The sequence below is a fragment of the Rutidosis leptorrhynchoides genome, chromosome 1 (assembly GCF_046630445.1).
Source record: "Rutidosis leptorrhynchoides isolate AG116_Rl617_1_P2 chromosome 1, CSIRO_AGI_Rlap_v1, whole genome shotgun sequence".
NCBI lineage: Eukaryota > Viridiplantae > Streptophyta > Magnoliopsida > Asterales > Asteraceae > Rutidosis > Rutidosis leptorrhynchoides.
In genome coordinates, this window is record NC_092333.1 from 449,102,749 (window position 1) to 449,174,837 (window position 72,089).

A 72,089-nucleotide genomic window follows, 5' to 3' on the forward strand; every position below is an offset into this window, starting at 1 on the left:
AGACAAAAGTTAGATTCATAAAAAAAAAATACTTATTAATACAAGCAATTTTTACATATATCATAAAGCATAAGAACACTATATTCCATATATTACACCACACGAATACAACTATCTTATTCCGACTCGCTCGTTTCTTCTTCTTCTTCGGTTTTGGTTCGTTTTGCCAAGTTTCTAGGGATATATGATGTTCCCCTAATACGAGCCGTCGTTGTCCACATTGGTTTAGAAAAACCTGGTGGTTTAGAGGTTCCCGGGTCATTGTTACAACTTAAGGACTTCGGGGGTTGACGATACATATAAAGTTCATCGGGGTTGGAATTAGATTTCTCTATTTTTATGCCCTTTCCCTTATTATTTTCTTTTGCCTTTTTAAATTCAGTTGGGGTAATTTCTATAACATCATCGGAATTCTCGTCGGAATCCGATTCATCGGAGAATTGGTAATCCTCCCAATATTTTGCTTCCTTGGCGGAAACACCATTGACCATAATTAACTTTGGTCGGTTGGTTGAGGATTTTCTTTTACTTAACCGTTTTATTATTTCCCCCACCGGTTCTATTTCTTCATCCGGTTCCGATTCTTCTTCCGGTTCCGATTCTTCTTCCGGTTCCGACTCTTCTTCCGGTTCCTCTTCGGGAACTTGTGAATCAGTCCACAAATCATTCCAATTTACATTTGACTCTTCATTATTATTAGGTGAGTCAATGGGACTTGTTCTAGAGGTAGACATCTATCACATAATATCAAACACGTTAAGAGATTAATATATCACATAATATTCATATGTTAAAAATATATAGTTTCCAACAAAAATGTTAAGCAATCATTTTTAAAGAAAACACGGTCGAAGTCCAGACTCACTAATGCATCCTAACAAACTCGATAAGACACACTAATGCAAATTTTCTGGTTCTCTAAGACCAACGCTCGGATACCAACTGAAATGTCCCGTTCTTATTGATTAAAAACGTTCCATATTAATTGATTTCGTTGCGAGGTTTTGACCTCTATATGAGACGTTTTTCAAAGACTGCATTCATTTTAAAACAAACCATAACCTTTATTTCATCAATAAAGGTTTAAAAAGCTTTACGTAGATTATCAAATAATGATAATCTAAAATATCCTGTTTACACACGACCATTACATAATGGTTTACAATACAAATATGTTACAACAAAATAAGTTTCTTGAATGCAGTTTTTACACAATATCATACAAGCATGGACTCCAAATCTTGTCCTTATTTAAGTATGCGACAGCGGAAGCTCTTAATAATCACCTGAGAATAAACATGCTTAAAACGTCAACAAAAATGTTGGTGAGTTATAGGTTTAACCTATATATATCAAATCGTAACAATAGACCACAAGATTTCATATTTCAATACACATCCCATACATAGAGATAAAAATCATTCATATGGTGAACACCTGGTAACCGACAATAACAAGATGCATATATAAGAATATCCCCATCATTCCGGGACACCCTTCGGATATGATATAAATTTCGAAGTACTAAAGCATCCGGTACTTTGGATGGGGTTTGTTAGGCCCAATAGATCTATCTTTAGGATTCGCGTCAATTAGGGTGTCTGTTCCCTAATTCTTAGATTACCAGACTTAATAAAAAGGGGCATATTCGATTTCGATAATTCAACCATAGAATGTAGTTTCACGTACTTGTGTCTATTTTGTAAATCATTTATAAAACCTGCATGTATTCTCATCCCAAAAATATTAGATTTTAAAAGTGGGACTATAACTCACTTTCACAGATTTTTACTTCGTCGGGAAGTAAGACTTGGCCACTGGTTGATTCACGAACCTATAACAATATATACATATATATCAAAGTATGTTCAAAATATATTTACAACACTTTTAATATATTTTGATGTTTTAAGTTTATTAAGTCAGCTGTCCTCGTTAGTAACCTACAACTAGTTGTCCACAGTTAGATGTACAGAAATAAATCGATAAATATTATCTTGAATCAATCCACGACCCAGTGTATACGTATCTCAGTATTGATCACAACTCAAACTATATATATTTTGGAATCAACCTCAACCCTGTATAGCTAACTCCAACATTCACATATAGAGTGTCTATGGTTGTTCCGAAATATATATAGATGTGTCGACATGATAGGTCGAAACATTGTATACGTGTCTATGGTATCTCAAGATTACATAATATATAATACAAGTTGATTAAGTTATGGTTGGAATAGATTTGTTACCAATTTTCACGTAGCTAAAATGAGAAAAATTATCCAATCTTGTTTTACCCATAACTTCTTCATTTTAAATCCGTTTTGAGTGAATCAAATTGCTATGGTTTCATATTGAACTCTATTTTATGAATATAAACAAAAAAAGTATAGGTTTCTAGTCGGAAAAATAAGTTACAAGTCGTTTTTGTAAAGGTAGTCATTTCAGTCGAAAGAACGACGTCTAGATGACCATTTTAGAAAACATACTTCCACTTTGAGTTTAACCATAATTTTTGGATATAGTTTCATGTTCATAATAAAAATCATTTTCTCAGAATAACAACTTTTAAATCAAAGTTTATCATAGTTTTTAATTAACTAACCCAAAACAGCCCGCGGTGTTACTACGACGGCGTAAATCCGGTTTTACGGTGTTTTTCGTGTTTCCAGGTTTTAAATCATTAAGTTAGCATATCATATAGATATAGAACATGTGTTTAGTTGATTTTAAAAGTCAAGTTAGAAGGATTAACTTTTGTTTGCGAACAAGTTTAGAATTAACTAAACTATGTTCTAGTGATTACAAGTTTAAACCTTCGAATAAGATAGCTTTATATGTATGAATCGAATGATGTTATGAACATCATTACTACCTTAAGTTCCTTGGATGAACCTACTGGAAAAGAGAAAAATGGATCTAGCTTCAATGGATCCTTGGATGGCTCAAAGTTCTTGAAGCAAAATCATGACACGAAAACAAGTTCAAGTAAGATCATCACTTGAAATAAGATTGTTATAGTTATAGAAATTGAACCAAAGTTTGAATATGATTATTACCTTGTATTAGAATGATAACCTACTGTAAGAAACAAAGATTTCTTGAGGTTGGATGATCACCTTACAAGATTGGAAGTGAGCTAGCAAACTTGAAAGTATTCTTGATTTTATGAAACTAGAACTTTTGGAATTTATGAAGAACACTTAGAACTTGAAGATAGAACTTGAGAGAGTTCAATTAGATGAAGAAAATTGAAGAATGAAAGTGTTTGTAGGTGTTTTTGGTCGTTGGTGTATGGATTGGATATAAAGGATATGTAATTTTGTTTTCATGTAAATAAGTCATGAATGATTACTCATATTTTTGTAATCTTATGAGATATTTCATGCTAGTTGTCAAATGATGGTTCCCACATGTGTTAGGTGACTCACATGGGCTGCTAAGAGCTGATCATTGGAGTGTATATACCAATAGTACATACATCTAAAAGCTGTGTATTGTACGAGTACGAATACGGGTGCATACGAGTAGAATTGTTGATGAAACTGAACGAGAATGTAATTGTAAGCATTTTTGTTAAGTAGAAGTATTTTGATAAGTGTATTGAAGTCTTTCAAAAGTGTATAAATACATATTAAAACACTACATGTATATACATTTTAACTGAGTCGTTAAGTCATCGTTAGTCGTTACATGTAAGTGTTGTTTTGAAACCTTTAGGTTAACGATCTTGTTAAATGTTGTTAACCCAATGTTTATAATATCAAAAGAGATTTTAAATTATTATATTATCATGATATTATGATGTACGAATATCTCTTAATATGATATATATACATTAAATGTCGTTACAACGATAAACGTTACATATATGTCTCGTTTCAAAATCATTAAGTTAGTAGTCTTGTTTTTACATATGTAGTTCATTGTTAATATAATTAATGATATGTTTACTTATCATAATATCATGTTAACTATATATATAACCATATATATGTCATCATATAGTTTTTTTACAAGTTTTAACGTTCGTGAATCACCGGTCAACTTGGGTGGTCAATTGTCTATATGAAACCTATTTCAATTAATCAAGTCTTAACAAGTTTGATTGCTTAACATGTTGGAAACATTTAATCATGTAAACATCAATCTCAATTAATATATATAAACATGGAAAAGTTCGGGTCACTAGAGTTTGGCGCGCCACGCAACCACCTGGCGCGCCGCGCCATATGCTGATCAGACAATTTTTTTTTTAATTTGATATTTTAAGCGGGTTCGATTGCAGTTTGGTTTGGGTTGTTACAAGTGGTATCAGAGCATGGTCTAAGGGATTTAGGTGACTTGAGATAGGTGCCAAGACTTAGACTTTTATGTGTGCTTAATTATTGCGGGACTTGTAGGATTACGGGTCGAAATAAGTTATAGTTAGTGCCTTGTTGTAGTTGGACTAACGTTTGTATTAGTAATACGGATATTATTAATATGTTATTGTGTTGTGATTATAATTCTCGCGTGTGTTTATATCGCGTAGAATTTTGTTTGTGTTTGTTTATATCATCGAGCGAGGCGGTTGTGGTACTAACGAGTTGATACGGCGTGTGTGCGTAATAGGGACTTGCAAACCTTATTACGGGTGCAAATCGTGTCTAACAAGTGATGTGCGACGATTGTTTAGCAAGATAGGGGCGGTATTGTGTGTGTGCTTTATACGTTTGTGATCTAATCGCTTTTGCATTCCTTAGAGTGGCGACGGGAAACGGGATCGAGATGAACGATTTGAAGTTTAACGCTAGAGTTGCGGCCGCCGTTGCGGAGCAAATGAGTGCGTTTCGAGAAGAAATGGATAGGAAGTATTCCGAACTTCAAGGTAGTAGTGGAATGGAGCGTTGTCTTAAGATCTTCATGAGGACTAAACCCCCAATGTACGACGGGAAACCGGATCCTTTGATAAGCACAACTTGGATCTCGGATGTCGAAGGGTGTTTTCGTACTATTGAATGCCCTCCCGAGAAGAGGACAAGACTCGCTACTAGTTTGTTGCGGGGTAGGGCGAAGGATTGGTTGGATGGTAAGATTGATCTTGTCGGTGGTGAACCGTTTATGGCGTTATCATGGGACGAGTTTAAGAAGGAATTCTTCGAGGAGTTCCGAACTTCAGCCGATTTATCGGAAATGCGTAATGAGTTGCGAAATTTGCAACAGGGTTCTATGGATTTGAATACTCTCAAGATGACCTTTATGGCGAAGGCTCGTTTTTGCCCGGAGTATTTAGGGAATGATCGATTGTTGATGGGGGATTTCTATCGGACCTTGAATGATGACTTGAAGAGTAGAATTAGCCGGGGTCAAGCAAAATCGTTTGCGGAATTATTTGACTTGGCTAGAGGTTTCGAGTCGTATTCACGATCGAAAAGGTGTGAACCTTCAAGTGAGAGAAAGGTTGTTTCGTATGGTGCTCCAAGTAAGAGGACTAAGGGTCCGAGCGTGAGCACGGGTGGTACGCGGACGAGTATGTTAGATTCTAGTACGTCTACATGTTACAATTGTGGCGTGAGGGGTCACAAGTATTGGGAATGTTCGGTGCCAAAGGGTGATGGTATGGTGTGCTTCAATTGCCAAGAAGAAGGACATCGTAATTCGGAATGTCCCAAGTTAGCGGGGACGGGTGCGGTAAGGAGACGTTAAGGTACGTTTCATTTTAATAAATATGTCCTTTGATTATTTATTAAGTGCCGTCGAATTTGAGTTTGTTTAATGCATTTGTGTTGTGCATGTTATTGTTATGGGTGACGTTCCTAATGGAAGTACCCTATGGTGACATTTGATTGTTGGGCGAAGGGTGTAAGACTTGGTGCAACCAAGCATTCCTTAGTATTTGGGAAATGTTCACACCAAACCATGAGTGTGGGTTTTGGTGACAGTAGTTAAGCATTGTTTGCTTGTGTGTTGACGTTGATGAACCATGAGGTTCGACGGGTGAGATAAAACCTGAGAGATCGAGTGCTTAAAGTCTCGATGTATATTAGTAAAGGAGTCTACGTGACACGACATTAGGTGCCTCTTTTATACCTACTCGCGTGGTGTTCGACTCCGATTGTGTTGCGGTTACATTGTACTTAGGGTACCGAAGTGAAACCCTTAAGTACATGAGTGATCGGGTGAAATTTGACAAACTAAAGCAATTGGATGATTGCGAGGGTATAGTTTGTGTAATTGTGGGACACTTTTTGTTCGAAGTGTTTGAGGATAGGTTAAGATCCTTAGTATGCTCAAGGTTGGAGCAAGATATGGTGATGGGTCGTGTGAACCCAATTGTTGTAAAGTCTACCCTTGGTAGCATTATACGATTGTACGAGTTGTGGAGATGGAACGTAGTTCCAAGTGGGGGAGTTACACTCCCTCACGAGGAGGCCTTAGGGTGAGATTTTGGATGACGTTTTTAGTAGGTCCGAAAATTGTGTTGGGACCTAGTTTTGGTCGGTTTATGGTAGAGTACAATTTCGGTTAAATTGTACTTATGATTTTGGATTTGTATTATCACCGATGTGGTAATGTGGTAAATCTCGTTGAGAGATAATGGACGTGTTTGACGAGCAAGGTGAAATCCCTCGGTTAAGGGATGTGCGTATCGGATTCTCTTCTAGAGAACTTTTGTTTTGTGCCTATGTTTGATATATGTGGTTCTTGCTTGATTTGGGTTGGCGTTGTGTACTCATTCGTATGGTGAATGGTTAGTGGTATCCGTTAGGATTCACTATGGCGTAGCAGAGCGCGATGTTACGCTACTCATTGTTCGAGGCCAAAAGGGCGTTGATTGGTGGACCATGACTTTCGAGTCCGCTGACTTCATCATGGTTATTGATTGGTGGAGCATGACTTTCGAGTCCGTTGACTTCATCATAGGAGTACGCGATTGGTGGAGCATGACCTTCGGGGTCCTCTGACTTCGTCATGGGCGTAGTGTTGTATCGGTGAAGCATGACTTTCGGGGTCCGCTGACTTCATCCGGTGTTGAGATTGGTGAAGCATGACCTTCAGGGTCCGCTGACTTCATCATGGTAGTGGATCGCGTGTGGTTTCGGATTCATGATGACGCGTGTGGTTTCGTTCATATTATTGTGGAAGTGAATCTCGTGTAGTTCGGATTCACAAATGACTCGTGTGGTTTCGGTCATTGTATTGAGGAGTGAGTCTCGTGTAGTTCGAATTCACAAATGACTCGTGTAGTTCGGTCATTCCTCTGGGATAGTGACTCTCGTGTAGTTTGGATTCACTAAGGCGCGTGTAGTTCGGCCAATCCCGATTGTTGTTGTGGTGAAGGTAGTGAGTCGCGTGTAGTTCGGATTCACTAAGGCGAGTGTGTTTTCGGCCAGCTTTCTTGTTGTGTGATCTGTCGGTTGTTTTATACACCGATGGTGGGGTCGTAAGGACCATGATGTTTGATCTATTGGTTGTTTGATACACCAATGGTGGGGTCGTAAGGACCATGTTATGGGAACTATCGGTTGTTTTATACGCCGATGGTGGGGTCGCGAGGACCATGTTGTACGTTTAGTGATGCGATAGCCGTGTTTCGCTCACATGTTGTTACGGGTGTGACGATAGTCGATTTTGTACACCTTTGGATTAGCGTTGCCATAGTCGTTTCGGGCGCTATCGGTTTTAGCCGCCTGTTATGATGTTACGGTAGTTGCGTATGGGTCGTATTGCGCACTACAAGGGATGTTTAGTGGTAAGTGTTATCCGTAAGGATTTACTTCTTCTCAGTCTTCGACTGTTTAGATGGTTGACCTTAAGTTTGGTATGTGGTTACTTTAGCATTGTACTTGGTAATGGTATGCTAGGGGTTGATATCTCGGTTAGAGATTGGATGAGTTTTCCCGATGCGAGGGAATTGAGCAGGTTTTAGTGCTCGGATTGTGGTTTTGAAAAATCGCGGGTGACGATCTTAGTTGTTAAAGGTGATTCATTGGGAAGAATTGTCTAGGAAAGTTCGGATTGGGACTTATGATTGAGGACCGTTAAGTGGGTCCGGAGTGGTTAAGTGGTGAAGATCACGAGGACGTGATCGATTTTAAGTGGGGGAGAGTTGTGAGACCTGGATTCTGATTCTGGCTGGTCGCGCGCCGCGCCACCTGGTCGCGCGCCGCGCCAATGGTCGCTGGCAGACTCCTTTGGTTATTTTAAGAGTTTTAAAAGGATATTTTGGTCTTTTCGCGTTTGAGCCAGATTTGAGGACTTAACCTCATCCACCCATTTCATTTCCCTATTTCTTTTTCCTTTTCTTTCCATTTTCTCTCAACAAACTCAAACACCCATTTGATTCAAAGGGATTTTTGGAAAGGAAGAAGCGGGTTTTGATCTTCGGCGTAGTAGACAAGTTTGTTCTCCTCGTTCTTAGCTACACTGTGATACTAGTGGTAAGCTCTAACTCCAAATTTCATTTGTTAGATTTGATATTCAAGTTAGGGTTTGAGATTGTTAGTTGTAAAACCCATTTGGTTGATGAAGAGGGTTTATGGAAACTTGCTATTTTGATATTTGGCGGGTTTTAGGTTGGTTAATGATTTAACCATGTTTAAGACTTGTAAATGGTGTATAATCACTAGTGTTAGTGATTATTGGTGTTTTGGAAACCATTAGGGTTCTTATGGTTGACTAACTTTGACTAGAGTCAAAATTAGGGTTTGTTGATGATTATGACTCAATTGCCGATTTAATAAGGTTTATAAACTTAAAATGGATTAAGTTGGACCATAGAACCGAGTTAAATATGTTTTGGTGTCAAAACTTGCAAATGGTGAGATTTTGACTTTATGGGTCAAAATTAGGGTTTATGGGCGATTTTGAGAACAATAAGTGTTTAACACTTGCGATTGGGTTTAATTGGCATATTAGGACCATTCTCACTTGTGTTAGTGATTATTGGTTAGTTTGGGCACGGTTTGTGCTTGGAAGTGCAATTGGGTCGAAATGGCACTAAGTGTCGATTTGGGCTGGTTTGTAAATCCACTCTAAGTGTGTTGTTGTAATTATGATAATGGAATAGGTACTTTCCATTGACGAGTTGCGGATTATTTGGAAGCATTCATCAAGGCGACAAGGTGAGTGTTAATATCCTATGTACATATGTATGTGTAGGATGGGTGCGGGTCGGGTGAAGTGGTTCTCGGTTATAGAGCTCACTTCACATATAGGTGGACTTGATGGACTTTTGTATGAGTCCAATTGGCAAGGTTGCGCGTTTTGGTTGACCTCCTTTTGGCGAGGTGTACACTTGTGTGTACGTTATCACATGTATTGTGATATGGATTTGGATAACCCCGATGTGGTGGATTTTATAATCCCGTGACCGTGGGTTTTGTTATTGGAGAAGTGAATCGCGTGTAGTTCGGATTCACAATGACTCGTGTAGTTCGGTCATCTTATTAAGGTAGTAATCTCGTGTGGTTTCGGATTACTAAGGCTCGTGCAGTTCGGCCAACCTCGATGTTGTCTTGTTGAAGATAGTAATCTCGTGTGGTTTCGGATTACTAAGGCTCGTGTAGTTCGGCCAATCTTCATTGTGGTGTTTGGTATTTCGGTAATGGGTTAATGGGTTAACCTTATTCGTTTATATATTATTATATATACACTGTTGTATTGTCGTGATGTAGCTAACCCTCCGGGTGTAGCTTCTTGGCGTTGTTCACATCGTCGTTAGTGAACTTATATTTTGTTGATTTATCTTTAGCTCGTTGCCTAGTGATCGTACGGTATGCTTAGACTAGCTTGCCTTATACATGGATGCTTCGGTATGCGGTATTTGATATTTGTGTGGCGTGTCCATTTTATACATATATATATGCATGTAGTATATTTTCAATCACTAAGCATTAGCTTACCCTCTCGTTGTTGACTTTTTTTATAGATTGCATGGATGCGGTGGCTCGGGTAAGCGTGGGACTAGTGAACTCGCGTAGTTGCTTTAGAAGGCTTGCTTTTGGATTGATTAGGATTGGGTAGTATAACCCCAATCGCCATGCTCGGCTTTATTTTGTATTAAGAGTCGTGTGGTCGAAACTTGTATTTGGTACTTTAAGGGGTGATTTGGGCATATGTGGGCCCGGTGTCGTAAAACCCTTTTTATTAATGGAACGTGTTAGTTTTACATATTTGAACATGTGGTTAAAAGCGTTTTGTCTAATATAATCGGGAAGTGGCCAAACATTTTCGCGTATTTAACTTCCGGGGACAGCAGTCTGTCCAGGTGGTTTGGCGCGCCGCGCAACCACCTGGCGCGCCGCGCCATATGCTTATCAGACAAATTTTTTTTTTTAATTTGATATTTTAAGCGGGTTCGATTGCGGTTTGGTTTGGGTTGTTACATTAAGCTTACAAGTACTCTTGCTAGAATCACTCTAAAAGATTACAATGAATTATGAGAATGATATCAGTAAGTATAAGAAAATATGAGTGCAAGAGGTGAGTCTTCAAATGCTCCAAGCCTTGGCTTTTATAGGAAAGAGAAATCTGCTTGGAAGCTGTACCGCTCACTGCACGGTCGACCGTGGTTCGACCGTGTACCTCTGATATCTGATTCTTATAGTCGTTTTTGTCCTTTGAAATTTGTCATTTTTCTTTGTTGAATAGCTGCAACTAAAAGCCAATTGACTCTGAAATCATCCCCATTACCCCTTTTGTTTTGGACATAAGTGTGGAAGTTGACATGTCCATAAAAGAAGAAAGTCTTTAAGCTTTGACCATTTGTCATTGATTACTTAATAGGGTAATTGTAGAATTTTGTCTCTTGACAAAGCATTATCTTCCAAAACTTCATCAACCTTTTTTAATTACTTATCACTTTGCTAATGGAAGCATTTTGTCCTTTGGAATCTTGTTGCATTCCAAATGAACTAGTTTGAATCTAGTTGGAGCTTACTTGAAGATTATTACATCCACAACTTACTAGTTCATAATTGCACATACATAAAAATGATACATAAAAGTTATGGTAGAGCAACTCTTTTGTTGGAACTTTTAATGACCATCATTAGTATGTATTTGAGTGACATTTTGTAACAAATGAAAAATAAAACACTTATGTGTTTAACCTTAATTGAGCTTAAAATGTCATTAAAATGTCATTAGGTGTGATTAGTAGAAATTAAATTTTTTGGTTCAAAACTCTTTTGAGATCAAAAAAGGCAACCATTATAAGTATGTTTAAAAAGGTTTTGTAAATTTTAGATGCCTCAAAGTGGTCTAACTTAAAGTGGATGATTTTGATAACAGAAACAACTGCAGTCGAACTGCGGTCGACCGTGTACTTGACCGCACATCATAAATTTGAAAAGGATTGCAGCTGTTGGTACAGGACATTCACGGTCAGACCCACGGTCGACCGTGGTTCAGCCGCATAGCAAATTTACCAAGTTAATTATTTATGTATTGGTCTTTTGCTAGAGATAGTATAGGCTTATGAACTCATGTCGTCTTACATATGATTAAGCACTTATCTATTTTGTGTCATCATCAAAACAAAGTGATTAACTTTTGAATACTATGATTGGAATCTTAACCAACGTTATCCATCAACTCGCTTCACTCGACGGATAAGGATATGGATTGATGAAATTTTTATAAATGAATATGGTGATATGGATATGAATTAAAAAAAAATAAATTGATATAGATATTGATACGGCTTCACCCGTTCCATATCCGATCCGTTGTAATCCCTAATTTCACCCCTACTTTAATGTTCGAAAACACGATAACTGTGGCATTGTTCAACCAAGTGGTCACGTGCGATCTCATAAACTTGCCAGCTAGACAACTACAATAATTGCATATGGGTTTAAAACAGATCATCTGTCCTTTTTCATTTTAGATGCTAAAAAAAATTCAACGTTGACTTAATAATGCTTCTAATTCAACTTTTGGTTTGCTCATTACTACCTTGTTTCGATATAGTCAAGTCAAATATTGGTATGACATATTTTTCCTCTCTTTAAAAATGTGGTTATACGTTGTTTGTTTCGATGTTTATTATGATACGGAGTATTTTTAATGAGAACTTGACAAGGTTGCATTAGAAATCACACAACGAGAATAGAGCTTTTGATTTTGTAAAATACTAGTGAAATGACCCGTCACGAGTTTGTTTAAACGAAATAGTTTAATGATATATTTTTGGTATTAAGTGAATGTAAATGTTAAAGTCATTTATTTTAATGACCCGTGGAACCACGGATTCCGACTAAGAAACTTGTCGTTATTTTTACAAACATATTGATATACTTAATTTAGTTAGAATAAATGAACTACATTCATTTTCTCACCACTCTCTTCCAATTTTCATCACAATTACTGTTTTTCTTGTCATAAAAACCTACATTATAACTTTTTATTGAGACATGTAGTTCGGATATATATGTAACGTAATTAATCCCGTAAAGAGAACTCATATAATAATAATAATAATAATAATAATAATAATAATAATAATAATAATAATAATAATAATAATAATAATAATAATAATAATAATAATAATAATAATAATAATAAAGTTTGCTTAAAAACTTAAGTATTTATATTATAATAATAATTATTAGTAATAACAAATGACTCTTGAAATTTTTATAAAATTTAAAATACAATTATTATATGAAGATTGTACAATATGCTTTAAAGTTTGTACATGTGTTCATGGGTTGTTTTGTAAAATATTTTACAATTTGTTAAAAAGTTTATATATATGGTGGTTATGGGGGTATTTATATATTCTGGGTATTTATTTGGTTTCATTTTTTTGATTTTGTATCTTTTTTAATTAGAACTAATTTTATAATGTAAATCAATAAAATGATATTATCAGTTTGTATTTGTTTTTATTTTGTATATATAATTTAAAATCATAAAACTTTATTGCCTTCAAAATCGGCATGCATATATTATCGGAATTATTATTTGTTTTTATCTTATACTTTTTTTTTAATATTTAACTAAGTAAAATTAATATATAAAATAATAATGACATCATCATTATGAAAGTTAAAAGGTAATTAGTGATATGATGACATCATTATTTTAAAGGTTTATATAAATATATAGATACGGAACTTATTAATTATAAACTCAAGTTTCATTTGAAAATATGTGTATCCCTTCGGAAATACAATACAAAGAATCACCAAAGAAAATGTTTAATATAGAGGAAATGAATTTAATTTATCATCACAATAGATAACGATAAAACAACATTTTTTTTCTCTATGAATCCTAATCTCCTGGTTATCGTTTAGATTGTTCTTCATTTTTTTCGTTAGGATAAGTCGTGTTGTTTGTTGTTTGTAGCCCTTTGGTTCTCTATGTCGGGTTGCGAGCTTAGTTTAAGTTTGTTTAGTTTTGCTCGAGTTTTTTGGTTTGTAAGTTTAAAGAAAGTTTCATTTTTTATGAACCTTCTTTTGTTATATAAAAGTTATCCTGTTTTTCGCTGAAAAAATAAATAAATAAAACAACATTTTTCATTGTATCGTTGAAAAAACCAACACTCATATTGACTTTCTATATATCAATGATATTACTTAAATGTCTTTTTAGTTAATTAATTACATATTTTTTTAGAACGGCAATTTCGATATCGAATCCTTTCATTTGCCACCCACGCACCCGTTAAGAAGAAACTCCTCGCATCCATCGCGCAAAGCGTACCCGGAATGCTTTAGGTTAACTGCTTGACCCGCACAAAGTGAAGGATACCAGAGGCACAACTTTGGAGAAAACTCACCCCTATGATTTGACCTGCACCTATTTTTTCAAGGATACATGCCCACAATCAACTGAGGCTTTATCACTCAACCAATAGTTCGGTGGTAGTTAATTAACTTTATTACATAATAAAATTAAAGAAATTTATTATACAAAAAATAAATAAAATGTCACATCATTATTCCACTACCCATTCACACTAAAAATCCACATCATCAATATTTCACATCAAAAACTCACGCATCCTAGTTAGGGATGACAATGGATGTCCGATTCATAGGATATCCATTCGATCCGATCCATTTAGATTTAGATGGATATGGATGATCTAAACAGATGATAAATGGATATGGATATGGATGATGTGAAAAATTAGTTTATTGGGTATGGATGACAATTTATCATCCATGGATATATCAATTTACCACTCGAAATACATATATACCTATAAATATATACATGTATACTTAAATATATGCATATATATATATATATATATATATATATATATATATATATATATATATATATATATATATATATATATATATATATATATATATATATATATATATATTCTTATATGTGTATATTATAAACTATTAAAATGTTACCGAAAATATGAATTATGAAGATACAACTATGTGAATAGTATTAACCTAGTGAAATGGCCCGTGAAATTACGGGTTTGTTTAAACGAAACAATTTAATGACATGTTTTAGTGTAACACCCTGTTTCTGTTTCTGATTTTGTAGTAGATCGGGACGCCGTCCAGATAGGGGGACGCCGTCCAGCAACAAAAGGTGGGACGCCGTCCAGATAGGGGGACGCCGTCCAGCAACAAAAGGTGGGACGTCGTCCAAGGTTTGGGACGCCGTCCAAACTGTCTGTCGAGCCAGCTGTTTTAATTTGTTATAAATGGGTAAAATGGTAATTTTACTTGGGTGCCAGTTTGGAGCCTTCAAGGCTGATCCCTTGATCATTTTTGGATCACTTTACACCCACACAAACACTCTCAACCTTATCTAGAGAGAGTAAGGGTTTTAGAGAGAGAGAGGTGGATTTGGAGAAGAAGGAGTCGGATTCTCGCTAAAGCTCGGGTTCTAAAGTTGTTCATCTCGCTCCTAGCTACGTTGTGGTAGTATTGGTAAGCTCAAACTCTGAATTTCAATTGTTAGATTTGATATTCAAGTTAGGGTTTTGAGCTAGTTTGTTGTAAAACCCTTCTAGATGATGAAGTTTATGGTGACTTGTTATTCTTGTCACTTGGAGGGTTTTGGGTCGGTTGATAATTTGGCCTTGATTAGGGTTTGATAATGAGTTTAATCACTAGGTTTAGTGATATTGGAAGTGTTGGAACACTTTTGGGTGTGTTTGGTTAACTAATTTTGAAATGGGTCAAAATTAGGGTTTCGGTGTCAAAATGGGTATGACACTTGTTTAACACTTGTGATCGGGTTTAATTGGTGTGTTAGGACCATTTTCACTCGTGTTAGTGAATATTGGTTAGTTTGGGCGCGGTTTGCGCTTGGAAGTGCAATTGGGTCGAAATTGCACTAAGTGTAAATTGGGTTGGTTTGTAAATCCACCCTAATTATGTTGTGCTATTTGTGATAATGGAATAGGTACTTTCCATTGACGATTTGCGGATTACTTGGAAGCATTCAGCAAAGCGACAAGGTGAGTGTTAATATTCTATATGCATATGTATGTGTAGGATGGGTGCGGGTCGGGTGAAGTGGTTCTCGGTTATAGAGCTCACTTCACGTATAGGTGGATTTGATGGACTTGTGTATAGGTCCAATTGGCACAGTTGTGCAGTTTGGTTGACCACTTTGGCAAGGTGCACACTTTGTGTGTACTTTATCACATGGGCGTGTGATGTGGACTTATATAACCCCAATGACGAAGGGTTAATATAGTGAGTGGAATAATTATATGCGTAGGTATATAATGTATTTATTTGTTGTAGCGTGAGATGTGAAGTGTCGATGTGCTAAGACACCACATTTCACATGACGAGTGAAGTGTCGATGTGCTAAGACACTACTCAAAGTAATGTGACGGGGTGAAGTTTCGACGTGTTAAGACACCACCCGGAGTGAAGTATCGATGTGCTAAGATACCACTCCAAAAGAATAACGGGTGAAGTGCCGATGTGTTAAGGCGCCACTCGAGGTGAAGTATCGACGTGTTAAGATGCCACCTCAAGTAAAATGAAGAGTGAAGTGTCGAAGTGTTAAGACAGCACTCGGGGTGAAGTGTCAACGTGTTAAGACGCCACCCGGGGTGAAGTATCGAAGTGTTAAGATGCCACCCGTGGGGTTAGTGTACGAAGTGTTAAGTGCACTAATGGTTGTTATGAACATCGATGACTTGTTTCGCGAAGTCATTCCCTTGTGAAGATTTGGTTAACCATGATTATTGTGTTGTAAGCGTAAGCAAATTATGTTATTCGAGATATATATATATATATATATATATATATATATATATATATATATATATATATACACACACACACATATATTGTATACATATAATGTTGTATTGTCGTGATGTAGCTAATCCTCCGGGTGTAGCTTATTGGCATTGTTCACATCGTTGTTGGTGAACTTATATTTTGTTGATGTATCTTTAGCTCGTTGCTTAGTGATCTTACGGTATGCTTAGACTAGCTTGCCTTTATGCTTGGATGCTCCGGTATGCGGTATTTGGTTTTGTGTGGCGTGTCCATTTTATGCATATATATGTATGTAGTATATTCTCACTCACTAAGCGTTAGCTTACCCTCTCATTGTTGACTTTTTATAGGTTCGCATGCTTGGCGGCTCGGGTAAGCTTGGGGATTAGAGATCTTGGCTAGGTTGCTTAGAAGATCTTGCTTTTGTACTCGATTAGGATTTGGGTAGCGCAGTCCCAAATCACCATGCTCAGTTTTGTGTAAACGTAACTAGTCGGGTCATAATGATTAAAACCGGTTTATGATTTAACTATGTATTATTGTATTGAGAAGTTTAAATTATTAATGTATGCTTTAAGTTCGTTGAACTTACTTTGGTAACAAATATGTTTTGGTAAATGTCTAATGGGACCTAAAGTATTATTTAACGTATATTAAAAGGAAAAATTTTTATGGGTCGATTTAATACGGGTTGGGTTGTTACAAGTGGTATCAGAGCATGGTCTAAGGGATTTAGGCGACTTGAGATAGGTGCCTAGACTTAGACTTTTGTGTGTGCTTATTTGTTGCGGGACTTGTAGGTGAATGGGTCGGAACGGGTTATAGTTAGTGCCTTGTTTGTAGGTGGACTAACTAGGATTTTTTGGCTTGTGTTGTGATGCTATTCCCTTGCGTGTGTTTATATCGAATGGAATTGTCGTTGTCTTGGTTATATTATCGAGCGAGGCGGTCGTTGTACTAACGAGTTGAGACGACGTGTGTGCGTAATAAGGACTTGCAAACCTTATTACGGGTGCAAATCGTGTCTAACAAGTGATGTACGACGAGTGTTGAGCAAGATGGGGCGGTGTTATGCGTGTTGTTTTATACGTTCGTGGACTAATCATTTTGCATTCTTTAGAATGACGACGCAAAACGAGATCGAGACGAATGACGAGGAGTTTAACTCTAGAGTTGTGGCCGCCGTTGCGGAGCAAATGAGTGCGTTTTGAGAAGAAATGGATAGGCAGTATTCCGAATTTCGGGGTAGTAGTGAAATGGAGCGTTGTCTTAAGAGCTTCATGAGGACTAAACCCCCGATGTATGATGGGAAACCGGATCCTTTGGTAAGCACCACATGGATCTCGAATGTCGAAGGGTGTTTTCGTACTATTGAATTCCCTCCCGAGAAAAAAAAATAAGGCTCGCTACGAGCTTGTTGCGGGGTAGAGCAAAGGATTGATTGGATGGTAAGATTGATCTTGTCGGTGGTGAACCGCTTATGTCGTTATCATGGGACGAGTTTAAGAAGGAATTCTTCGAGGAGTTCCGAACTTCAGCCGATTTATCGAAAATGCGTAATGAGTTGCGAAGTTTGCAACAGGGTTCCATGGATTTGAATACTCTCAAGACGACCTTTATGGCGAAGGCTCGTTTTTGCCCGGAGTATTTGGGGAATGATCGGTTGTTGATGGGGGATTTTTATCGGACCTTGAATGACGATTTGAAGAGTAAAATTAGCCGGGGTCAAGCGAAATCGTTTGCGGAATTATTTGACTTGGCTAGAGGTTTCAAGTCGTATTCACAATCGAAGAGGTGTGAACCTTCAAGTGAGAGAAGGGTTGTTTCGTATGGTGCTCCAAGTAAGAGGACTAAGGGTCCGAGCATGAGCACGGGTGGTACGAGGACGAGTATATTGGATTCTAGTGCGCCTAGATGTTACAATTGTTGCGTGAGGGGTCACAAGTCGTGGGAATGTTCGGTGCCAAAGGGTGATGGCATGGTGTGCTTCAATTGCCAAGAAGAAGGACATCGTAAGTCGGAATGTCCCAAGTTAGCGAGGACGGGTGCGGCAAGGAGACGTTAAGGTACGTTTCGTTTTAATAAATATGTCCTTTGATTATTTATTAAGTGACGTTGAATTTGAGTTTGTAAAATGCCTTGTGTTGTGCATATTGTTGTTATGGGTGACGTTCCTAATGGAAGTACCCTATGGTGATGTTTTGATTAATGGGCGAAGGGCGTAAGACTTGGTGCAACCAAGCATTCCTTAGTATTTGGAAATGTTTCTACCAAGCCATGGAAATGGGTTTTGGTATTCAGTCGTTAAGCGCGTGTTCGCCTTCGTGTTGAAGTTGATGAACCATGAGGTTCGTCGGGTGAATTGAAACTCTTAAAATCGAGTGTTGATCTCGATGCATGTTGGTAAAGGAGTTTACGTGACACGACATTAGGTGCCTTTTTATACCTACTAGCGTGGTGTTCGACTTCGATTGTGTTGCGGTTACACTGTACTTAGGGTACCGAAGTGAAACCCTTAGGTTCATGAGTGATCGGGTGAAATTCAACAAACTAAAGCAATTGGATGATTGCGAGTGTATAGTTCGTGTAATTTGTGGTACACTTTTCGTTCGAAGTGTTTAAGGATAGGTTAGGATCCTTGGTATGCTCAAAGTTAGAGCAAGACATGGTGATGGGCCGTGTGAACCCAATTATTGGTAAAGTCTGCCTTTGATAGCATTGTACGGGTGTACGAGATGCGGTTATGGAACGTAATTCCAAGTGGGGGAGTTACACTCCCGCACGCGGAGGTTTTAGTGTGAGATTTCGGACAATGCTTTTGATAGATCCAAAATTTGTGTCGGGACCTAGATTTGGTCGATTTGTGGTAGAGTACAATTTCGGTTAAATTGTACCTATGATTTTGGATTTGAATTATCACCAAGGTGGTAATGTGGTAAATCTCGTTGAGAGATAATGGACGGGTATGGCGAGCAAGGTGAAATCCCTCGGTTAAGGGATGTGCTTATCGGATCCTCTTTTAGAGAATTAATGTTTTGTGCCTATGTTTGATATAGGTGGTTCTTGCTTGATTGTGTGAATGGTTAGTGGTATCCGTTAGGATTCACTATGGCGTAGCAGAGCGCGATGTTACGCTACTCGTCGTTCGAGGCCAAAAAGGGCGTTGATTGATGAAGCATGACCTTTGGGGTCCGCTGACTTCATCATGGTATTAGTGATTGATGAAGCATGACCTTCAGGGTCCGCTGACTTCATCATGGGATCGTTGATTGATGAAGCATGACCTTCAGGGTCCGCTGACTTCATCATGGGATCGTTCATTGGTGGAGCATGACCTTCAGGGTCCGCTGACTTCATCATGAGATCGTTGATTGGTGAAGCATGACCTTCTGGGTCCGCTGACTTCATCATGGGTGTAGTGTTATATCGGTGAAGCATGACCGTTGACGGGGTCCGCTGACTTCATCCGGTGTTGAGTGATCTATCGGTTGTTTTATACACCGATGGTGGGTTCGTAAGGACCGTGTGGTGTGATCTATCGTCGTTTTATACACCGATGGTGGGATCGTGAGGAGCATGTTGTGTGATTAGTGATTGCGATAGCCGTGTTTCGCTTATATGATGTTAGGATAGTGGCGTATTGGTTGTATTGCGCACTATAAAGGATGTTTAGTGGTAAGTGTAATCCTTAAGGATTCATGTGATTCGATCTTCAACGTTCGGATTGTTGACTTTAGGTTGAGACTTGGTCGCTTTTAGCGTTGTCCTTGGTAAAGGTACGCTAAGGAATTTATATCTCGGTACGAGATTGGTTGAGTTTTTCCTGATATGGGGACTTGAGCAGGTTTTAGTGCTCGGATGTGGTTTTGATAAGTCGCGGGGTGACGATTTTAGTTGTTAAACGTGATCCAATGGGAAGAGTTGCCTAGGAAAGTCGGATTGGGACTTATGTTTGAGGACCGTAGGGGGTGGTCCGTTTGGTTAAGTGACGAGGATCACGAGGACGTGATCGATTCTAAGTGGGGGAGAGTTGTAACACCCTGTTTCTGTTTCTGATTTTGTAGTAGATCAGGACGCCGTCCAGATAGGGGGACGCCGTCCAGCAACAAAAGGTGGGACGCCATCCAGATAGGGGGACGCCGTCCAGCAACAAAAGGTGGGACGCCATCCAGATAGGGGGACGTCGTCCAGCAACAAAAGGTGGGACGTCGTCCAAGGTTTGGGACGCCGTCTAAACTGTCTGTCGAGCCAGCTGTTTTAATTTGTTATAAATGGGTAAAATGGTAATTTCACTTGGGTGCCGGTTTGGAGCCTTCAAGGCTGATCCCTTGATCATTTTTGGATCACTTTACACCCACACAAACACTCTCAACCTCATCTAGAGAGAGAGTAAGGGTTTTAGAGAGAGAGGTGGATTTGGAGAAGAAGGAGTCGGATTCTCGCTAAAGCTCGGGTTCTAAAGTTGTTCATCTCGCTCCTAGCTACGTTGTGGTAGTATTGGTAAGCTCAAACTCTGAATTTCAATTGTTAGATTTGATATTCAAGTTAGGGTTTTGAGCGAGTTTGTTGTAAAACCCTTCTAGATGATGAAGTAGGTTTATGGTGACTTGTTATTCTTGTCACTTGGCGGGTTTTGGGTCGATTGACGATTTGGACTTGATTAGGGTTTGATAATGAGTTTAATCACTAGGTTTAGTGATATTGGAAGTGTTGGAACACTTTTGGGTGTGTTTGGTTAACTAATTTTGAAATGGGTCAAAATTAGGGTTTCGGTGTCAAAATGGGTATGACACTTGTTTAACACTTGTGATCGGGTTTAATTGGTGTGTTAGGACCATTTTCACTCGTGTTAGTGAATATTGGTTAGTTTGGGCGCGGTTTGCGCTTGGAAGTGCAATTGGGTCGAAATTGCACTAAGTGTAAATTGGGTTGGTTTGTAAATCCACCCTAATTATGTTGTGCTATTTGTGATAATGGAATAGGTACTTTCCATTGACGATTTACGGATTACTTGGAAGCATTCAGCAAAGCGACAAGGTGAGTGTTAATATTCTATATGCATATGTATGTGTAGGATGGGTGCGGGTCGGGTGAAGTGGTTCTCGGTTATAGAGCTCACTTCACGTATAGGTGGATTTGATGGACTTGTGTATAGGTCCAATTGGCACATTTGTGCAGTTTGGTTGACCACTTTGGCAAGGTGCACACTTTGTGTGTACTTTATCACATGGGCGTGTGATGTGGACTTATATAACCCCAATGACGAAGGGTTAATATAGTGAGTGGAATAATTATATGCGTAGGTATATAATGTATTTATTTGTTGTAGCGTGAGATGTGAAGTGTCGATGTGCTAAGACACCACATTTCACATGACGAGTGAAGTGTCGATGTGCTAAGACACTACTCAAAGTAATGTGACGGGGTGAAGTGTCGACGTGTTAAGACACCACCCGGAGTGAAGTATCGATGTGCTAAGATACCACTCCAAAAGAATAACGGGTGAAGTGCCGATGTGTTAAGGCGCCACTCGAGGTGAAGTATCGACGTGTTAAGATGTCACCTCAAGTAAAATGAAGAGTGAAGTGTCGAAGTGTTAAGACACCACTCGGGGTGAAGTGTCGACGTGTTAAGACGCCGCCCGGGGTGAAGTATCGAAGTGTTAAGATGCCACCCGTGGGGTTAGTGTACGAAGTGTTAAGTGCACTAATGGTTGTTATGAACATCGATGACTTGTTTCGCGAAGTCATTCCCTTGCGAAGATTTGGTTAACCATGATTATTGTGTTGTAAGCGTAAGCAAATTATGTTATTCGAGATATATATAGATATATATATATATATATATATATATATATATATATATATATATATATATATATATATATACACATATATTGTATACATATAATGTTGTATTGTCGTGATGTAGCTAACCCTCCGGGTGTAGCTTATTGGCATTGTTCACATCGTTGTTGGTGAACTTATATTTTGTTGATGTATCTTTAGTTCGTTGCTTAGTGATCTTACGGTATGCTTAGACTAGCTTGCCTTTATGTTGGGATGCTCCAGTATGCGGTATTTGGTTTTGTGTGGCGTGTCCATTTTATGCATATATATATGTATGTAGTATATTCTCACTCACTAAGCGTTAGCTTACCCTCTCGTTGTTGACTTTTTATAGGTTCGCATGCTTGGCGGCTCGGGTAAGCTTGGGGATTAGAGATCTTGGCTAGGTTGCTTAGAAGATCTTGCTTTTGTACTCGATTAGGATTTGGGTAGCGCAGTCCCAAATCACCATGCTCGGTTTTGTGTAAACGTAACTAGTCGGGTCATAATGATTAAAACCGGTTTATGATTTAACTACGTATTATTGTATTGAGAAGTTTAAATTATTAATGTATGCTTTAAGTTCGTTGAACTTACTTTGGTAACAAATATGTTTTGGTAAATGTGTAATGGGACCTAAAGTATTATTTAACGTATATTAAAAGGAAAAATTTTTATGGGCCGGTTTAATACGGGTTGGGTTGTTACAAGTGGTATCAGAGCATGGTCTAAGGGATTTAGGCGACTTGAGATAGGTGCCTAGACTTAGACTTTTGTGTGTGCTTATTTGTTGCGGGACTTGTTGGTGAACGGGTCGGAACGGGTCGGAACGGGTTATAGTTAGTGCCTTGTTTGTAGGTGGACTAACTAGGATTTTTTGGCTTGTGTTGTGATGCTATTCCCTTGCGTGTGTTAATATTGGCTGGAATTGTCGTTGTCTTGGTTATATTATCGAGTGAGGCGGTCGTTGTACTAACGAGTTGAGACGACGTGTGTGCGTAATAAGGACTTGCAAACCTTATTACGGGTGCAAATTGTGTCTAACAAGTGATGTACGACGAGTGTTGAGCAAGATGGGGCGGTGTTATGCGTGTTGTTTTATACGTTCTTGGACTAATTGTTTTGCATTCTTTAGAATGACGACGCAAAACGAGATCGAGACGAATGACGAGGAGTTTAACTCTAGAGTTGCGGACGCCGTTGCGGAGCAAATGAGTGCGTTTCCAGAAGAAATGGATAGGCAGTATTCCGAATTTCGGGGTAGTAGTGAAATGGAGCGTTGTCTTAAGAGCTTCATGAGGACTAAACCTCCGATGTATGATGGGAAACCGGATCCTTTGGTAAGCACCACATGGATCTCGGATGTCGAAGGGTGTTTTCGTACTATTGAATGCCCTCCCGAGAAAAAAAAAACAAGGCTCGCTACGAGCTTGTTGCTGGGTAGAGCAAAGGATTGGTTGGATGGTAAGATTGATCTTGTCGGTGGTGAACCGTTTATGGCGTTATCATGGGACGAGTTTAAGAAGGAATTCTTCGAGGAGTTCCGAACTTCAGCCGATTTGTCGAAAATGCGTAATGAGTTGCGAAGTTTGCAACAGGGTTCTATGGATTTGAATACTCTCAAGACGACCTTTATGGCGAAGGCTCGTTTTTGCCCAGAGTATTTGGGGAATGATCGGTTGTTGATGGGGGATTTTTATCGGACCTTGAATGACGATTTGAAGAGTAAAATTAGCCGGGGTCAAGCGAAATCGTTTGCAGAATTATTTGACTTGGCTAGAGGTTTCGAGTCGTATTCACAATCGAAGAGGTGTGAACCTTCAAGTGAGAGAAGGGTTGTTTCGTATGGTGCTCCAAGTAAGAGGACTAAGGGTCCGAGCGTGAGCACGGGTGGTATGCGAACGAGTATATTGGATTCTAGTGCGCCTAGATGTTACAATTGTGGCGTGAGGGGTCACAAGTCATGGGAATGTTCGGTGCCAAAGGGTGATGGCATGGTGTGCTTCAATTGCCAAGAAGAAGGACATCGTAAGTCGGAATGTCCCAAGTTAGCAGGGACGGGTGCGGCAAGGAGACGTTAAGGTACGTTTCGTTTTAATAAATATGTCCTTTGATTATTTATTAAGTGACGTTGAATTTGAGTTTGTAAAATGCCTTGTGTTGTGCATATTGTTGTTATGGGTGACATTCCTAATGGAAGTACCCTATGGTGATGTTTTGATTAATGGGCGAAGGGCGTAAGACTTGGTGCAACCAAGCATTCCTTAGTATTTGGAAATGTTTCTACCAAGCCATGGAAATGGGTTTTGGTGTTCGGTCGTTAAGCGCGTGTTCGCTTTCGTGTTGAAGTTGATGAACCATGAGGTTCGTCGGGTAAATTGAAACTCTTAAAATCGAGTGTTGATCTCGATGCATGTTGGTAAAGGAGTTTACGTGACACGACATTAGGTGCCTTTTTATACCTACTAGCGTGGTGTTTGACTCCGATTGTGTTGCGGTTACACTGTACTTAGGGTACCGAAGTGAAACCCTTAGGTTCATGAGTGATCGGGTGAAATTCAACAAAATAAAGCAATTGGATGATTGCGAGTGTATAGTTCGTGTAATTTGTGGTACACTTTTCGTTCGAAGTGTTTAAGGATAGGTTAGGATCCTTGGTATGCTCAAAGTTGGAGCAAGACATGGTGATGGGCCGTGTGAACCCAATTATTGGTAAAGTCTGCCTTTGGTAGCATTGTACGGGTGTACGAGATGCGGTTATGGAACGTAATTCCAAGTGGGGGAGTTACACTCCCGCACGCGGAGGTTTTAGTATGAGATTTCGGACAATGCTTTTGATAGATCCAAAATTTGTGTTGGGACCTAGATTTGGTCAATTTGTGGTAGAGTACAATTTCGGTTAAATTGTACCTATGATTTTGGATTTGAATTATCACCAAGGTGGTAATGTGGTAAATCTCGTTGAGAGATAATGGACGGGTATGGCGAGCAAGGTGAAATCCCTCGGTTATGGGATGTGCTTATCGGATCCTCTTTTAGAGAATTAATGTTTTGTGCCTATGTTTGATATAGGTGGTTCTTGCTCGATTGTGTGAATGGTTAGTGGTATCCGTTAGGATTCACTATGGCGTAGCAGAGCGCGATGTTACGCTACTCGTCGTTCGAGGCCAAAAAGGGCGTTGATTGATGAAGCATGACCTTTGGGGTCCGCTGACTTCATCATGGTATTGGTGATTGATGAAGCATGACCTTCAGGGTCCGCTGACTTCATCATGGGATTGTTGATTGATGAAGCATGACCTTCAGGGTCCGCTGACTTCATCATGGGATCGTTCATTGGTGGAGCATGACCTTCGGGGTCCGCTGACTTCATCATGAGATCGTTGATTGGTGAAGCATGACCTTCGGGGTCCGCTGACTTCATCATGGGTGTAGTGTTATATCGGTGAAGCATGACCGTTGACGGGGTCCGCTGACTTCATCCGGTGTTGAGTGATCTATCGGTTGTTTTATACACCGATGGTGGGTTCGTAAGGACCGTGTGGTGTGATCTATCGGTCGTTTTATACACCGATGGTGGGATCGTGACGACCATGTTGTGTGATTAGTGATTGCGATAGCCGTGTTTCGCTTATATGATGTTAGGATAGTGGCGTATTGGTTGTATTGCGCACTACAAAGGATGTTTAGTGGTAAGTGTAATCCGTAAGGATTCATGTGGTTCGATCTTCAACGTTCGGATTGTTGACTTTAGGTTGAGACTTGGTCGCTTTTAGCGTTGTCCTTGGTAAAGGTACGCTAAGGAATTTATATCTCGGTACGAGATTGGTTGAGTTTTTCCCGATATGGGGACTTGAGCAGGTTTTAGTGCTCGGATGTGGTTTTGATAAGTCGCGGGGTGACGATTTTAGTTGTTAAAGGTGATCCAATGGGAAGAGTTGCCTAGGAAAGTCGGATTGGACTTATGTTTGAGGACCGTAGGGGGTGGTCCGTTTGGTTAATTGACGAGGATCACGAGGACGTGATCGATTCTAAGTGGGGGAGAGTTGTAACACCCTGTTTCTGTTTCTGATTTTGTAGTAGATCGGGACGCCGTCCAGATAGGGGGACGCCGTCCAGCAACAAAAGGTGGGACGCCGTCCAGATAGGGGGACGCCGTCCAGCAACAAAAGGTGGGACGCCGTCCAGATTAGGGGACGCCGTCCAGCAACAAAAGGTGGGACGCCGTCCAAGGTTTGGGACGCCGTCCAAACTGTCTGTCGAGCCAGCTGTTTTAATTTGTTATAAATGGGTAAAATGGTAATTTCACTTGGGTGCCAGTTTGGAGCCTTCAAGGCTGATCCCTTGATCATTTTTGGATCACTTTACACCCACACAAACACTCTCAACCTCATCTAGAGAGAGTAAGGGTTTTAGAGAGAGAGATGTGGATTTGGAGAAGAAGGAGTCGGATTCTCGCTAAAGCTCGGGTTCTAAAGTTGTTCATCTCGCTCCTAGCTACGTTGTGGTAGTATTGGTAAGCTCAAACTCTGAATTTCAATTGTTAGATTTGATATTCAAGTTAGGGTTTTGAGCTAGTTTGTTGTAAAACCCTTCTAGATGATGAAGTAGGTTTATGGTGACTTGTTATTCTTGTCACTTGGTGAGTTTTGGGTCGGTTGATGATTTGGCCTTGATTAGGGTTTGATAATGAGTTTAATCACTAGGTTTAGTGATATTGGAAGTGTTGGAACACTTTTGGGTGTGTTTGGTTAACTAATTTTGAAATGGGTCAAAATTAGGGTTTCGGTGTCAAAATGAGTATGACACTTGTTTAACACTTGTGATCGGGTTTAATTAGTGTGTTAGGACCATTTTCACTCGTGTTAGTGAATATTGGTTAGTTTGGGCGCGGTTTGCGCTTGGAAGTGCAATTGGGTCGAAATTGCACTAAGTGTAAATTGGGTTAGTTTGTAAATCCACCCTAATTATGTTGTGGTATTTGTGATAATGGAATAGGTATTTTCCATTGACGAGTCGCGGATTACTTGGAAGCATTCAGCAAGGCGACAAGGTGAGTGTTAATATTCTATATGCATATGTATGTGTAGGATGGGTGCGGGTCGGGTGAAGTGGTTCTCGGTTATAGAGCTCACTTCAAATATAGGTGGATTTGATGGACTTGTGTATAGGTCCAATTGGCACGGTTGTGCAATTTGGTTGACCACTTTGGCGAGGTGCACACTTTGTGTGTACTTTATCACATGGGCGTGTGATGTGGACTTATATAACCCCAATGACGAAGGGTTAATATAGTGAGTGGAATAATTATATGCGTAGGTATATAATGTATTTATTTGTTGTAGCGTGAGATGTGAAGTGTCGATGTGCTAAGACACCACATTTCACGTGACGAGTGAAGTGTCGATGTGCTAAGACACTACTCAAAGTAATGTGACGGGGTGAAGTTTCGACGTGTTAAGACACCACCCGGAGTGAAGTATCGATGTGCTAAGATGCCACTCCAAGAGAATAACGGGTGAAGTGCCGATGTGTTAAGGCGCCACTCGAGGTGAAGTATCGACGTGTTAAGATGCCACCTCAAGTAAAATGAAGAGTGAAGTGTCGAAGTGTTAAGACACCACTCGGGGTGAAGTGTCGACGTGTTAAGATGCCACCCGGGGTGAAGTATCGAAGTGTTAAGATGCCACCCGTGGGGTTAGTGTACGAAGTGTTAAGTGCACTAATGGTTGTTATGAACATCGATGATTTGTTTCGCGAAGTCATTCCCTTGCGAAGATTTGGTTAACCATGATTATTGTGTTGTAAGCGTAAGCAAATTATGTTATTCGAGATATATATATATATATATATATATATATATATATATATATATATATATATATATATATATATATATATATATATATATATATATATATATATACATATATTGTATACATATAATGTTGTATTGTCGTGATGTAGCTAACCCTCCGGGTGTAGCTTATTGGCATTGTTCACATCGTTGTTGGTGAACTTATATTTTGTTGATGTATCTTTAGCTCGTTGCTTAGTGATCTTACGGTATGCTTAGACTAGCTTGCCTTTATGCTTGGATGCTCCGGTATGCGGTATTTGGTTTTGTGTGGCGTGTCCATTTTATGCATATATATGTATGTAGTATATTCTCACTCACTAAGCGTTAGCTTACCCTCTCGTTGTTGACTTTTTATAGGTTCGCATGCTTGGCGGCTCGGGTAAGCTTGGAGATTAGAGATCTTGGCTAGGTTGCTTAGAAGATCTTGCTTTTGTACTCGATTAGGATTTGGGTAGCGCAGTCCCAAATCACCATGCTCGGTTTTGTGTAAACGTAACTAGTCGGGTCATAATGATTAAAACCGGTTTATGATTTAACTACGTATTATTGTATTGAGAATTTAAATTATTAATGTATGCTTTAAGTTCGTTGAACTTACTTTGGTAACAAATATGTTTTGGTAAATGTGTAATGGGACCTAAAGTATTATTTAACGTATATTAAAAGGAAAAAAATTTATGGGCCAGTTTAATACGGGTTGGGTTGTTACATTTAGGTATTAAGTGAATGTAAATGCTAAAGTCATTTATTTTAATGACCCGTTTGACTAAGAAACTTGTCGTTGTTTTTTTACAAATATATAGAGATGTATTTTCGCATACATATGTAACGTAATTAATTTTGTAAAAAGAATCCATATTTAAATATTAATAATATAATAATTATAATTATAATTATAATTATTATATTAAAAGTAAATAATAATAATAAAGTTCCCTCAAAGTTGAGTATTTATATTTTTAATAATAATAATTATTATTACTATTATTAATAAATGCCTTTTAAAATTTTTTAGAAAATTAAAATTACATTTTATGAGAGATTAGTATTTCTTTTTTATAAAAGATTTCGTATTATTTTTTTTATTAAATTAATATATAATTATGACATCATCATTATGAAAATTAAAGGGTAATTAGTTTAATGATGAAATTATTATTTTAGAGCTTTATATGACTATATAGATATAGATTCATGTATCTTATATATATATATATATATATATATATATATATTACACATCTTTGTTAAAAATAATTTGATGATTACATTTCATAATAGGAATATTTTTAGAAAAACTTAGCACCTAAAGGATACCTCGATAACCCGTTTAATTCAACGAATATGGATAAACGAATTATATTTAAATGGATATGGATATTGATATAAATATAGATTTTAAAAATTAAATGGATATGAATATAGATATGGATATAGGCGCACCCGATTCATATCCAATCAATTACTCTCCCTAATCCTAGTCATAGAAAAAAAAAAAAAAAAAATATTATCATACCACCAATCAACGATTCTACCCACTACAAATGGTCCGTTGATGTCAAATTTTTACTTATTAAAAAATGATTAATTTTTTTGACATAACTTTTGTTTTTGAAAAAATAAAAAGATAAATTTCTTTAAAATATTTAATAGATAGAAAATAAACATTCCCAAAATAACACGTAGATAACTCTCACTATCTCCTCGTCAACAAGGAACCCAGGTAGAGTTATCATATTCACTTGGTTTTTTTAGAAATTTAAATTAAGAAAATGAGGATATTAACGAAATATATTAATTAACGGTTATATTAGTCCAAAAATTGTCATTTTCACTTGCAACCAACTCTTTCTTCCTGGGTTAGCTTCTGCTCAACAATCACACTCTTTCTCTTTGTCTTCACTCTTCTTTAATATTCTTTGCTCACCAAACCTTAATTTATAATCTCTAATCAAACACAACAACCAATTTGCTGTTTCCAAGATCACTCTAACTGAAAACCCCATTCCTAAATTTTCATACCCATTTCATAATTTTGCAATATACCAATCAAAGTTATGATCTTTTTGCTCAATTTTGAATGATCAAATTTTCTTGAAATTCCCCCATTTTGTTTTTTTATATTCATGATGGAATTGGAGCAATCAAATCAAGCAATGACCTTTAGTGAGCCTTCTATGGAGCAAAACATTAGCTTTGTTAAAGCCCTGCAGGTTTTGATTCTTTGAATTTTAGTTTGAAGTTTGCATTTTATTTGATATCAGATCTGAGTGTATTGTTGTATGCAAAAAATTACTTATGTATATTTGTATATGTGTATTATATGGATGAGTAGGAGTATTTGTGCTGTGTGATTGACCTTCATCTAAGACCATTACTGTTTGATTTCTTTTGTGAATAAATTGCACATTAGAATTGGTCATTTTGCTGATTGCTATGACTTTCAAAGTTAAAGTTGTTCCCTTGATGATTTGAAGCTGAAATGGCAGAAGTTAAACACTTCTCTTGAAAAACAGGCAAAGTACATCAAACTTTATGGCAAATAGATTTTAATTGGTGGTAATTGCCTAAATAGGAGTAATCCGTTTGATGCTTATTTGGGTAGATATTGAGATTTGAGATTAAATGTAGGTGTAATTCATATGGTAAAGATAGTATGGATTTCATTTACAGTGTGTTTGATAAAACAAAATTGATCGAGCGCCGAATGGTTCAAAATCTAATTGATTGAAAGGTTCTAAATGAACTTTACTAATGATGTAAAATCAATGTATTAACCTTTTAAATGAATAAATAAAAAAATATAACTGCTTATAAGTATTCAGGATAGGATACGCTGTAAGGAGGATATTAAAGTAAATAGATTTGCTGAATGGTTATTAGAGTATTTCAATTCTGAATGGTTCAATACATTACTAAACTTTTCAAGATCATAATGTCAAAAACAAATGCTTGGATATGCTTTATGTGATTGGCAATGTAAGACTTGAACAATCAGCTCATATTTAAACATACGGATACTTCTTCCTTGAATACAAGATAGTTAAATACTTTTACATTTATATCAGTAATCAGTTTCTTCGTGCAAAACTATGTTAACCAAGTTGTAGACCAATTTTAATAATATAATAATCATTACCACCTTTTTCATTCATGACTGATTACTATGATTTCAGGTCAATATGATCACTTTTGATACACATTTAAGTGCTTTTTTGGTTGCATGATCATTGTGGCATTTCTAATCTTGTTTGATGTTTCTTTTAGGAACTTAAAAATCTAAGGCCTCAACTTTATTCTGCAGCCGAATACTGTGAAAAATCTTATCTTCATAGCGAACAAAAACAAGTGTAAGAATTAAAGACATGCATGCATATATTACACATATATCAAATCGAATGAAGTTTGTACTAGTTCTTAAATAATTTTGTACACATTTTCTTGTAGGGTACTTGATAACCTGAAAGACTATGCAGTACGAGCTCTTGTAAATGCCGTTGACCATCTTGGTACTGTTGCTTACAAATTGACCGATCTTTTAGACCAACAATCTTTAGAAATTTCAACAGCCGAATTACAGGTTACATGTTTACATCAGGTAAATTGCATTGCCGGTTTTTGTGGGATAACTTTATTTTTATTTTTTCATACCGCCATGGCGCCATTATTTATTATTTTTTACTTTTTATTTTGTTTTATTAAGCAACTTCTTACATGCCAAACATATACGGATAGAGAAGCTCTAAGGCAACAACAATTGCTAGCGGTTGTACCACGCCATCACAAGCATTACAGTTTGCCTAGTAAGAATATTACCATTGATTTATTTATACAATTTGCTATAGGTGGAAAATGGGTGGGTTAGGTAATGGGTCAAAACTATCAAGTGTTTATATAGGTGGCAAATGGGTGGGTTGGGTAATGGATTAAGACTAGCAATTAGTCACCCATCAATACAAATTTTTGTCCTTTTTTATATTAAAAATCATGATCACAAAAATTGTCATCAAAACTATGATCCATTTCTTAAAATAGCATTTTACAAGGTTGCGAACACGTAACTACTTTAGGTGAATAACCCGTTATAATTTACATCTTGATTTGGTGCTCTCATCAAGTAAAAAAAAGGAATCACAAATTAAATTTATACATTTTGCTCAAGATAAGAAATGGGACCAACACAGTAAACAAATGTTAACTCACCGAAACAGATGGAGTTGCTAATTGTTAACTTCCCTTTCTCTTACACATTTTATCGTAGATTCTGTCAGCAAAAAGGTCCATTTTAGCCCGCAAATTCAAACTGATGCAAAGCAGAATCATTTTCATTCACGACCACGACAATTATCTTCAGGTAGCAAATGTTTTTCATTTTAAATTTTATTATCGTTGTGTTATTGTACAGTTTTAAACAAGTTTCGTCTAATTTAGGTACGCCAGCTGCAAATACTCTATGTTGGCATCTAGCATCCGAAACCACGTCTACATTAAAAGGGACTTCACGCTCAATGAGGTGTGTAAACATCTTCTTCACTTATTTATTCAGTTAGTAGTTAGATTTTCAACCCATCTGAAGTTACAAAATGGGCGGGTTGAGTAACTTGTCAAAATGACTCTAATGGCGCTACTATTATTATACTTGTGATTTACAGCACTGATAGTAATAGTACTAGACCTGCTGGTGGTGTTCCTCTGTCGTCTCATGCATCCAGTATGTATCTATCTCTCTACTAAATATGTTATATATTCAGCTATAGAAAAATAATAATATTACAATATTTCTAATCTCCAATACAAGTATATTCAGATGTCAATGATGGAGTGCAAACAAGACCATCTGAAGCTCATCTGAAGCTTCGTAAATTAGGCCCAGCTTCAAGCACAGCTGTTCAGACACTTGGCATCTCGCGACAGGTAGTTTCAAAGTTGACAATATTTAAGTTAAACATCAAAGGTGGCAAAATGGGCAGGTTGAGTAACATGTCAAAACTTGTAATTTTGTACCAATTGGTTTGGGTTGACCGAAACACTTTCTGGTCAAAAGTGATGTATCATGAATGATTAGTTTTCAGATATGATCACCAAAATTATCTATATTATTTCATTAGTAATCATCTTTTTAAAATAAGCTAAATGTTGTTGTAAGGTTTTCCCTATTCGGGTTACCCGGGAAGGGTGAGTACTCCGACCCCATACTCTACTGTACACAGCACATCAGGAATACTCCCTTTTCCAACTCTTCCTTGGCCACCCCACCACACCCCACCCCAAGATTCGAACCTGAGACCTCTTGCAAGTTAAAATAAGCTAATTTAGGACATTCAATGCATGAAGATACACATTGTTGGTATGACCAGTGGCGAATTTACTTGTATGGGTGTGGGGTTCAAGGACACCCCTACTTTAGAATTTTTTTAAAAAAAGTACCCTTTATTCCTTTTAATTGTATAGGAGACCACCAAATTTAACTACCTGATCCTATATAATTTTTAGGATTTATGGTTTTTGGTGGTAAACAACCACTAAATATAATTAGGCCACTTCGGGAACCATTGAGTTTTGATTCTAGAGTCGTCATTGCATTTGACATGCGCTCTTTTTAGCTATTTTTAATTAACTCATTTGATCTGCTAGAGATACAAATAATTTGAATCGATTCATTTATAAGTTAAAGGGTCAAAATGGACAGTTCAAAACTTCGTTATGTTGTCTTATTCATGTAAGTGATCGACAGTCCAAGGAAAAATGATGTGAATAATCAAAAATGTTGACATTTTTTTATATATCGTTGACAGGAATCGGTTGAAGGTCCAAGGGCAGTGATGTCATTCCGCTCATTTGATAGTCCTAAACATGACGCTATCCGTCCTCCTGTGCGTAGCAAGAGTGTTTTATCGTCTTTCTTTGTCAAACAAAAGATACCAAAATTAAGGACAAGTGCGGTCTCGTAAAAACATGAGGCTGCAGGATGGCTTGATTTACTGACCGAGTGTGATTGTTGGTAACTTTTTGTTGCACTTTGTATCGTAAAATATATGGACGTCATATGAGTTTTCAAATATATTGTTGATTGTATGATTGAATTCGTGGTTCATTACTATTCATATAGTGCTTGTTCAATAAATCCGATTGATTGTTAATGATACGTCTACTACATTTCTATTCGAAAGACGTAAAATCTTCTAAACAAGTCACATTTTCACGAGGTTTACGGTATCTGTATCTGTCAAAATTGACCTCATCTATTTTTCGGCCGATTTAAGTCCACCAAAAAAGCTCAACCAGAGACCATTAGACAAAAGATGCTATCAGGGTGGAAACAATGTGCAAGCCCTTTAGGCAGTGGTCACTCATATGCCCTACACACGGCAACGTGCACACGTGATAAATGGGCTACCTAAGCTCCACATGTAAGTTTTAGAAGGCTCAACGGTTCAGGCCCAACTCTCAATGTTAACCAGCTCATCATATTGTGACACGTCTCGGACATTTAAGGTTGAACATCTATTTCTCGTACTTCAAACCGAGAAGAGTGATGTGTACCTCCAGCAACAACAACCAACAACATGATGTCATACTCATCAAAGTACACATGTACGACCTTACTTGAACAGGATCAAAGTACACATGTAATTTTTAAAACGCTCAACCGCTTAGACCAACTCCTAATGTTAATCACCTCATCATATTAGGACAGGTCAACGTGTCATACTCACCAAAAATATAAACTCTAGTACTCCCTTCGTCTCATTTAATAATCCACAGACATAAAAATACACAGTTTAAGAACAATCATTATTACATCATACATTTTGTTAACTTTACTTTTTACCTACGTTTTTTTACATGCATGTATAAAAGAATTTTACCTAGTTAATCTTATATAGAAATTGGCTATTAAGTTGGGACAACCAAAAAACGGATAATATACTGTTAATATGGGACGAATGAAGTAATTGTCTATATATATATATATATATATATATATATATATATATATATATATATATATATATATATATATATATATATATATATATATATATTACACTTTTTTGGAACACCTATTTTTGTTCACAACGAGTCTCGAACTTATAACATCAAGGTTGATGAGACTTCTTGATAACGTTAGGTCATAAGCCTTTGGGTAATTGTCTATGAATCTCAATAAACACACATTTACTGAAATTAATACTTGTAATTTCTCTTTCAGTCAACCATTTATTTCTACTAGAGATAATTTATGAGACGCAGAGTGTATATATGTAAAAAAAAATTATATTATGTCATCCATTCATTTGATCTTTAGATCACTTTATAATATAATTAGTTTTATGAGCTCGTGCGTTGCACGATATTTTTAAAAATTAGTAATCGATAATATTAATATTGATACTTATCAAATGTATAATATAATTACAATAAAAAATCCTTTACTACTGATAATATTTGTATCAGAAATATTAGTATTGAATATTAACGCATAGATTATGAGTCGTCCGTTGCAATCATTTTAATTTCAATTGACAAATAATCGATAAAACACCAAACATGAGCCCCTAAAAAATTTGTTGTAAAATCGACCGTTAAGAATAATATTTCATAGACATCTTTAATTGTATATGTTTACTAATTCCATTATTTCGAGCAGGACAAACATACATCTAAATAATTATAAAGATTATCAAATAATCATTTTAACTTCAATTGAGAAACATGAGCCCGTGCATTTATATAATATTCTTCAAATATTATATTAACGTAGTTGTTTAAATCTGTGCGATAAGTGTGATGACCCGAAAAATTTCAACTTAAACCAATTCTCTATATGATTTAATATTTTCGTCATGATAAGCAATGCATTTTGACAAGTTTTAAAACTTTTGTAAATAAGTTTTATATAACGGTTGAAAACATTGTTTGTCCGACGATTCACGGACGTCATAACTTGTGATAATTATATAATTGTGTGTGTGCGTGTGTGTGTGTGTATATATATATATATATATATATATATATATATATATATATATATATATATATATATATATATATATATATATATATAGGGAAACATGTGAATAATATTTATATATGAAATGTTAAAATTTTACTATTGAATGATGCAATTTTCAAATTAAAAATTTTACGTATTTAATCGTTTTATTTTTATGATGTAATTTTTCTTAATTTATAAGAAAAACGCAATTAAATCAAAGAAGTACAAGCTGTAAAACACAACGTATAACAATGTAACTTAAATAGTTGAATCGAAATTAATTCATTTACTATTCATATGAATAGTAAATGAAACGAAATTAATTAATTTACTATTCACATGAAAACGACATGATAGAAATTATTAATTATAAGTTACATAACATACCCTAAAGTATTTAAAAAACACAACTTTTTAAAATTTAAATTCATTCGATTGAATTCATTCTATTATATTATTATTTTATTATTATATATATAAAAAATAAAAAATGATGACGGCAGAGAAACATACAAATTCGATGGCTGCTAATAATTCACACATTTTATTTTTTTTATTATTTTAATGCTTCATCATGGTCATACTGGCTTATATATTCAAAGATCATTTTACTGAACACTCCGCATAATTTCATTTCAAAAACACACATATATACATATTCATATTCTCTATATTAACATTATTATTATTATTAAGATTATTATGAAGATTATTAATTAATATTATTATTATTATTATTAGTAATATACATAAAATACTACAACTGGGTTATGTTCAAGTGATTTCAAAACGGGTTTTTCAAATGGTTTATCTAAGGATGTTATGGGTATTGTTCGGGGGTATTGTTTGTGAATCAAAGGCCAACTTTGCATTTATCATCTCCGTTGCGTCTGCATACTTTTTCTACAATATTAAACCGCAATATTGATACGTGAGTTCATTTTATCCCTCTTTACTAAATGCTTTTGCAATTTATATTTTTGGGCTGAGAATACATGCACTTTATTTTAAATGCAATGGACACAAGTACATACTAAATTCTACACTGAGTTTGAACCAAAAATCTCTTAGCTTTGGTAACTAGTAGCTGTCGGTTATAAGAACTGGTGGGCGCGAATAGTTGTATATGGATCCATGGGGCTTGACATCCCCGTCCGTTCCAAGTATAGAGATCCTAGCCTGAACTATAAAACGGACGTATTGATAATGCCAAAAATGAACACATATTTTACAGCATTATTCCCCAAGAAAGACAAGATTTTAGTTGATATTGTTCGATTTACAAGCACTATTCGTTTAAATATTAAAAAGTGAAGATAAAAGGCAGATTCGACAAATTGAAGACGGAAAGGTCCAAAAAGCTAAAAAGTACAAGATTCAATCAAAAAGGTTCAAATTATTGATGAGGAACGTCTCAAAATAACAAGAGTACAAGTTACAAGACGCAAAGTACACGATATAAAATAGTACGCGAGGACGTCCGAAAATTCGGAACCGGGACCTGAGCCTAGAAGAAACGCCCGACGTAACGGACTAAAATTATCTACTCAACTATGCATATAAATATAATATAAATATATAAATAATTATTAAAATTATTTATATATTTATTATTATTAAATTATGTCGACAAGCTAGGAGCCAAACGAATGTGAGCTGGAATTCATGGCCATGCGACTCGCATGGCCCTATGCCCATTTTCATGCGACTCGCATGAGGGGCTTTTCCAGGCCACATTCTATTTAAAGCGAGTTCGTGATCCATTTTATGTACACCATAATATATCTTTCTATCTCTCTTTTGTAATACATAAATAAATTTAATTATAATTTTAATTTTAATTAATAATAATAATAAGGTTATGTTAAGGAGTGTTTTGAGTGTGTAAGTCGAAATTCTGTCCGTGTAACGCTACGCTATTTTTAATCATTGTAAGTTATGTTCAACCTTTTTACATTAATGTCTCGTAGCTAAGTTATTATTATGCTTATTTAAAACGAAGTAATCATGATGTTGGGCTAATTACTAAAATTGGGTAATTGGGCTTTGTACCATAATTGGGGTTTGGACAAAAGAACGACACTTGTGGAAATTAGACTATGGGCTATTAATGGGCTTTATATTTGTTTAACTAAATGATAGTTTGTTAATGTTAATATAAAGATTTACAATTGGGCGTCCCTATAAATTACCATATACACTCGATCGGACACGATGGGCGGGGTATTTATATGTACGAATAATCGTTCATTTAACCGGACACGGGAATGGATTAATAGCCACTAGAATAATTAAAACAGGGGTGAAATTACATTCAAGGGTAATTGGTGTAATTGTTAACAAAGTAGTAAAACCTTGGTTTACACGCAGTCGATAACCTGGTGTATTCATTAAACAAAGTATTAAAACCTTGTTACAATTCGAATCCCCAATTAGTTGGAATATTTAACTTCGGGTATAAGAATAATTTGACGAGGACACTCGCACTTTATATTTATAACTGATGGACTGTTATGGACAAAAACCAGACGGACATATTAAATAATCCAGGACAAAGGACAATTAACCCATGGGCAAAAAAACTAAAATCAACACGTCAAACATCATGATTACGGAAGTTTAAATAAGCATAATTCTTTTATTTCATATTTAATTTCCTTTATTTTATATTTAATTGCACTTCTAATTATCGCATTTTTTTTAATTATCGCAAGTTTATTTTATCGCACTTTTATTATTCGCAATTTCATTATCGTTATTTACTTTATGTTTTAATTTAAGTCTTGTATTTATTTTTAATATTTTACATTTGGTTTTAACTGCGACTAAAGTTTTAAAATCGACAAACCGGTCATTAAACGGTAAAAACCCCCCTTTATAATAATAATACTACTAGTACATATATATTTTTGTATTTTTACAAATATTGTGTGTAAAAAAATATAGCGTTAAACTTCACGAGCTCCCTGTGGAACGAACCGGACTTACTAAAAACTATACTATAATACGATTAGGTACACTGCCTATAAGTGTTGTAGCAAGGTTTAAGTATATCCACTCGATAAATAAATAAATAACTTGTGTAAAATTGTAGCATATTTAATAGTATTTCGCACTAAAAATAAACACTATTTCGTACCCCTCGCGACACACATCAAGTTTTTGGCGCCGCTGCCGGGGAACTCGGCGAAACACTATATTTTTAATTTATATTTGTGAAAATATAAGTTCGTAAAAAAAAAAAAAAAAAAAAAAAAAACCAAATTTACTTTATTTCTTTAAGTTAAAAATATGATTTTTAAATTCGTCGTAAGTTGAACACTAGGTCATTGAACCGAAATTGCTTTACCCGAGGGCGGGGCGACAAATTTTGTTATCATTATTTTTAATTTTATTGATCTAAAGGATGCCAAAAATATTATATATTATAAATTTTTGAACGTGGGGTTATGTACCAAACTTCAAAAATATGTATATATATGTTTGTATTTTATGTTATGTACACAACAGGGTAAAACAGCGCACTTTCAAAGACTGTCATGAAGTTCAGCAAAAGCTACTAATTTTGACGACAAGACGCAAAATATCAAATGTGATATGACAACAACATGTTTGCAAACTCGGTATTTTTAATCACTTTTCTACACTAATCACCTTCGTGAATTTATAATTAGAGTCTAATTTCATGCAAATGAGGGCATTGCATGATCTTAAGTGTGGGGAAGGGTTATAAATTCTCTCGGGTTTATACTTAGTTTAATTGCCAAATTTTGTGAAAATTTGAAAAATTTTCAACTAAAATACTAGTAACGCAGTAGTTGTATTAGAATCTAGTGCTCTCCGATAACAAGGAACAGCCCTAGTCTTATATACTGACTACCCACTTCTAGTAAATTTTTCAAAATTTTCAACTAAATGAACTCAAAATCATGTTTATACATATTTATGAACGATGAAAACTAGGTGATAATACCGAAATTATCGTTACCTCGAAAAGGACATAAATTGAGAAACACCCTAAAACGCTTGAATTCATTTAAAATGAAATAGAAGAAAATAAAAAGGCAAAGAAAGAAACTAAGTATGGGGAGAATGTACCATGTTATTCAATTAAAAACTATCTATCACATATTTTTGTACAAGATTATTGCAGGTACTTTTGTTTTGGATGATACTAATCAGTTTTACCCGCAATATTATAATAAAGATAAAAAGATGGATCTACACGATGAATCAATTCCATCATTAAAAGGAAGTAAAGTCTTTCGAAAAAGACACGCGCTTCTTGATTTAGGTCATGAAGTTGTCGTCCAGACCAGCTGTAGGTTGACGAAAAATCTAGAAAAGTCATCACTAAAATCAGCAGGAAATCCACGGACCTCAGCATCAAACAGGGTCGCCAAGTGGTCAGACTTATCCTAACCATGAGAGGGTCTGTCTTGTAAAATGGGGAGGGCACCGTGCAAATTAGCTTGATAAGACTAATGAATCAGATCCCCAGAAAGGATAATCTCCTTAAAGATTAAAAATCAGCTTTTAAGACTGATATTACTCAATCCTAGAGATTGACCTTAAAGATTGAGAATTCAAACTCATGGAATTCAATGATATCTAAACTCGAGCTTGAACGAGAAAATATTTTGATCAAAATTACAAACCAATTTGTTTTCTGAAAATCCATTTTCAATGCGTTCATTACCATTGAACGTAAAATCCTAGGAATTCACCTGGAATTCATTAGGTCACCTGAACCAAATCGGGTGTCAACCGTAAGAACGGTGGTTGCATAGCATGGTCGGAGACAGGACCTTGTGCCAGACCGAAAAATTATAGGATGATCTTTACTATTGCTCCTACCAAGGATAGTTCTAGCATCCGACACGTTAAAAAGACCATAATCATCTGCATGTCACTGGACATTGCCTTAACAGTTTCTTGTTCATCGCTTTCCTTTACAACCGGACGGTAGTTTACCGAAAGGTAATATACGGAACAAGTAAACTGGATGTGTGCTTTCCGATACAGGGATAGCAGTGGATTACACGAGCCTAAAAGTTTTAGCCAAAATATTGATCCACAGATATATTTTGCAACACCGATGATGGATCAAATCAGAAAACTTGTCTAGGGTAAAATCTAGCTTGAATTTTCAAAAGATCAAATGTTTTCATAAAGATCCAATTTCCTTAAGGATCTAAATTTTTATAGTCATGTGGGACTGTAAACCACCTTTCAAATGTGCACTTTGCTTTGGAAACCGAAAGTAAATCGGCTATTTGATTGCAAGTGTCGTTGACCTAAACCCGAGGCAACTATAAAAGACACACCCACCTTTAAACCACATCGTTACTATCATTGTTTATACCGCTGTATTGAAGTCACTTATGTACAAAGTGTGAAGAATAAAGAAGTGATTCAAGTGTTTCAAGACTATATTGCTTGAGGACAAGCAACGCTTAAGTGTGGGAATATTGATAATGCCAAAAATGAACACATATTTTACAGCATTATTCCCCAAGAAAGACAAGATTTTAGTTGATATTGTTCGATTTACAAGCACTATTCGTTTAAATATTAAAAAGTGAAGATAAAAGGCAGATTCGACAAATTGAAGACGGAAAGGTCCAAAAAGCTAAAAAGTACAAGATTCAATCAAAAAGGTTCAAATTATTGATGAGGAACGTCTCAAAATAACAAGAGTACAAGTTACAAGACGCAAAGTACACGATATAAAATAGTACGCGAGGACGTCCGAAAATCCGGAACCGGGACCTGAGCCTAGAAGAAACGCCCGACGTAACGGACTAAAATTATCTACTCAACTATGCATATAAATATAATATAAATATATAAATAATTATTAAAATTATTTATATATTTATTATTATTAAATTATGTCGACAAGCTAGGAGCCAAACGAATGTGAGCTGGAATTCATGGCCATGCGACTCGCATGGCCCTATGCCCATTTTCATGCGACTCGCATGAGGGGCTTTTTCAGGCCACATTCTATTTAAAGCGAGTTCGTGATCCATTTTATGTACACCATAATATATCTTTCTATCTCTCTTTTGTAATACATAAATAAATTTAATTATAATTTTAATTTTAATTAATAATAATAATAAGGTTATGTTAAGGAGTGTTTTGAATGTGTAAGTCGAAATTCTGTCCGTGTAACGCTACGCTATTTTTAATCATTGTAAGTTATGTTCAACCTTTTTACATTAATGTCTCGTAGCTAAGTTATTATTATGCTTATTTAAAACGAAGTAATCATGATGTTGGGCTAATTACTAAAATTGGGTAATTGGGCTTTGTACCATAATTGGGGTTTGGACAAAAGAATGACACTTGTGGAAATTAGACTATGGGCTATTAATGGGCTTTATATTTGTTTAACTAAATGATAGTTTGTTAATGTTAATATAAAGATTTACAATTGGGCGTCCCTATAAATTACCATATACACTCGATCGGACACGATGGGCGGGGTATTTATATGTACGAATAATCGTTCATTTAACCGGACACGGGAATGGATTAATAGCCACTAGAATAATTAAAACAGGGGTGAAATTACATTCAAGGGTAATTGGTGTAATTGTTAACAAAGTAGTAAAACCTTGGTTTACACGCAGTCGATAACCTGGTGTATTCATTAAACAAAGTATTAAAACCTTGTTACAATTCGAATCCCCAATTAGTTGGAATATTTAACTTCGGGTATAAGAATAATTTGACGAGGACACTCGCACTTTATATTTATAACTAATGGACTGTTATGGACAAAAACCAGACGGACATATTAAATAATCCAGGACAAAGGACAATTAACCCATGGGCAAAAAAACTAAAATCAACACGTCAAACATCATGATTACGGAAGTTTAAATAAGCATAATTCTTTTATTTCATATTTAATTTCCTTTATTTTATATTTAATTGCACTTCTAATTATCGCATTTTTTTTAATTATCGCAAGTTTATTTTATCGCACTTTTATTATTCGCAATTTCATTATCGTTATTTACTTTATGCTTTAATTTAAGTCTTGTATTTATTTTTAATATTTTACATTTGGTTTTAACTGCGACTAAAGTTTTAAAATCGACAAACCGGTCATTAAACGGTAAAAACCCCCCTTTATAATAATAATACTACTAGTACATATATATTTTTGTATTTTTACAAATATTGTGTGTAAAAAAATATAGCGTTAAACTTCACGAGCTCCCTGTGGAACGAACCGGACTTACTAAAAACTATACTATAATACGATTAGGTACACTGCCTATAAGTGTTGTAGCAAGGTTTAAGTATATCCACTCGATAAATAAATAAATAACTTGTGTAAAATTGTAGCATATTTAATAGTATTTCGCACTAAAAATAAACACTATTTCGTACCCCTCGCGACACACATCACGTATGCTATTTGAGTTTAGTACACGTTGGTTTGCGTGTATTGCACATGTTGGTTGCATGTATGTTAAAACAGGGGTACTTATTACATATATACTTTAAGTTTAGTTACCAGGGTGCTCAATTTCATAGAATATTTTGATAAACGTTTTGGATGAAATAACTGAAATCTTGTGATCCGCCTTTATATACAGAGTATGCGCAATATTAAAACTATGAACTCACCAACCTTTGTGTTGACACTTTTAAGCATGTTTATTCTCAGGTTCCTAGAAGTCTTCCGCTGTTTGCTTATACGTTATACAAGCTATGTGCATGGAGTCATACATGCTTTATTCGAGAAAACTTTGCATTCACAAAATCATTACCATGTATCTTATTTTGACTGCATTGTCAACGTATGTATTATTGTAAACTATTATTTACGGTGATTGTCTATATGTAGAAATCATCAAATGTCAAAAACCTTGGAATTAGATATTCATTTATGGTGTGCCTTTTCAAAAGAATGCAATGTTTACAAAACGTATCATGTAGAGGTCAAAACCTCACTATGAAATCAATGAATAACGTACCGCGTCAATAGTGATTTTGGCGAATCGTTACAATAAGTGTAATACAATTTTATATTAAATATCACTCATAAATAATATTATAATGTTAATAGAAAAATATCTATTTATAACTTTTTTACAATAAAAAAGCATTGTAAATGGTTTTCAATATATTAAATCAATGTATTGTTTAAAATAATACTACGTATTATTTATGACTATTTAAAATTATTTTGTAATAATAAATTAATATATAATATTATTAATATGATTTTAACATATGTTAAATGTTACTATTAATATAATTATAATATTATATAATAATATAATATACTATTTTAGGTAATGAAATCTGTATATTAAAATAAATTAAGAAATCCAATAATTTATCTCCCTTATTATTAAAGCAAAAGCTTAATTAAGAAATATATTTTCAATTTCAAGTTCAATATCAAATCTCATCCATTAGATCATAAATATACATCTCAATCTAACCATTAATTTATTTCATAAATATGCATTACTAAACTTTTTCAACTTCTTTATTCAAAGACTCAATTAACCTTCATTCATATTTAATATTACTAAACTCTCCCAATAATCAAGCCATTAATTTCGGATTTTAAGATTTTCAAAAAAATTTAATTAATTTATTATTACGCTACACATCAAAAACATAAAAATATTTAACTTCTACCTAAAGGAAAAAAGTATCCGTATCCTTTTTATTCTCATTTTCAGTTTTCAATATTTAATATTTATAATTAATATTTATATTTAAGTATTTAATTTTAATTATATTTAATAAAAATAAAATATTTACTTTAATATTTATTTATCTATTTATTATTTATATAGATACAAATATAAATATAAAAAATAAAAAGATATATATTCTACATATATCCATTAAGTATAAGTGTGATGCCCCGTACAAAACCATCGTGTACGAATCATCAACAACAGGATCATTACAAGGTCAATCACTATATGCTATAATAAAAGAAGTTGCATTCATGATAAAAAGATGACGTCATAACCGACGTCAATTGTTTTACACCAACAGTATGCTTCTACGAATAGCAAGCATGAATAAATGTATGTGACCCTTAGGTCATTACAAAACATAGTTTCAAATGTATAAAAGTTTGAATGCAAGATAAACAGTTCATGCGGTGATAACACTAGAGCAGCGGGTGTCTACGGCAAGACTAGCACGACAGCAGAAGCAAATAACCTTAAGCACCTGAGAAAAACATGCTTAAAAACGTCAACACAAAGGTTGGTGAGCTATAGTTTAAGTATAACAGTATGTAAGGTAGGTCACGAGATTTCAGTGCTACAAAGAGCGTTTCAAAACAGTATGATAAAGTATATGTTAACCGTGGGCACTTGGTAACTAACTTAACGTTTATACCCCCTGAAAGTACACTTGGCAAGTGCGTATGTTTACGAAGTATTAAACACTCGTTAAATGCTAGCGCTACTAGCCCGAGTGGGGATGTCAAACCCTATGGATCCATATCTAAGATTCGCGTTCACGGTTCAAAAACCAATGATTAAACGTTACCGAGCTAAAGGGAATGTTTATGCCGTTGTATAACCCACACATATATAAGTTTAAGTACTCGTGCCTAGTATGTAAAACATAAAATCCGCATGTATTCTCAGTTCCCAAAATAAGTTAAAGTAAAAAGGGAATGCTATAACTCACAATGATAAAGTAGCGGTAAAGTATGACTCGGAAAGTAAGCAAGTAATGAAGGTTGTCCAAACGGGTCCTCAACCTAAGTCAAATAGTACTAAGCCAGTAAATCGTCTGAATAGGTTTAAAAGTATGTAAATAAGGTCTTAAGGGTCATCATCATTCATCATCAAACAAAAGGCGTAAAGTAAGTTTCGTTCATGAAAGTAGTTTAAAACAAAAGCTGACTTCGATCAGTCACCACGGCCTCTACCCTTACTGAATTAAGGTGAGACCAGTGGCCATGGCTCCGTATATGAGTCCTTTAAGTGTGGTAAAATTTACAGAAGCAAACTCGTCTTCGTTTGACCGTGGAGACAGTCTAAGTGCGAGTAGGTCAGAAATTTCTGCACAACGTTAAAAGGACATAGTGACGATCGGAGGGCCATAAATCCTAAACCGTAACTCGGATTAAGACGAGTCCTATATGAAAAGTTATCTACTCGAACAGAGATAACTGAAAATAAAGGTTAAAGTAGCCCAGGTGTACTGGTATATTACAGAAACAGCAAAACAGTAAGCAGAGGACAGGAAACAGAAAAATAGTGGGTTCCGGTGGGTTTGGTGCTTGATGTTCATCATGGTTCTCATCCTTGATGCATGTAGCTTTAAGTGTACAACTCGTTGATGTGTTTGCATCTTTTTCACCAAGGTTTGACCATCATAACCCTTGTGTAATTCTAAGACATGAAACACAACTCACTTAAGTGTTGCAAGTATTTTGATGAACCAAAGTTACATCAAAGTCTTAGATCTAACACATACATAAACTTTAAAACTAATAATAAGTTACAAACTTGAAAGTGAACTTATGAAATCAAGATCTTAAGTTGTAGAACATAGTTCTTAGTTTGATCTTGAAGATCCAAGACTCAAAAGTCTAGATCAAGCATAAGTATACAAAGTTATATTTAAAGAAAGCTTACTTACATGTTCTTGAACTTTTAAGTTAACTTTAGTTCAAGATTAATGAGATCAAAGTTAACTAGTAACATTTGACCAATATCAACCAACAAACATGAAATTAAAGTGCATAAAATGAAGAAGTAAACTAAGTAAACAAGTAATTTGTTCATGGTTGTTCATACTTTAAAGATTCAAACCAAAGTTTGATCTTTAAGAAAGTAAACTTTAAAGTTTACTTCATGAATCACAAGTATGATTTTAATCAACACATGAACTTGCAATCCTTTAAGAAAGTATATGTAGAACATAACTAGTAAGTTTATGTTCTTGTTGTTCTTGTTATAACAAGATAAAATGAAGAATCAAACTAGAAAGTTTGGTTCATGGAAACTAGTAAGTAAAGTAACTAACAAATACATGTAACTAAATAATAATCAAGAACAAGTAGTAAACAACAAATGATGATGATGATTTTGTGGTGTAAGGCCACGGTTTTGGCCAAAGAAAAAAAAGAGAAGAAAGTTCTTGCTACTTACAATTTAGAGAGAAAAAGAAGAGAAAAATTGAGAGGAATTTGTGTGCGTGTTTTGAATGAGAGAATGCTAGTGAATGAAGTGATGAAAAATGAAAACAAAACTCCCCTTATGCTTGCTATGGCTGACGGTTTTGGGTGGGTCAAGGGGGGAAGGATTTGTTCACTAGATTATTACATTTAAAGCCTTTAAAAGTGTGGTTATTTGGTGTATGTGCATTGGGATTATGGTAACTAGATTCCTTCAAGTAAAACTAACTAGTTAAATCCCTAAGTGGTACTTACATGAAGAAGAATGGGCTAGTTAAGTCCATATGTGATGTAGGGTGGGCTTACAAATCTAAATTCATGAGTCCATTACACTAAACAAGCCCAAGTTCCATTAATTCACAAGTTAAACTAATTAAAGCCCAAGTAACTAACTAATAACCTTTGTTAATTAAAATGATTTAATAAAATCAATCATGAATGTAAATAATATTTAAAAATATTATTCGTGAAAGTTTCGCGTGTCACAAAGACGTTTCGGGCAATTAAAGTCAAGTACGGGCAATCATGGCAACATGTAAATGTAATAACATACATTCGTTAAATCACAAGTATTAATAATAATAATTATTAATAAATAAACGTTGGAAAATCCAGGGTCGTTACATTACCCACCTGTTAAAGAAAATTTCGTCCCGAAATTTAAGCTGAGGTAGATGGAGGAGTCGGGAAAAGGTGAGGATACTTCCGCATCATTTGATCCTCTCGCTCCCAAGTAAACTCAGGTCCTCGTTTGGCATTTCATCGCACTTGTACAATCGGAATCTTGTTGCGTTTCAAAGTTTTGATCTCACGATCCATAATCTCAACTGGTTCTTCCACAAAGTGGAGTTTGTCATCAATTGTAAGTTCTTCAAGTGATATGATGAGTTCGGGTGCAGCAAGGCACTTCTTCAAGTTTGACACGTAGAAGGTAGGATGAACTGAGCTCAATTGTGCTGGTAGATCCAAACGGTAAGTAACGGGTCCAACACGTTCCAAGATCTCAAAAGGACCAACGTATCGTGGGTTTAACTTTCTACGTTTTCCAAAACGGATCACACCTTTCCAAGGTGCCACCTTCAACATAACACGATCACCAACATTGAATTCAAAGTCTTTACATTTAAGATCAGCATAACTCTTTTGACGATCGCGGGCAGTCTTAAGTCTAGCTTGAATCTGACGATCGCGGGCAGTCTTAAGTCTAGCTTGAATCTGAGAAATCTTCTCTGTCGTTTCGTGGACTACCTCGGGTCCTGTGATTTGCTTTTCGCCTACTTCAGACCAACAAATAGGATATCGGTACTTGTGGCCATACAATGCTTCAAAAGGTGTGGCATTAATGCTCGAGTGATAACTGTTGTTGTACGAGAATTCGGCTAGTGGCAAATGCCTTTCCCAGGCTTTTCCAAAGTTAATGACACATGCACGTAACATGTCCTCCAAGGTCTGAATCGTTCATTCACTTTGTCCGTCAGTCTGAGGGTGATAAGCAGTACTCATGTCGAGACGAGTTCCCATGGCTTCTTGCAAAGAACGCCAAAATCTAGAAGCAAAATGGGGATCGATATCGGAGATGATCGATAAAGGTACACCATGACGAGATACAACCTCCTTGATGTATAGATGAGCAAGTCTTTCCATTGTATCAGTTTCCTTCATCGCTAGGAAGTGTGCATATTTGGTGAGGCAGTCAACAATAACCCAAATGGTATCGTATCCGCCCACTGTCTTTGGTAGCTTGGTGATGAAATCCATTGTTATCCGTTCCCACTTCCATTGTGGGATTTCTGGTTGTTGAAGCAAACCAGAAGGTCTCTGATGCTCGGATTTAACCTTCGAGCAAGTCAAACACTTACCAACATAAGTCGCAACGTCCTTCTTAAGATTCGGCCACCAATACTGTTCTTTAAGGTCGTGGTACATTTTACCCGCTCAAGGGTGAATCGAATATCTCGATTTGTGTGCTTCATCAAGTATAGGGTTCCGTAGATCTCCATAAAGAGGTACCCAAATTCTTCCGGCATAACATCGGAGTTCAGACTCCCTAACCTCGAATCGAGAGACAAGTATGTTCAAATGTTCGTGAGATATATTCTCCTCATTGAGAGCCTCATCTTGGGCTACTCTGATCTGGCTGTTGAGGTTCGAATGGATGGTGATGTTCAGAGCCCTAACACGAAGAGGTGCCATTCTCTCCTTTCGGCTTAAAGCATCAGCTATCACATTGGCCTTGCCAAGATGATAGCGAAGTTCACAATCGTAGTCATTGAGCGTCTCGATCCATCGATGCTGTCTCATATTCAATTGCTTCTGATCAAAGATGTGCTGGAGACTTTTGTGATCGGTGAAGATAGTACTCTTAGTTCCATACAAATAGTGTCTCCACAATTTGAGTGCAAAGACAACGGCTCCAAGTTCAAGATCGTGAGTAGTGTAGTTCCGTTCGTGAATCTTCAATTGTCGGGAGGCATAAGCGATAACCTTTGATCGTTGCATCAGTACACAACCAAAACCACTCTTCGATGCATCACAATAAACAACAAAGTCGTCGCTGCCCTCAGGAAGCGATAGTATAGGTACGGTGGTTAACTTCTTCTTCAAAGTCTAAAATGCTGATTCGTGTGTGGGTTCCCAAATGAACTTCTTGCCCTTGTGATTCAGCGCGGTCAAAGGACGCGCAATCAGAGAGAAACCTTCGATAAACCTTCGGTAATAACCGGCGAGACCTAGGAATTGGCGAATATGAGTCGGAGTAGTGGGGGTCTCCCACTTGCTGATAGCTTCAATCTTGGTGGGATCAACTTTGATACCCTGGTCGCTCTCAACATGACCCAGAAACTGGACTTCTTTCAACCAAAATTCACACTTGGAGAATTTGGCGTAAAGTTGCTCTTGTCTCAGGAGTTCAAGTACTAGTCGGAGGTGTTGCTCATGCTCTTCTTCGCTCTTAGAGTAGATGAGGATATCATCTATGAAGACGATAACAAACTTATCCAAGTACAGCTTGCAGACACGATTCATGAGGTCCATGAACACGACAGGTGCATTTGTCAAACCGAATGGCATCACGAGAAACTCATAATGACCATAACGGGTTCTAAATGCAGTTTTCATCACGTCACTTTCCTTCACCCTCAACTGGTGATAACCGGATCGTAAATCGATCTTTGAGTAAACGCTCGATCCTGTAGTTGATCAAAAAGATCATCAATTCATGGAAGAGGATACCGATTCTTGATAGTCAATTTGTTGAGTTCACAGTAGTCGATACACATACTGAAGGATCCATCCTTCTTCTTCACAAACAGAACAGGTGCGCCCCAAGGCGAGAAACTTGGTTGGATAAATCCACGGTCAAGTAGTTCTTGTAGTTGACTCTGTAATTCTTGCATCTCGGAAGGTGCGAGTCTATAAGGTGCGCGAGCTACAAGTGCTGCTCCTGGCACTAAGTCAATCTGAAACTCTACAGCTCTCTGCGGTGGCAATCCAGGCAATTCCTCTGGGAAGACATCGGAAAATTCGTTCACAATTCGAACGTCGTTCACGCTCTTCACCTCAGTTTCTACCGCTTTTACATGTGCTAAGACAGCAAAACGTCCCTTCTTCATAATCTTTTGCGCTTTCACGCAACTAATGAGGTTCAACTTCGAGGTACATCTCTCTCCGTAGATAACCAGTGGCTCACCGTCTCCTTGTGGTATACGAAGTGCTTTATCTCCGCATATAATATCAGCCCTTATCTTGCTCAACCAATCCATACCGACGATCACGTCAAAACTTCCCAGTTTGATAGGTATCAAGTCAATTTCGAAATATGCACCAGCTATGTTGATAATAGCTCCACGACTAATATGGTCAACCTTTTCAATTTTACCGTTGGCGACTTCGACAAGCATACTCTCTTTTAACGGGACTAATGACCAATTAATCTTATCGCAAAAATGTCTACATACATAACTTCTATCCGCACCAGTATCAAACAAGACAGAAGCTAAAAGATTGTTGATTTTGAATATACCTGTCACCAAGTTGGGGTTTTCGCGTGCGTCCCTTGCATTGACGTTGAAAGCTCTAGTGCGGGGTGGTCCGCCGTCTTTTCGCTTGTTTGGGCACTCATTTCTGAAATGGCCTGTCTGCCCGCATTCGTAACACTTCCTTGGCCCTGTGGGGTTCGGCTTCCCATTCAAAGTGGTGATCTTGCAGTCTTTTCCAACATGCCCAGACCGTTGGCACTTCTCGCAGACAACATTGCAATACCCAGTGTGGTGTTTGTAACACCTCTTGCATTGAGGTAAGGTTCCTTTGTAGTTCGGGTTGGAGTTGGTGTTGTTGTTGGGGTTGGGGTTTCCACCGTTGTTGTTTCCTCTGAAACCCTCATGTCATTTCGCCGGGTTCTGTTCATAGTTTCTTCCCCTGTTGTTGTTGTTGTTGTGGTTATCCCATTTGCGCTTCTCACTAGTACCCGCTTCAGTCTTAGTTTTCTCCGGTTCATCGATGGTTATTTAATTCATTAAAGTATGCGCCATGCGCATCGCTTCGAGAACATTCGGTGGCTTGGATGAGGTGACGTTTCCCTTAATGCTCTTAAGGAGTCCCCAGAAGTACCTTTCCATTCGCTTGAATTCCGGGGTGACCATTGTCGGACACATCAGGGCTAGTTCCAAAAATCTCCTGTTGTAACTATCTAGGTCGTTCCCAACGGCCTTTAACTGCATAAATTCGATTTCCATCTTCTGGATTTCGGTTCTCGGACAATACTCATCAATCATAGCAGCTTTGAATTCCTCCCATGGCGTAGCATACGCCTCATCGATACCTTTCGCTTGAGCTAACGTGTTCCACCACGTTAGTGCGCCGTCAGATAGCGTGCAAGAAGCAAATTTGGTCTTATTGTCCTCCGAACAGTTGCTAACTCGGAATACTGATTCAAGTTTCTCGAACCATCTGGTGAGACCAACCGGTCCCTCAGTTCCACTGAAGTTGGTGGTTTACAGCTCTGGAATTCCTTGTAAGTACACCCATTTCAAACGCGTTGAATAACCGGTGGTGGTGGCGGTGGCGGTGGAGCTTGGGGTTGCATTTCCGCAATGGTTGCGGCTACACGTTCTTGGATCATCTCTTCAATTTGAGCAGCAGTAGGTGTGGATCGACCGTTAGCCATGGTGTTCTAAACAAAAATTTTGACTCAAGTCAAAATCCAGCATTCAATATATAATAATATAGTATATAATAACCAACATGTAAACAGCACAACACATGATAATTAAGTAACGCAAGTTGATACAAGTACCGCAAAACACCATTCAGTAACGTAAATAGAACACTTGTGCAAAAAGTAACATCACAAAGTTTCCATTCATTAATAATAAGTTTCATACATCATGATAGATTCGTACAATACATAAGTGAAATATGAAACTACAACTAGATTACATCATGAAATCTAATACAAAAGGTCCTACGGTGAAGGTGGGTGTAGGATGTCTAAAACCTGAGCCAACTGCTCCTCGAGCTCAGTAACCCGAGCTCGGAGGATTCCCACCTCCCTTGTCAATTCCTCGACAGTGGGAGATGGTGGGGTAGGTGGGGCAGGTGGTGCAGGTAGTGTGGGTGGTGCCAGTGGTGCAGACTGCACGAAACGGGGTGCAGACGTTCCGGCTCCAGAAATATTCAGTACGTAACGGGGTGTCTTACGCACTTGTGGGTCGGCAGGGTATGGCACAAGCCGCTTACGAGCAGTAACCTTACGACGTCGACCAAACGCGTCAGTGAAGGCTCGTCCTCCGTTGATGTAACGACCCGTCAAAATCGCTATTGACGCAGCACGTTAATCATTGATTCCACAGTGAGGTTTTGACCTCTATATGATACGTTTTGATAAAATATTGCATTCATTAAAATAAGTGACTTTCTAAACATAGAAAGTTATAAACATGTGGGCGAGTGCTTAGGTATAAGCAAAACCCCAAAATACATAAGTCTTTAATTTACAGGTTGACTTCACAGTCCAATTATTTATTACACAACGCAGTTTTATTTTGAATGCAATAAACTTTGTACAAAGCATGAGAGACTCCATGCAGGCAACAAGCACATCACAGCGGAAGCATTCTAAGGACCTGAGAATAAAACATGCTAAAAAGTCAACACGAATGTTGGTGAGTTATAGGTTTAATTGCTCGAGTCATAAACATATATAAAGATAGACCACAAGGTTTCATCAAAAGTTTATCAATAGATTCTACGTAGCAGAGCACCCTGGTAACTAAACTTAACGCTATAGTGATAATTACCCCATTCGTTTTAATACACGCAAACCAACGTGTCTTAAACTCAAATAACATACGTCCGTTAAAAGGCTAGCGCTCTAGCTCGGACGGGGATGTCAAGCCCTATGGATCCATATACAATTATTCGCGCCCACCAGTCCATATCCTATGTACTGGCAGCTACTAGTTACCAAAGCTAAGGGATTTTCGGTTTAACTCAGTGTAGAATTTTGTATGTACTTGTGTCTTATTGCGTTTAAAATAAATTGCATGTATTCTCAGCCCAAAAATATTTAAAGCATTTAAAAAGGGAGACTATAACTCACAGTTCAATATTGCGATTCAATATTGTAGGCAAATTGCGTAGACGTAATGATGGTAGACGACTGTATGATTGGTCTTGGATTCAAGAACAATACCCCGAACAATACCCAATATTTCCTTATTTTAAAACGGTTTGAAACCCGAATTAAAAATACCCTCGAATATACTTTATTATTATTAAACTTAAAATTAAAATTATAATTATAATTATAAATATAAAATTTACGTACTTAAATTATTATGAAAATTCGTCGAGCAAAACTGACCTTTTATAGTACTTTTCGATTTACTGTAGCTCATGCGATCGCATGAGTTTTCAGTGTTTTTGCCATGCGATCGCATGGCCGCCTTTTCTGTTTTTGTTTGCTAGTTCGTCGACATCAAATAGTGTTTACTGTAGCAAATAGTGTTTTACTGTAGCAAATAGTGTTTACTGTAGCAAATAGTGTTACTGTAGCAAAATACGGTTCACTGTAGCAAATAGTGTTTTACTGTAGCAAAGTAATTTTTACTGTAGCAAATAGGGTTTTACTGTAGGAAAGTCGTTTTTACTTGTACATATATATATATATACATACATATAATTGTTCATGAATCGTCGAGAGTAGTCAAAGGTAATTGTATATATGAAACAGTTCTAATATTTTGAGACTCAATCTAACAGACTTTGTTTAACGTGTTAAAATAATAAATCGTATAGAGAATTGGTTTAAATAAGTCAAAAATTTTCGGGTCATCACAGTACCTCCCCGTTAAAGAAAATTTCGTCCCGAAATTTTGAGTAGTACCTGTTTCATGAGCGATATCAGTGAACAAATGTGGATACTTTTGCTTCATCTGATCTTCACGTTCCCAAGTAAACTTGGGTCCTCGTCTTGCGTTCCAACGAACCCTAACTATCGGTATTTTGCTTTGTTTTAATTGTTTGACCTCACGGTCCATGATTTCAACAGGTTCTTCGATAAAATGGAGTTTATCATTGATTCGTATTTCGTCAAGAGGAATTACGACATCCTCTTCAGCTAAACATTTCTTCAAATTTGACACGTGAAATGTGTTGTGAACACTACTAAGTTCTTGCGGTAGCTTTAATCGATAAGCAATTGTTCCAATTCTTTCGGTGATTTCAAAGGGTCCTACGTACCTAGGACTTAGCTTTCCTCGTTTACCGAATCGTACAATGCCTTTCCAGGGTGACATTTTCAACATGACTTTGTCGCCCACTTGAAATTCTAGCGGTTTTCTTCTTACATCAGCATAACTCTTTTGGCGACTCATGGTCGTTTTCAATCGCTGTTGTATTTGAATGATCTTTTCGGTGGTTTCATGAATAATTTCTGGTCCAGTAAGTTGTCTTTCTCCTACTTCACTCCAACAGATAGGAGATCTGCACTTTCTACCGTAAAGTGCTTCAAATGGTGCTGCGTTGATGCTCGTATGATAGCTGTTATTGTATGAAAATTCTGCCAACGGTAAGTGTCGATCCCAACTGGTTCCAAAGTCAATCACGCATGCCCGTAACATGTCTTCCAATGTTTGTATTGTTCTTTCACTTTGACCATCTGTCTGTGGGTGATAAGCGGTGCTCATATCTAATCGAGTTCCCAATGTTTTTTGTAATGATTGCCAAAAACGTGATGTGAATCGGGTGTCGCGATCAGATATGATGGAGATGGGTACACCATGCCTGGAAACTACTTCCTTCAAATATAGGCGTGCTAATTTCTCCATACTGTCTGTCTCCTTTATTGGTAAGAAGTGAGCTGATTTAGTTAGACGATCAACTATCACCCAAATAGTATCATGACTACTTGCAGTCCTTGGCAATTTCGTAATGAAATCCATGGTTATTCTTTCCCATTTCCACTGCGGAATTTCTGGTTGTTGCAGTAATCCTGACGGCTTTTGGTGCTCAGCTTTGACCTTTGCACACGTTAAACATTTGCTTACATAAGTAGCAATTTCTGTTTTCATATTAGGCCACTAATAAAACTTCTTGAGATCGTGGTACATTTTTCCGTTTCCTGGGTGAATTGAGTACCTCATTTTGTGTGCTTCATCCAGTACTAGTTGCCTTAGGTTACCATGTTTTGGTACCCATATCCTACCAGCAAAATACAGGGTTCCATCGGCTTTTTCTTCAAGTTGTTTTTCTAACCCTTTGCTTATTTCGCCTTTTTCGTTTTCTTCTTTTAAAGCTTCTAACTGTGCTGCTTGAATTTGCTTTGTGAGATCAGTACGAATTGTAATATTCAAAGCTCGGACCCTAAGAGGTTTTACTCTTTCTTTTCGACTTAGGGCATCAGCTACAACATTAGCTTTTCCGGGGTGGTAACGGATTTCACAATCGTAATCGTTTAACAACTCTACCCAGCGACGTTGCCTCATATTGAGTTGTTTTTGATCAAAAATATGCTGAAGACTCTTATGGTCGGTGTACACTGTACACTTGGTGCCATATAGATAGTGTCTCCATATTTTGAGTGCAAAAACTACTGCTCCAAGTTCCAAATCGTGCGTCGTATAGTTCTTTTCATGAATTTTTAGTTGTCGTGAGGCATATGCGATAACTTTTGTGCGTTGCATTAATACACATCCTAAACCTTGGAGCGAAGCGTCACAATAGATCACGAAATCATCATTTCCTTCCGGTAATGACAAAATGGGTGCAGACGTTAACTTCTTCTTTAATAACTGGAATGAGGATTCCTGTTCCGTGGACCAATCATACTTCTTTCCCTTTTGAGTCAATGCAGTTAAGGGTTTGGCGATTCTAGAGAAATCTTGAATGAATCTTCGGTAGTAACCAGCAAGACCTAAGAATTGGCGGATTTGTGTTGGAGTCTTCGGTGTTTCCCATTTACTAATGGCTTCGATCTTGGCAGGGTCAACTTTAATTCCATGTTTACTGACAACATGGCCCAAAAATTGTACTTCTTGTAACCAGAAATCACACTTCGAAAATTTTGCGTACAATTCTTCTTTCTTGAGTATCTCTAGTACCAGTCTTAAGTGTTGCTCATGTTCTTCCTTGTTCTTCGAGTAAATCAATATGTCGTCGATAAAAACAATGACAAATTTGTCTAAATACGGTCTACAGATGCGATTCATTAGATCCATGAATACTGCTGGAGCATTAGTCAATCCAAAAGGCATGACTAAAAATTCATAGTGACCGTAACGGGTTCTGAACGCTGTTTTAGGAACATCTTCTTCCTTCACTCTCAGCTGATGATATCCGGAGCGTAGATCAATCTTAGAATAAACACTTGATCCTTGCAATTGATCAAACAAATCATCAATCCTCGGTAATGGGTACCGATTCTTGATCGTTAATTTATTTAATTCTCGGTAATCTATGCACATTCTCATAGATCCATCCTTCTTCTTGACGAATAGAATAGGAGCACCCCAAGGTGAAAAACTAGGACGAATAAATCCACGGTCCGATAATTCTTGCAACTGGTCTTGTAATTCTTGCATTTCTGAAGGTGCAAGTCTATATGGAGATCGGGCTACAGGTGCAGCTCCTGGTATGAGATCAATCTGGAATTCTACACATCTGTGTGGAGGTAGCCCCGGTAATTCTTCTGGAAATACTCCGGGATATTCTCTTACAACCGGCATGTCATTAATGCTTCTTTCTTCAGTATCGATCTTCTTTACGTGTGCCAGAATAGCATAACAACCTTTTCTTATAAGTTTCTGGGCCTTCATACAGCTGATAAAGTTCAGCTTTGAGTTGCTCTTCTCCCCATAAATCATTAATGATGTTTCATCCTTACGAGGGATGCGGATTGATTTCTCAGCGCAAACAACTTCCGCTCTTGTTTTGGACATCCAGTCCATGCCAACGATTACGTCAAAACTTCCTAGTTCTACGGGTATCAAATCGATTTTGAAGGTTTCACCAGCGAGATTCATTTCGCAACCATGGCAAATTTTATCGGCTTTTATCAGTTTACCATTAGCTAATTCAATAGTATATTTATCGTCTAGAGGTAATGATGAACATTTTAGTTTAAAACTAAAGTCTTTACACATATAACTTCTATCAGCACCCGTATCAAACATAATAGAAGCTAGTTGATTATTAACGGTAAACGTACCCGTGACAAGATTAGGATCCTCACGTGCTTTACTGGCACTAACATTAAATGCCCTCCCACGTGCGGGTTCTTTGTTCTTCTCCTTATCAGGGCATTGATTTATAAAGTGACCAGACTTCCCGCATCCATAACATTTCTTGACATCGGTCAATTTTGTCTTTACTTCAGAAACGGTGGCATAACAATCTTTCGCCACATGTCCTTTCTTGTTGCACTTATCACAGACCACTTGGCAATAGCCTGCATGATGTGTGTAACACCTTTTGCAGAACGGATGAGGTCCCTTATAGTTTGGACTTGCAGTTGCCCCATCTTGTTTACCTTTAAAAGTTTCTTGTTTCTTCAGGTGAGTACTTTTGCCCTTATAGTCTTCCCATTTCCTCTTTCCTTCAGTTGTCATGACTTCGGTAATTGGTGCCTTAATCGAACTCTCTGTGATCTGGTCCATGAGTTGGTGTGCCATTGTCATGGCTTCCTGCATCGTATTTGGTTTGGACGATGTAACATTTCCTTTGATATTGATCGATAAACCGTCAATATACATTTCTATCTTTCGTTTCTCGTTTGGCACCAATTCGGGACACAACAAGGCTAGTTCCATGAAATGCTTTTCATAGTTATTGAGATTCGCGCCGATAACCTTCAGATTACGTAACTCAGATTCCATTTTTCTGATCTTGTTTCGAGGACAGTACTCCTCGATTAGCATCTTTTTCAGTTCTTCCCAAGAGATATCATATGCCGTATCTATTCCTTCTGCTTTAGCATAATTGTTCCACCAAGTAAGTGCACCGTCTTGCAACGTACACGAAGCATACTTTGACTTGTCTCCGTTCGCACAATTACTGATTTTGAAAACGGACTCCATCTTTTCAAACCATCGGGTTAAACCGACTGGTCCCTCGGTTCCACTAAACGTCTGTGGTTTGCATCCTTGAAAAGTTTTGTATGAGCATCCGTTTCGTGAGTTTGTGTTTACGGCTGCTACTTTGGCTGCTGCTTCAGCTGTTGCTTTTGCTGCCTCGGCTGCAGCAATTCTTTCATTCACACGTTTCTCGACTAGTTGCTCAAACTCAGCATCCAACATTTGAGACATGTTTCTTCAATAAACACAACAGATATAATTTAATCATATAGAATATTATAGGTAAAATGAGTTGTCAATAGTTAATCGTAGCATATTAATAATATGAACCGATTATTATAAAAGCATTTTCTTCTTATTAGCATTTTATAATTATTTCTAGGGTGTTACCTACCCGTTAAGTTCATACATAATAGCTAGTACAAGGAATTAACTACTAAAATCCTAATAATATTCCACTATGAAAAATTATAGCGAGCTACTACATTATTATGTAATAATAATAATAAGAAGTAGTAATAATACAAATAATCATTCCATGCATTTATTATTAATAAACCAAAATAATACAATACCATACAATACTGATATTTTACATATGCTTATTTTACATAACAAGATAGAGTAGCACACATAAGCAATAAAATAGCGCATGGAAGATTTATGGTTGCGAGGTCGTTTATTCAGAACTATCAGAAATTTCTTCCCATTTGGTTCTCTCTGCCAATTGTTTGTGTGCACATGGTCCGACAGACATTCTGGCAGTGTATTTTATTTTTGGTTGGGGTTTTGAGGTACCCGTTACCTCAGTGGGTTTAATACAATAAGGGTGGTTACGAATCGAATGGTCCTGTTCTTTTTTAATAATTAAGGACATTTTATTATTGTGGTTGTTTTTATTATCTATAGCAAGTTGGAATTTCTCCTTAGTGATCTCTTTTATTTCATTAGCGAAATCCTCCTCCTTACTGATCTCGTCTGATGACGAACTGTCTGAGTCATGTGTAGGAGAATATGATGACGAACTGCAAGAATATGTACCGGTGGTCATGAACCGATTAAAAGATTTCGGTTCATGACCACCGGTACATATTCTTGCAGTTCGTCATCATATTCTCCTACACATGACTCAGACAGTTCGTCATCAGACGAGATCAGTAAGGAGGAGGATTTCGCTAATGAAATAAAAGAGATCACTAAGGAGAAATTCCAACTTGCTATAGATAATAAAAACAACCACAATAATAAAATGTCCTTAATTATTAAAAAAGAACAGGACCATTCGATTCGTAACCACCCTTATTGTATTAAACCCACTGAGGCAACGGGTACCTCAAAACCCCAACCAAAAATAAAATACACTGCCAGAATGTCTGTCGGACCATGTGCACACAAACAATTGGCAGAGAGAACCAAATGGGAAGAAATTTCTGATAGTTCTGAATAAACGACCTCGCAACCATAAATCTTCCATGCGCTATTTTATTACTTATGTGTGCTACTCTATCTTGTTATGTAAAATAAGCATATGTAAAATATCAGTATTGTATGGTATTGTATTATTTTGGTTTATTAATAATAAATGCATGGAATGATTATTTGTATTATTACTACTTATTATTATTATTATTACATAATAATGTAGTAACTCGCTATAATTTTTCATAGTGGAATATTATTAGGATTTTAGTAGTTAATTCCTTGTACTAGCTATTATGTATGAACTTAACGGGTAGGTAACACCCTAGAAATAATTATAAAATGCTAATAAGAAGAAAATGCTTTTATAATAATCGGTTCATATTATTAATATGCTACGATTAACTATTGACAACTCATTTTACCTATAATATTCTATATGATTAAATTATATCTGTTGTGTTTATTGAAGAAACATGTCTCAAATGTCGGATGCTGAGTTTGAGCAACTAGTCGAGAAACGTGTGAATGAAAGAATTGCTGCAGCCGAGGCAGCAAAAGCAACAGCCGAAGCAGCAGCCAAAGCAGCAGCCGTAAACACAAACTCACGAAACGGATGCTCATACAAAACTTTTCAAGGATGCAAACCACAGACGTTTAGTGGAACCGAGGGACTAGTCGGTTTAACCCGATGGTTTGAAAAGATGGAGTCCGTTTTCAAAATTAGTAATTGTGCGAACGGAGACAAGTCAAAGTATGCTTCGTGTACATTGCAAGACAGTGCACTTACTTGGTGGAACAATTATGCTAAAGCAGAAGGAATAGATACGGCATATGATATCTCTTGGGAAGAACTGAAAAGATGCTAATCGAGGAGTACTGTCCTCGAAACGAGATCAGAAAAATGGAATCTGAGTTACGTAATCTGAAGGTTATCGACGCGAATCTCAATAACTATGAAAAGCGTTTCATGGAACTAGCCTTGTTGTGTCCCGAATTGGTGCCAAACGAGAAACGAAAGATAGAAATGTATATTGACGGTTTATCGATCAATATCAAAGGAAATGTTACATCGTCCAAACCAAATACAATGCAGGAAGCCATGACAATGGCACACCAACTCATGGACCAGATCACAGAGAGTTCGATTAAGGCACCAATTACCGAAGTCAAGACAACTGAAGGAAAGAGGAAATGGGAAGACTATAAGGGCAAAAGTACTCACCTGAAGAAACAAGAAACTTTTAAAGGTAAACAAGATGGGGCAACTGCAAGTCCAAACTATAAGGGACCTCATCCGTTCTGCAAAAGGTGTTACACACATCATGCAGGCTATTGCCAAGTGGTCTGTGATAAGTGCAACAAGAAAGGACATGTGGCGAAAGATTGTTATGCCACCGTTTCTGAAGTAAAGACAAAATTGACCGATGTCAAGAAATGTTATGGATGCGGGAAGTCTGGTCACTTTATAAATCAATGCCCTGATAAGGAGAAGAACAAAGAACCCGCACGTGGGAGGGAATTTAATGTTAGTGCCAGTAAAGCACGTGAGGATCCTAATCTTGTCACGGGTACGTTTACAGTTAATAATCAACTAGCTTCTATTATGTTTGATACGGGTGCTGATAGAAGTTATATGTGTAAAGACTTTAGTTTTAAACTAAAATGTGCATCATTACCTCTAGACGATAAATATACTATTGAATTAGCTAATGGTAAACTGATAAAAGCCGATAAAATTTGCCATGGTTGCGAAATGAATCTCGCTGGTGAAACCTTCAAAATCGATTTGATACCCGTAGAACTAGGAAGTTTTGACGTAATCGTTGGCATGGACTGGATGTCCAAAACAAGAGCGGAAGTTGTTTGCGCTGAGAAAGCAATCCGCATCCCTCGTAAGGATGAAACGTCATTAATGATTTATGGGGAGAAGAGCAACTCAAAGCTGAACTTTATCAGCTGTATGAAGGCCCAGAAACTTATAAGAAAAGGTTGTTATGCTATTCTGGCACACGTAAAGAAGATCGATACTGAAGAAAGAAGCATGAATGACATGCCGGTTGTAAGAGAATATCCCGGAGTATTTCCAGAAGAATTACCGGGGCTACCTCCACACAGATGTGTAGAATTCCAGATTGATCTCATACCAGGAGCTGCACCTGTAGCCCGATCTCCATATAGACTTGCACCTTCAGAAATGCAAGAATTACAAGACCAGTTGCAAGAATTATTTGACCGTGGATTTATTCGTCCTAGTTTTTCACCTTGGGGTGCTCCTATTCTATTCGTCAAGAAGAAGGATGGATCTATGAGAATGTGCATAGATTACCGAGAATTAAATAAATTAACGATCAAGAATCGGTACCCATTACCGAGGATTGATGATTTGTTTGATCAATTGCAAGGATCAAGTGTTTATTCTAAGATTGATCTACGCTCCGGATATCATCAGCTGAGAGTGAAGGAAGAAGATGTTCCTAAAACAGCGTTCAGAACCCGTTACGGTCACTATGAATTTTTAGTCATGCCTTTTGGATTGACTAATGCTCCAGCAGTATTCATGGATCTAATGAATTGCATCTGTAGACCGTATTTAGACAAATTTTTCATTGTTTTTATCGACGACATATTGATTTACTCGAAGAACAAGGAAGAACATGAGCAACACTTAAGACTGGTACTAGAGATACTCAAGAAAGAAGAATTGTACGCAAAATTTTCGAAGTGTGATTTCTGGTTACAAGAAGTACAATTTTTGGGCCATGTTGTCAGTAAACATGGAATTAAAGTTGACCCCGCCAAGATCGAAGCCATTAGTAAATGGGAAACACCGAAGACTCCAACACAAATCCGCCAATTCTTAGGTCTTGCTGGTTACTACCGAAGATTCATTCAAGATTTCTCTAGAATCGCCAAACCCTTAACTGCATTGACTCAAAAGGGAAAGAAGTATGATTGGTCCACGGAACAGGAATCCTCATTCCAGTTATTAAAGAAGAAGTTAACGTCTGCACCCATTTTGTCATTACCGGAAGGAAATGATGATTTCGTGATCTATTGTGACGCTTCGCGCCAAGGTTTAGGATGTGTATTAATGCAACGCACAAAAGTTATCGCATATGCCTCACGACAACTAAAAATTCATGAAAAGAACTATACGACGCACGATTTGGAACTTGGAGCAGTAGTTTTTGCACTCAAAATATGGAGACACTATCTATATGGCACCAAGTGTACAGTGTACACCGACCATAAGAGTCTTCAGCATATTTTTGATCAAAAACAACTCAATATGAGGCAACGTCGCTGGGTAGAGTTGTTAAACGATTACGATTGTGAAATCCGTTACCACCCCGGAAAAGCTAATGTTGTAGCTGATGCCCTAAGTCGAAAAGAAAGAGTAAAACCTCTTAGGGTCCGAGCTTTGAATATTACAATTCGTACTGATCTCACAAAGCAAATTCAAGCAGCACAGTTAGAAGCTTTAAAAGAAGAAAACGAAAAAGGCGAAATAAGCAAAGGGTTAGAAAAACAACTTGAAGAAAAAGCCGATGGAACCCTGTATTTTGCTGGTAGGATATGGGTACCAAAACATGGTAACCTAAGGCAACTAGTACTGGATGAAGCACACAAAACGAGGTACTCAATTCACCCAGGAAACGGAAAAATGTACCACGATCTCAAGAAGTTTTATTGGTGGCCTAATATGAAAACAGAAATTGCTACTTATGTAAGCAAATGTTTAACGTGTGCAAAGGTCAAAGCTGAGCACCAAAAGCCGTCAGGATTACTGCAACAACCAGAAATTCTGCAGTGGAAATGGGAAAGAATAACCATGGATTTCATTACGAAATTGCTAAGGACTGCAAGTAGTCATGATACTATTTGGGTGATAGTTGATCGTCTAACTAAATCAGCTCACTTCTTACCAATAAAGGAGACAGACAGTATGGAGAAATTAGCACGCCTATATTTGAAGGAAGTAGTTTCCAGGCATGGTGTACCCATCTCCATCATATCTGATCGCGACACCCGATTCACATCACGTTTTTGGCAATCATTACAAAAAACATTGGGAACTCGATTAGATATGAGCACCGCTTATCACCCACAGACAGATGGTCAAAGTGAAAGAACAATACAAACATTGGAAGACATGTTACGGGCATGCGTGATTGACTTTGGAACCAGTTGGGATCGACACTTACCGTTGGCAGAATTTTCATACAATAACAGCTATCATACGAGCATCAACGCAGCACCATTTGAAGCACTTTACGGTAGAAAGTGCAGATCTCCTATCTGTTGGAGTGAAGTAGGAGAAAGACAACTTACTGGACCAGAAATTATTCATGAAACCACCGAAAAGATCATTCAAATACAACAGCGATTGAAAACGGCCATGAGTCGCCAAAAGAGTTATGCTGATGTAAGAAGAAAACCGCTAGAATTTCAAGTGGGCGACAAAGTCATGTAGAAAGTGTCACCCTGGAAAGGCGTTGTACGATTCGGTAAACGAGGAAAGCTAAGTCCTAGGTACGTAGGACCCTTTGAAATCACCGAAAGAATTGGAACAATTGCTTATCGATTAAAGCTACCGCAAGAACTTAGTAGTGTTCACAACACATTTCACGTGTCAAATTTGAAGAAATGTTTAGCTGAAGAGGATGTCGTAATTCCTCTTGACGAAATACGAATCAATGATAAACTCCATTTTATCGAAGAACCTGTTGAAATCATGGACCGTGAGGTCAAACAATTAAAACAAAGCAAAATACCGATAGTTAGGGTTCGTTGGAACGCAAGACGAGGACCCGAGTTTACTTGGGAACGTGAAGATCAGATGAAGCAAAAGTATCCACATTTGTTCACTGATATCGCTCATGAAACAGGTACTACTCAAAATTTCGGGACGAAATTTTCTTTAACGGGGAGGTACTGTGATGACCTAAAAATTTTTGACTTATTTAAACCAATTCTCTATACGATTTATTATTTTAACACGTTAAACAAAGTCTGTTAGATTGAGTCTCAAAATATTAGAACTGTTTCATATATACAATTACATTTGACTACTCTCGACGATTCATGAACAATTATATGTATGTATATATATATATATGTACAAGTAAAAACGACTTTCCTACAGTAAAAATTACTTTGCTACAGTAAAACACTATTTGCTACATTGAACCGTATTTTGCTACAGTGCTACAGTGAAAACGAGTTTGCTACAGTAAAACACTATTTGCTACAGTAACACTATTTGCTACAGTAACACTATTTTCTACAGTAAAACACTATTGCTACAGAAACACTATTTGATGTCGACGAACTAGCAAACAAAAACAGAAAAGGCGGCCATGCGATCGCATGGCAAAAACACTGAAAACTCATGCGATCGCATGAGCTACAGTAAATCGAAAAGTACTATAAAAGGTCAGTTTTGCTCGACGAATTTTCATAATAATTTAAGTACGTAAATTTTATATTTATAATTATAATTATAATTTTAATTTTAAGTTTAATAATAATAAAGTATATTCGAGGGTATTTTTAATTCGAGTTTCAAACCGTTTTAAAATAAGGAAATATTGGGTATTGTTCGGGGTATTGTTCTTGAATCCAAGACCAATCATACAGTCGTCTACCATCATTACGTCTACGCAATTTGCCTACAATATTGAATCGCAATATTGAACTGTGAGTTATAGTCTCCCTTTTTAAATGCTTTAAATATTTTTGGGCTGAGAATACATGCAATTTATTTTAAACGCAATAAGACACAAGTACATACAAAATTCTACACTGAGTTAAACCGAAAATCCCTTAGCTTTGGTAACTAGTAGCTGCCAGTACATAGGATATGGACTGGTGGGCGCGAATAATTGTATATGGATCCATAGGGCTTAACATCCCCGTCCGAGCTAGAGCGCTAGCCTTTTAACGGACGTATGTTATTTGAGTTTAAGACACGTTGGTTTGCGTGTATTAAAACGAATGGGGTAATTATCACTATAGCGTTAAGTTTAGTTACCAGAGTGCTCTGTTACGTAGAATCTATTGATAAACTTTTGATGAAACGTTGTGGTCTATCTTTATATATGTTTATGACTCGAGCAATTAAACCTATAACTCACCAACATTCGTGTTGACTTTTTAGCATGTTTTATTCTCAGGTCCTTAGAATGCTTCCGCTGTGATGTGCTTGTTGCCTGCATGGAGTCTCTCATGCTTTGTACAAAGTTTATTGCATTCAAAATAAAACTGCGTTGTGTAATAAATAATTGGACTGTGAAGTCAACCTGTAAATTAAAGACTTATGTATTTTGGGGTTTTGCTTATACCTAAGCACTCGCCCACATGTTTATAACTTTCTATGTTTAGAAAGTCACTTATTTTAATGAATGCAATATTTTATCAAAACGTATCATATAGAGGTCAAAACCTCACTGTGGAATCAATGATTAACGTGCTGCGTCAATAGCGATTTTGACGGGTCGTTACAGTTGGTATCAGAGCTTGAGGTCATAGGGAACCAGAAATTACATTAGTGTGTTTAACTGGTAATTGTTAAGATGCATTAGTGAGTCTGGACTATGACCATATTTGTTTTTACTGATTTTTGCTTATCATTTGGTCAAAAACATTATATGTGATATATTTATATGCTAACGTAATTGTTGTTTTAATTATGTGATAGATGACTTCTTCTAATCCTATCATTTTGTACGACTCGGAATCAGACGCTGAATCTATTCTATCCACAACTGAAAAGGGCATTCCAATACCTATTAAAGAAGAAATTGTGTTAGCCGGGGAATCTCAGGATGGTGAGTCATCCGAATCATGTGGTGGTGGCACTGGTGGTTGAACTGGCAGTCCGAAGGTGGCCAATGTAGTGACCCGAACTTTTCCATGTTTATATATATTAATTGAGATTGATATTTACATGATTAAATGTTTCCAACATGTTAAGCAATCAAACTTGTTAAGACTTGATTAATTGAAATATGTTTCATATAGACAATTGACCACCCAAGTTGACCGGCGATTCACGAACGTTAAAACTTGTAAAAATGACATGACGATATATATATAGATATACATATGGTTAACATGAGATTATGATAAGTAAGTATCTCCATAAGTATATTAACAATGAGTTATATACATATAAACAAGACTACTAACTTAAGGATTTCGAAACGAGACATATATGTAACGATTATCGTTGTAACGACATTTAAATGTATATATATCATATTAAGATATATTAATATATCATAATATCATGATAATATAATAATTTAACATCTCATTAGATATAATAAACAATGGGTTAACAACATTAATTGAGATCGTTAACTTAAAGGTTTCAAAACAACACTTACATGTAACGACTAACGATGACTTAACGACTCAGTTAAAATGTATATACATGTAGTGTATTTAGATGTATTAAAATACTTTTGGAAGACTTCAAGACATATATCAAAATACTCATACTTAACAAAAATGGTTACAGTTACTTTCCCATTCTTTTCTTTCATCAAGAATTCTAGTCGTATTCTTACCCGTATTATACACAGCTTCAAAACGTACTTACTATGGGTATATACCAATAGGAACTAGCATGGGATTCCACTCTTGATTATGTCATGTATGACTAATCAATTTTAACTTCTACCATGAGCTAGTCAACTAACTAGAACTCCTTTTAACCCCACTCACCACTTACCACTCATCATTCACTCCATTTCACTTCCAATTCTCTTTCTAATTCTCTCTCAACACACACACACACTATTATGAACGTATTTTTCCAGTAGTTAATCATCATCTTCATCAAAAATCACTTCAAGAATCAAGCTATAATCATCATAGGAAGAACACTTCAAGAACACTTCAAAAATCCCTTCAAGTTTACTAATTTACTTCCAAGCTTTCTAATCCATTCCAAGTAATCATCTAAGATCAAGAAACCTTTGTTATATACAGTAGGTTATCTTTCTTATTCAAGGTAATATTCATATTCAAACTTTGATTCAATTTCTATAACTATCAACTATCTTAATTCGAGTAAAAATCTTACTTGAACTTGTTTTTGTGTCATGATCCTACTTCAAGAACTTTCAAGCCATCCAAGATCCTTTGAAGCTAGATCATTTCTTGTCACTTCCAGTAGGTTTACCTACTAAACTTGAGGTAGTAATGATGTTCATAACATCATTCGATTCATATATATAAAACTATCTTATTCGAAGGTTTAAACTCGTAATCACTAGAACATAGTTTAGTTAATTCTAAACTTGTTCGCAAACAAAAGTTAATCCTTCTAAATTGACTTTTAAAATCAACTAAACACATGTTCTATATCTATATGATATGCTAACTTAATGATTTAAAACCTGGAAACACGAAAAACACCGTAAAACTGATTTACGCCGTCGTAGTAACACCGCGGGCTGTTTTGGGTTAGTTAATTAAAAACTATGATAAACTTTGATTTAAAAGTTGTTATTCTGAGAAATTTATTTTTATTATGAACATGAAACTATATCCAAAAATTATGGTTAAACTCAAAGTGGAAGTATGTTTTCTAAAATGGTCATCTAGACGTCGTTCTTTCGACTGAAATGACAACCTTTACAAAAACGACTTGTAACTTATTTTTCTGACTATAAAACTATACTTTTTCTGTTTAGATTAATAAAATAGAGTTCAATACGAAACCATAGCAATTTGATTCACTCAAAGCGGATTTAAAATGAAGTTATGGGTAAAACAAGATTGGATAATTTTTCTCATTTTAGCTACGTGAAAATTGGTAACAAATTTATTCCAACCATAACTTAATCAACTTGTATTGTATATTATGTAATCTTGAGATACCATAGACACGTATACAATGTTTCGACCTATCATGTCGACACATCTATATATATTTCGGAACAACCATAGACACTCTATATGTGAATGTTGGAGTTAGCTATACAGGGTTGAGGTTGATTCCAAAATATATATAGTTTGAGTTGTGATCAATACTGAGATACGTATACACTGGGTCGTGGATTGATTTAAGATAATATTTATCGATTTATTTCTGTACATCTAACTGTGGACAACTAGTTGTAGGTTACTAACGAGGACAGCTGACTTAATAAACTTAAAACATCAAAATATATTAAAAGTGTTGTAAATATATTTTGAACATACTTTAATATACATGTATATATTGTTATAGTTTCGTGAATCAACAGTGGCCAAGTCTTACTTCTCGACGAAGTAAAAATCTGTGAAAGTGAGTTATAGTCCCACTTTTAAAATCTAATATTTTTGGGATGAGAATATATGCAGGTTTTATAAATGATTTACAAAATAGACACAAGTACGTGAAACTACATTCTATGGTTGAATTATCGAAATCGAATATGCCCCTTTTTATTAAGTCTGGTAATCTAAGAATTAGGGAACAGACACCCTAATTGACGCGAATCCTAAAGATAGATCTATTGGGCCTAACAAACCCCATCCAAAGTACCGGATGCTTTAGTACTTCGAAATTTATATCATATCCGAAGGGTGTCCCGGAATGATGGGGATATTCTTATATATGCATCTTGTTAATGTCGGTTACCAGGTGTTCACCATATGAATGAATTTTTATCTCTATGTATGGGATGTGTATTGAAATATGAAATCTTGTGGTCTATTGTTACGATTTGATATATATAGGTTAAACCTATAACTCACCAACATTTTTGTTGACGTTTAAAGCATGTTTATTCTCAGGTGAATATTAAGAGCTTCCGCTGTTGCATACTAAAATAAGGACAAGATTTGGAGTCCATGTTTGTATGATATTGTGTAAAAACTGCATTCAAGAAACTGATTTCGATGTAACATATTTGTATTGTAAACCATTATGTAATGGTCGTGTGTAAACAGGATATTTTAGATTATCATTATTTGATAATCTACGTAAAGCTTTTTAAACCTTTATTTATGAAATAAAGGTTATGGTTTGTTTTAAAAATGAATGCTGTCTTTGAAAAACGTCTCATATAGAGGTCAAAACCTCGCAACGAAATCAATTAATATGGAACGTTTTTAATCAATAAGAACGGGACATTTCAGCCAACATCTCTCTGTGTCTGCCTGGCGGAATCGGCACTAAACGTCCATTAGCAGCGCGTCGGCACGGCATGCACATATGGTTACGGAATGGCCCTTCCCCGAACTCCGCGGGAATCACAACACCACCGATGCGGGGCTGTGGCTCTGAGGGTCCGGGATCAGACGGAGCTGGAATCTCCGTAGGGTCCACGTGTCCATCAATAGTAGCCACTGGTGCCGGCGCACTACTACTAGCTCCGGAAGACGAAGCGCCGGGTTCACTGGTGCGTATCGGGATCGGTGTGTCGGCAGCAGCAGCAGGTGGGGTGGCTGACGAGTCTAAACTGCCCAAAACGATAGCAGGTGGAACATCCGACATCTGAACAAGGAAAAATAAATTTTTCATGTCAGTAAATCATAAAGCAAGCACGTATTAGGCCAACAGTTTAAATCATGTATAACAATAAGTAGCATGGCAATAATAACGAATCGTACAGAAGTAGCATGCAATCGAAAGCAAGTAATATCATACAGTAGTGAAATCAAGTAGTAGCATACGGCATGTAGCAGTAACAGTAAGCAGCAGCATGCAGTAAGTTCAGCAGAAACACATAAACTAGCAAGTTGTAGATTAGTCCTATTAGTGAATCCTACTCGGGTCGGTCTTGACTCACTAATGCAACCTAATTCCCTACAACCAATGCTCTGATACCAAATGTGATGCCCCGTACAAAATCATCGTGTACGAATCATCAACAACGGGATCATTACAAGGTCAATCACTATATGCTATAATAAAAGAAGTTGCATTCATGATAAAAAAAGATGACGTCATAACCGACGTCAATTGTTTTACACCAATAGTATGCTTCTACGAATAGCAAGCATGAATAAATGTATGTGACCCTTAGGTCATTACAAAACATAGTTTCAAATGTATAAAAGTTTGAATGCAAGATAAACAGTTCATGCGGTGATAACACTAGAGCAGCGGGTGTCTACGGCAAGACTAGCATGACAGCGGAAGCAAATAACCTTAAGCACCTGAGAAAAACATGCTTAAAAACGTCAACACAAAGGTTGGTGAGCTATAGTTTAAGTATAACAGTATGTAAGGTAGGCCACGAGATTTCAGTGCTACAAAGAGCGTTTCAAAACAGTATGATAAAGTATATGTTAACCGTGGGCACTTGGTAACTAACTTAACGTTTATACCCCCTGAAAGTACACTTGGCAAGTGCGTATGTTTACGAAGTATTAAACACTCGTTAAATACTAGCGCTACTAGCCTGAGTGGGGATGTCAAACCCTATGGATCCATATCTAAGATTCGCGTTCACGGTTCAAAAACCAATGATTAAACGTTACCGAGCTAAAGGGAATGTTTATGCCGTTGTATAACCCACACATATATAAGTTTAAGTACTCGTGCCTAGTATGTAAAACATAAAATTCACATGTATTCTCAGTTCCCAAAATAAGTTAAAGTAAAAAGGGAATGCTATAACTCACAATGATAAAGTAGCGGTAAAGTATGACTCGGAAAGTAAGCAAGTAATGAAGGTTTTCCAAACGGGTCCTCAACCTAAGTCAAATAGTACTAAGTCAGTAAATCGTCCGAATAGGTTTAAAAGTATGTAAATAAGGTCTTAAGGGTCATCATCATTCATCATCAAACAAAAGGCCTAAAGTAAGTTTCGTTCATGAAAGTAGTTTAAAACAAAAGCTGACTTCGATCAGTCACCACGGCCTCTACCCTTACTGAATTAAGGTGAGACCAGTGGCCATGGCTCCGTATATGAGTCCTTAAAGTGTGGTAAAATTTACAGAAGCAAACTCATCTTCGTTTGACCGTGGTGACGGTCTAAGTGCGAGTAG

General features: G+C 36.7%; 1 protein-coding gene across 2 annotated transcripts; it reads left to right on the top strand.

Annotated features, from left to right (window-relative positions):
• Positions 1-29,821: 29,821 nt before the first annotated feature.
• On the top strand, positions 29,822-34,058 carry LOC139873105 (protein ABIL1). Of its 2 annotated transcripts, none has more exons than XM_071861043.1 (9): positions 29,822-30,126; positions 31,181-31,263; positions 31,361-31,511; positions 31,617-31,716; positions 32,175-32,267; positions 32,345-32,426; positions 32,566-32,624; positions 32,712-32,827; positions 33,709-34,058. In XM_071861043.1, the coding sequence occupies exons 1-9, from the start codon at positions 30,040-30,042 to the stop codon at positions 33,862-33,864; spliced, it is 927 nt and encodes a 308-aa protein (XP_071717144.1). In that variant the 5' UTR covers positions 29,822-30,039; the 3' UTR covers positions 33,865-34,058. The 2 variants fall into 2 exon arrangements, with proteins under 2 accessions (XP_071717144.1, XP_071717149.1); XM_071861048.1 differs by having other exon boundaries at positions 29,823-30,126; positions 32,721-32,827.
• The last annotated feature ends 38,031 nt before the right edge of the window (positions 34,059-72,089 follow it).

Bases quoted from the DNA above. Each gene is read 5' to 3' on its own strand.
- LOC139873105 (XM_071861043.1), top strand. From the start codon at position 30,040: ATGATGGAATTGGAGCAATCAAATCAAGCAATGACCTTTAGTGAGCCT. The intron at 32,427-32,565 runs GTGTGTAAACAT...TGTGATTTACAG, and splicing joins GGGACTTCACGCTCAATGAG to CACTGATAGTAATAGTACTA. The intron at 32,828-33,708 runs GTAGTTTCAAAG...TATCGTTGACAG, and splicing joins CACTTGGCATCTCGCGACAG to GAATCGGTTGAAGGTCCAAG.